This window comes from Camellia sinensis, chromosome 10 (assembly GCF_055761805.1).
Source record: "Camellia sinensis isolate YWXY chromosome 10, ASM5576180v1, whole genome shotgun sequence".
NCBI lineage: Eukaryota > Viridiplantae > Streptophyta > Magnoliopsida > Ericales > Theaceae > Camellia > Camellia sinensis.
The window spans coordinates 50,873,933-50,934,880 of NC_138970.1; the positions used below are offsets into that span (position 1 = coordinate 50,873,933).

Consider the following 60,948-nt stretch of genomic DNA (forward strand, 5'->3'; position numbering starts at 1 on the left):
TCTTTCTCTTTCAGGCACGATATTGTATGTACGGTTCATTTGAAGCTGGTGCAACCAGACGAACCACGCAGGTATTGTATTCTCCGAGTGAGACGTATCGAGAATTGCATAATTCTCTTACATTCTTTCTGCATTATAGTGTAGTTGGATTGTTGAATGCTAGCTTAAAATTGTTGCATGTTATGATTCGTTACAGCTTTATTTGCATGATCATAAGTCATGTTCGGCTTCTTGCATTGTCAGTTACATTTTTTCCCTGCCTTCGGGCGCATATCTTTATTACCTTGCATGCTTTGTCTAAGTCTTCGGCCTTGTCAAAAATGGGTCGTCTCTGGGCTTTGACACTCACTCCCGTCATTCTTATGACTTTCGAGTTCTGTCAAAGAGGGGCAACTGTAGACACCCCATTTTTGACCGTCTTCAAGACTTGGGCGTCACCGTTTGAATACTCGGTGATCATCCTTGTTTGTGTTCGTCTTGAGTTCCCGGAGGTCTCGGCTACGCGCCTTGCCTCAAGACCTCTCGACTTGACTGTTTTGTGTTTGGTTTTGCACCAAACACTTATGTTTTTGCTTTGGAGGGTAGGGAATGGCTTATTGGCCATCCCCACACTCTACCGGCCGTGGCTTGAGGCCACCGGCTGTGTTTTGTTTCTACCGGCCAAATGTTTGGCCGGCCGGCACTATAGATGGTCGACCGGCCATGTATTTTGGCCAAATTGCATTTTTGGCTGGCCGACCACTGTTCATCTGCTTTTGCAGATATTTTCATGCCAACTGTGATAGCTGGCATACACCCTGCTCCCCTCCATACACGTGTATGGAGGGATTTCCCTCTTATCTAGCTTGCTTTGGAAGCTTTATAAGATTAGATTGTCTATAAGAGGGAACCTCTCCTCCCTCCTCTAGGTGACAAAAAATTTCCAGAGAGACCTCTGATATTAGGGTTAGGGTTTGTATCCATTCTATATCTATATCTCTCTCTTTCTTTGCCTTGCATGTGTTTTAGTCTTACTATTGCACACAAACACCTAGTCTTACACCTTTTCTTGGTTGCTGAGGGGCCAGAGGTCTGTTCTTGGTGTTCTTAGGTGGTTTTGAGCTCAAAGAAGCAGCTGGTCCACCATTTGCGAAGAGGGTCTTCAAGGGTAACATTATTGCTTTTTTTTTACCCCATTTTTGCATAGCTTTTTTGACTACCTTGCAACTGTTTTTAGACTCAGTGTATAACATATAAAAGTATTTCTTTTTTCTACTCTAAATATTTGTTTAAGAGTGTTTTGAGCTTTGAGGTTGTTTGCCCCTTTTAAGCCTTGTTAGGCTCCATTTTTGTGCATTTTTGGTGAGCTCCGGGACCATTGTGTTTGGGCCTCCTCACCACTGAAATCTTGAGGGATTTCAGTGGTGAGGATGGTGCCTTGAGGTCCTAAGAAGGAGAGGGCCACCCCCTCTCCTTGTCCTTGAAAAGGGCCATTTTTGCCTCTTGAGGGAGCATCTAGTTTAGGTTCATGTTGATCATGCCTTAACTGATTTTTGTGCTTATATTGCCATGATATAGCATTGTGTTAAGTTGGTTTAGGTACACCATGCTTGTTTAACATACATGCCTTGTAATGCCATGTTTTGGCCTTAACATGCTTTAAGTATTGACCCTTGCTCTAGCATGGTTTTGGCCAAGCTTTGTGAAGCTTTTGTGTATGTTTTAGTGTGCTTTAGCTCTGTTTTCAGTTGCTTTGGTCATGCTTAACATATTTTGTATAGTCTCTTTGCATTCTAGCTTGTAGGCCTTGAATGTGTGATGTCATGAGCATGCTTTGCTTGCTTTAATTGGTTGGTTTGGCACCTCCATTTTATGCAATTTCAGAGTTTGGTATGTTTGACATATGTCCATGATCATCTCTTTTAAGTATGCTTAAAAGTTGCCTTTTGATGCTTAGGAATTGGATCATGTATGCATGCATGCTTGTATGTGCATTTGGCCCCATCTCCATAGTTTATGGCCACTGTTTTAGGCTTGTTTGAGGGCTGCCTAAATTAGTTTTAGTCCATCCTTCATGTGTTATAGCATGCTTGCCTTGTGCATTGTTGCATACTTGGCCTATTACATGTTATTGCTTGCTTGAAATCATGATGCATTTGGCATGCATTTCATTGGTTAAGTTGCTTTGCATTGTTCCTATGCTTAGTCCACCTTACATGTTGTTACATGTTTGCTACTAGCATATTTGTCACATGCCTTGCATGCTCATTTTGCATCTTTAGCCTCCATATTTAGGTTGCATTCCATTTGCATGCATGCTTCACCTCTTGAGTTGAGTGTGATAGAGGTAGAGCCCCTTTGTTTGATTATGTGCATTACATTCTATATCAAAATGCATACTTGGTTTCTTGGGCCATCACGCATTGAAATGCGCGATTGGTGGTCTGAGAATCGAGACCCATCCTCCTTTGAGTCGTGAATATGATAAGGAGTGCGGTTGGTGCATACATCGCTTGAAATGCATTGCCATGCTATGTTTTGCCCTCTGCTGTTGTCAAAAACAGATTCTGCAGGAAGCTTTGGCCGGCCGGCCATCTCCAGTGCCAACCGGCCATCCATCAATAGCCGATAGCTTAATTAATGGCCGGTGACCATTCCCCTTGGCCGGTGGCCATTCCTCTTAGCCGGTAGTGTTCCAAAGCACTCAGAGAAGCAACCTTGGGACTTGTGCCGTCTTCAGAGGAGGATAACAGTCAAAACAGAGGCAACTTGTGCATGGCAGTGACTTTACGAGCGGAGTCGAACACGCATTGCATTGGGCCCTCTTCCCGAGGCTGTTTACTGCTTTCTTAGATTAGTTAATTTGCTTAACTAGTTTAACTAGTTTAATTTATCTGTAATAATTAATTAGCTTGTAGGTTAGTTAATTGTATTATTCTTTTGGTCCCTCCGAGCGAGGGCAAATTTGTAATAAGTGTGGGTGCGTGTGTGCATGTCTTCCAACCCCCACTTCTTTCTCCCTTTTACTTACTTGCTTTGATGGTTAGTATTAGGGCATATTTAATTTAGCATACCTCATGCTATGCATGCGTACATCATTCATCAGTATTGCATGCACCGGGCTCGGCGCATCATGCTAACTGCATAATTATTTCAAATCCAACTTGAATACTTGCTATTTGTGCATTCCACATGCCATCCTAGGATTAGCCGAGCCTATCCTAATTGCATTCTGTGTGCGTCGCATTAGGCACTTAACATGGACTTAGATCATACATTGATTGCTAACGAGTTCTTTGTTTTGGCTTGGAGTACACTGTGAGTGTTTTGTGCTTTAGCATCTCGCATGAGTGTGAATGTTAAACATGACGGCATACTTACCATGAGGCTAGCTGCTTATATGATATAACTGCCTGAGTGCCTGTGGATGGAGGTTGAATTACCTAAATTGGATTAATGCACTAAAACTGTGAGTTTTAAGCCCACTAAATAGTGGTAAGACCATATTTTCTAAGCCCACTCGAGGGTGGAAAAATCCATGTCTTAGCCTACTCACGGGTAGCACTATCAAACCATTCTCCAATAAAAAACCATGAAATGTTTCATTCCAATTTAGGCGATTTGGTCTATACTTGTTTGTTGTGCGCATAACATAGTAATTCTAGGCTAATAACCGGAATAAGAGCATATAATGTTTTCAAAACAAGATATCATGGTTAGTAGAGGCCGATCTTTGATCGGGCGAGCGGGGGTGCTCATAGCTGACCTTCCCCAATCGTACCTATGTTCCCGAGCCGAGGCAACTTTGGTGATGACGGACACGTGGCCTTAGGCAAACGAGTCAGGGTTTCCTAAATTCTCCCAAAATAAAATATTTAGGTGGCGACTCTGTATCTGGCAAAGCAGTCCATGTTTGGCACTTCTTTACAAAACAAATCTGTTTTCTCAAAACGATTTACCAAATTTGGACTCTTTGGTTCAGATTAAGAACCGTGACAATTCGATAGTCCGAACTGTACTGAGTCCAATATAAACAGAACGGGAGTCACCCTCCCGGGGCGTTCGGGGACGTCTACAATCATCATCAAGAGTGGGAACACCAAGAGAAGAGAGAAAGCGAGTGAGAAAACACCCATACGGAAGACCCAAAGACTTGCGACCCTTAAAGACTGCAATCATTTTGGAAACAATCATGGCCGGTAGGTCAATGGGAAGCCCGTGAACGATGCAATACAACACATAACCCTGATCCTAGGTAATGTGAGAGGAGTGTGTGGTCACATGAAGATTAGCACAAACAATAACATTCAGAAGACGAAACCTAGGAAGAAGCTCATTCTATTGAATGAGCGCCCTGGCAATCCAAGTCCGGGAAACACCACAAAGCTCAGACGCAACTCAATCAAAATCGACACCAGTCCGAGTAAGGAGAGGATAATGAAAATTTGGGACTTCGGGAAGATCAAGAAACAACCTAAAAACATCGCCAGTGATGACTAGAGACTTCTTCCTAACCCAAGTGCTAAATGATGCCGGAATTTCTTTACGAATTGAATGCATGTTACAATAGAACTCACGAATAAGACTCAGATTTTGTGGCCCCGAGAAATGCAACACTTGATCACCGCCTAAGGAATCGAACAAGGAACGAATGGTTAGTAACTCAAAGGCACTGGGGAGGACATTTTGCTCGAGATGGACTTTCCGAGTGGCATAAAACTCCCTAAACAGCTTAGACTTTTCTTTGGATTCGAACTTGTCAGTGTTGAAATCTGGACGAGACACAGTGGTTTTACGACGCTTGGAGGACTCAGCCATAACTAAATAAACCACAAAGGCAGGACAATGACAGAGAAAAGCCAGTAACCCAAAACACAAGAGACCCAATGAAAATATTAGAAATCCCCAAATCCAAACCAAAGAGCACAGCAACAACATTAGTAATCCAGCAGTGTGAGAAAAAATAAAACGCATAACCTTAGCAGAATATAAATGACATGAATAAACAGAGCTAGGTTAAGCATAATCAAGCACAGATATAGTAATGAATAAAAGAAATGTACTCTAGAAGCAACAGCCATACAAATCAAATAGACTACATAAATGAACTTATGAAACACAGGACAATATATAAAAACGTAAAGCCCCAATTTAAACCTTAATGGAAAAACCGAGCAACAATGGTCCAATACAATGAAACCAAGATGCAATAGAAAGAAAGAAAACCAGAATGCACAATGAAGAACCCTAGATTAGAAAATAACTAAACCAAATCAACACACAAACCGAAGAAAAATAAAACAAAAAAAACTTACCAGTAATGAAGATGCAGGACGAATGAAGACAAACACCCCCAAAGCGAGGGAAATCCAAGTGATGAAGCAACAATGGGAGTGAAATCGCCTAATGAGAGTGATGGAGGCAACAAACGAAGCTAAAAAGGGCAAAACTTGAAACGAAGAGACACAGTAGCAGTATTAAAAGCACGGTAGGTCGCTCAAGCAAAGATTCTCTCGCTCAAGCGAGAACACTTATGTGCACGGGGTCGCTCGAGCCAAGATCTTATCGCTCGAGCCAAAAAAGCATGTTCTCAAGTCTAAGCCAACAGCAGAAGCACGCTTGAGCAAAGAAAGAAAAAAACAAAACCAAAAAACTTTTTTTTTTTTTTAAAGAAAAAAACATTATACTTAATATCATGAAGTGAAACCTGAAACAAAAGTAGATGGTCAAATTTAGCCAAAATTAATACTAAGATGACATAATCTACAAACCATGAAACCTGCAAACTTGCAATTTTGACAATATGACACTTGAAATCATGAGCAAAGCAGATAAAATATAATCAGTGATCATAAGCTACATAAGAATGTACAACTCAAAATCCAACATGAGAGCTCACAAAATAAAGGTGTGTGTGTGCAGTGTCCTTGAGAGGCCACTGAGCTAGAGTTAATCCTCGTAGTGATCGGATGGCTGGACCTTCGGCAAGAGTAACTAAACATCACAGAGAAAAGTCAAACCACTAGGAATCACGGAGTATTTGTTGAGTAAACGCGGAGGCTCCCTTTCAAATCAATGAGTCCTTTTTTTTTATTATCATCATTTTTTTCAACTTTTCTTTCTTGTGGGCACTCACTGGTGGCATACACGCTCAAGAGTATGGAAACCAAACCAGAGAAGAATGAAATCAAAAAAGGATGGCCTGGTTGGTGCCTCTGAGGTAGCCTTTTCCTAATGCCCGGACTTCAAGGCGCTGAGGGAGAAACCGTGGAAGTGAAAAATGATGGTAGATGGTTAAGAGACTCAACATCACCCATGATTTACTAATATCGGTCAATTCCACTGTAAAAGTACAAGAAACACTGTTAGTGGTCCATAGAGGACTTTGATCACTTGTGCGGAAACCCTGCAACAATTTATCTCAAGAATGTGTACAAAATGAGATCATGAGGTTAATGAGCATGGGCATTCAAAATGAGCTATGAACAAAGAACAATGGGATCTTGTAAGCAACATAAGTAATGTACATATAAATTTGGATGCAAAAAAAGACAGGAATTAATGACAATGAGATTATAGCATCTAAGCACACATACAGCCAAACACTCACACCCACTCAAGGAACAAGTAACACTCTAGTGATCGAGCATGACACCCAAGGTCTTTCTAAGGAACTCAAACCGAAGAAGATCAAGGGGTTTTGTAAAAATATCAGCTTTTTTATGCTCAGTGGGTACATGTTCAAGAACAACAAGGCCCTCTTCCACTAACTCTCGAATAAAATGATAACGAATGTCAATGTGTTTGGTGCGAGGGTGTTGGACAGGATTTTTTGAAATGTTTATGGCACTTGTGTTATCACAGAAAAGTGTGAGTGTGTTCTGTTCTATCCCATAATCATGAAGCATTTGCTTTATCTATAGCATTTGTGCACAACAACTCCTTGCAGCAATGTACTCAGCCTCAGTAGTCGAAAGAGAGATGGCATTTTTCTTTTTACTATGCCAGGAAACTAAATTATTTCCAAGGTAAAAACACCCCTCGGATGTACTCTTCCTATCATCAGCACACCCTGCCCAGTCGGCATTAGAAAAACCAATAATTTCAGCTGTAGTATCAGTAAAAAACCAAACCCCATACCCCAATGTCCCATTAACATATTTGATGATGCGTTTGACCGCAAGAAGATGAGACTCTTTAGGATTGGCTTGGTAACGGGCACAAACACCTACACTGAAGGCAATATGAGGACGACTGGCTTTGAGGTAAAGAAGACTCCCTATCATACTCCTATAAAGGGTAGGACCAACATCAATACCAAAGGAATCTTTGGAAAGGTGAAGGCTGGTGCTCATGAGAGTACGTGCATGTTTGGCAGACTCAAGACCAAACTTTGACACAAGATTTTTGGCATACTTAGTCTGAGAAACAAACATACCAGAAGGAGACTGTTTAATTTGAAGGCCTAAGAAATAAAACAACTCTCCCATCATGCTCATCTCAAACTCGTGTCATACAATTCGAAAAATATTTCACAAGATGATCAGCAGTGGATCTAAACACAATATCATCAACACAGATTTGAGCAACAAGAATATGAGACTTAGTATGCTTCACAAATAAGGTCTTATCCACACTACCCCTTTGAAAGTCATTATCAAGAAGAAAGGTAGTAAGTCTATCATACCAGGCCCGAGGGGCTTGTATCAACCCATACAAGGCCTTGTCTAATTTGTAGACATGGTTTGGACATTTAGGGTCCTCAAACCCTTTTGGTTGCTCCACATAAGCCTCTTCTTTCAAGTGACCATTCAGAAAGGCATTTTTCACATCCATTTGAAACAATTTAAAACCAAGAAAGCATACAACACCATGTAGAATACGAATAGATTTGAGACGTGCAACTGGGGCAAATGTCTCATCATAGTCAACACCCTCAACTTGTGTGTAGCCTTGAGCAACCAACCTGGCTTTATTTCTAACCACAGTACCATTCTCATCAGATTTATTTTTAAAGATCCACTTGGTACCTATCACATTCATGTCTCTAGGTCTGGGAACTAGAGTCCAAACATTGTTACGTTCAAATTGACCTAATTCTTCATGCATAGCATTGACCCAACTATTATCTAGTAAGGCCTCTTTAATATTCTTAGGTTCAATTAATGAAACATAGCACATATGAGATACCTCATCCCGAATCTGTCTTCGGGTTTTCATTCGATCCAATACACTTCCAATCACCTGTTGAGCTGGATGATTCAGTTTCACCCTTGCTGATGGTTTGAACTCAGGACTTGCGGTGACAGAAGCATCAGGAGTGATGTCCCTCTGTACACTCTTAGGACTCTGACTTACCTGTGAGGATGGTGTTGTCTTAACTTCTTGTGCTTGGACCTCACCTTCTCTTTGACCTTGTGGTTCAGTATCCAGGATTGGAGACTCACCATTGTCAGCCTCATTTGTCGCTGGAGTAGGGGAATCTGTGTCATCTATAACCACATTGATTGATTCCATTAAAGAAGAAGTTCGCAAGTTATAGACTCGAAAAGCCCTACTAGTGGTTAAATACCCTAAAAAAATATCTTCATCACTTCGGGAGTCAAATTTGCCCAAAGGCTCTCTATCTTTGAAAATGTAACATTTACTCCCAAAAGTTTGAAGTATTTTACATTAGGTTTCAATCCCTTCCACAATTCATATGGAGTTTGTAAAGTGTCAGGCCTTAAATACACGTGATTTATGACATAAACAATAGTATTTAGGGCTTCAGCCCAAAACTTTGAAGGAAGTTTCTTACTAAGGAGCATAACCCTAGCCATTTCTTGAACAACCGTGTTCTTCCTCTCAACCACTCCATTTTGTTGTGGAGTAATAGGTGCAGATAATCCATGTTTAATTCCATGCATATCACAAAAATCGGAAAACGAACTATTTTCAAACTCACGAACATGATCAGTTAGATTCTTATGATACGCCCAATGGAAACACCCTGTTCATTTTGGATTTTAAGGACTAAGGCCTGGAAAGCATCAAATGTATCAGATTTTTTTCTTAAAAAATTTATGCATGAAAATCGAGTAAAATCATCAACTGTTAAAAAAATGTATCTTTTACCTCCAATGCTTTCAGTGCGAGTAGGTCCCATTAAGTCCATGTGAACCAATTCAAGAGGACGTTTGGTTGTAAAGCTGTTCACCTTTTTATGAGGGACATGGGTTTACTTTCCAAGTTGACATGGTCCACACACATGGTTCAGATTCTTACCTAGTTTGGGTACGCCTCTCACAAGCTCTTTGTTGGCTATCTTAGTTAGGTCTTTGAAATTCATGTGACCTAATCTTTGATGCCACAAATCAATGTTACTTATGATGGCAGAGCGACAAGTGAGATCATTAGTAGTAACAATCCTATAGCAGTTATCAGATGTGCGAACCCCATGCAAGACAGTATTTCCCTTTTTATCCAAGATTTTACATTTATTTTTTGAAAACAATACCTCATGATGGGAATCACACATTTGACTGATGCTCAAAAGATTTTCTTTAAGACCATCAACAAGTAAATCATTATCAAGCTTGGGAGGACCAGCTACACTTATAGAGCCCTTACGAATGACTCTAGAAGTGCCACCATCTCCAAAGGTAATAATTCCTCCTTTATATTTTTCAAGGGAGGTGAAGTAGGATTTGTCACCTGACATGTGACGAGAGCACCCACTATCAAGATACCACATGTGTGAGTCACATGCTTTTAGAGCAGTGTGAACAACTAAACAAGTCAAATCATCTTTTCTTACCCAAATCTTTTTGGTCTTAACAACATCAGGTCTGGTGGTCTTGGTAATTATCTTGACGTTGTGAACACCCTCATGAATCTTGGTATTCCGCCTAGACATGTAAGGTTGTCTCCTAACCCAAAAAGTATTCGAATTTCTACCCTTTTGAGACACCTTACCAAACAATTCAAAGCGATAAGGACGAATGTGGCCATACCTACCACAATGATGACAAATAAAAATAGGTTTTACCTCCCTTTTATTGATCTTACCTCCTTTAGGTAGATGAAGAGAGGGATCACCCTGGTCTACCTTCAACTTTCCCTTTGCTTGAGTCTTCAGGTCATGTGATGTAGAGGCCTGTCCTTTGTGAGCTGTTGCACCATAGCCTAGCCCACTTTTGTCACAACCCATTTGTTGAGCCTCGAGGATGTCTTCTAATGATTTGGAACCTTTGTTCCACATGGCAATTGTGGCTCTAGCAATTCAGAGTTCTTCATCTTTCTGACAAACTATCTCTTCCAATGTAGCTTGTGACATCTCAAGGCTTTCAAGCTTCTCTTCATATGTGGAATACACTTTCAGAAGTTCATTCCTTTCAGTTTCACAGGATAGAAGTTTTCCATATAGGTCTTGCTTGTCGCTTGAGATCTTGATGACATTTTGCTTTGCTGCTACAAGTTCTCCTTTTAGCTTGACATTCTCGCTTTCACATGCTTTGAGCTTGAGAGTGAGTTTGTCATTGATTTTGGACTGATTCAGAGATTCATCGTAAAGCTTTTCATAAGCTTGTTGTAGATCATCACCAGTAATCTCATCATCGTCTTCTGATGTTTCATCATCATCTTTTTGCTCCTCATTCTCCTTGACCTCATCCAGTCGGGCAACTAAAGCAGAAAAGGTGATGGATGGTGGTGAAGAGGACTCTTCTCTTTCGTGAAATTCGCTCAGAATGTCCCATGCATCTTTAGCCTTTGTGTAGTGAGCAACCCGTTATTGTTCTTCATCAGAAACAGCTCCATAAATAGTAGTCAGAACTCTCTGATTGCTTGGATTGTCAACACTTTCAACATCCTCTTCAATGGATTGCCAGCTTTCTGGATCGAAAGCTCTCAGAAACGCCCTCATTCTGATCTTCCAATACAAGTAATTACTCACATCAAAGGTGGGAGCATGATACAGGTTTTGACCATGAGCTAATTCAGCTGGCTTCGGAAGAGGTTGAGTGAAAGTGGACCAAAATGCCATGAAAGCACTATCCCCATCTTCACTAGATTCATTTTCTTGAGGTTCTTGTTCCGACCCGCTCTCATCATCCCAAGTCACTGTGTAGATTTTCTTCCAATTCTTTTTCGAAGGACATTCAAGGGCAATATGTCTAAACCCTTAACATTCATAACACTTGACCTATTGCCCCTTTACAATCTTCTTTTCAGTTTTTTGAGCAAGTTTTGGTGGAAAAGTTTTGGGTTTCTCATTACTCTTGTCTTTTGAAATAGGGTATCTGAAATTAGGCTTCTTTTTCTTTAAATTTTTTTTGAACTGTTTAGTAAACATAGCCGTCATCTCAGACTCTAAATCAAACTCAGTCTCCAGAGTTTTTGCAGTCTCATGAGCACTAGTGAAAGCCACACTATCTTTTTATTTTTTCTTAGAAATCTGGTGGGCTTCATAAGTCTGCAAGTTTCCAACCAACTGATCAAGCTTGAGGGTATCAACATTTTGAGCCTCCTCAATGGCTGTCACTTTTGATTGGAACCTCTCAGGTAAAGATCTTAAAATTTTTCTAACAACTTTAGCTTCAGGGATTTTTTCACCGAGTGTAAAACAGGAACCATGATGTCACTAAGTTTTGCATAGAAATCATCAAACGTCTCATCATCACGCATAAAAAGGGTTTCAAAAGCAGAGGTGAGACGTTAAATTTTTGACCTTTTAACAGAAGTAGTACCTTTGTGCATCGTTTCAAGAATGTCCCAAGCCTCTTTTGCTACCTCACACGTGTAAATACGACGAAATTCTTCAGGTGTAACGGAGCAAAAAAGGGAATTGAGAGCCTTACTGTTCCAACTCGAGTTTTGGTAATCGGTTGTGTCCCATTTATCAAGGGGTTTAGGAATACCAATACCATCAACGGTGACAATAGGTTCACTCCACCCATAGATCACGCAGTGCCAAACATTCTCATCAATTTAAAAACGCTCTCATACGAGCTTTCCAATAAGACTAGTTTGTACCATCAAGTAAAGGAGGTCTATGGGTCGAGTTACCTTCATGAATTGAATCCATATCACTAATCATACAAAATCACACTCCTATAGTTTTGATAAAAATAAAGAGTGACCCGCTCTGATACCAATTGAAAATTCTAAGTGATTCGTGATTAGATCAAGATTTAATTATTCTAATTCCCAATTAGTCAAAACACACAATCTAAATCATCAAGCACTTACGAAAGTGATTTAAATTGTTATTTTCGAAAAACTATAAATCGACACAAACGATTTTTATGTGGAAAAATCACAATTGGAGTGCCTCCAATTGTAATAAAAAAACCACGGGCAAAACGCCACTAATCAATCCACTACTGAAGAAAGAAAGATTACAAAGATAACCAACAAATTACCAAACTCACCAAATTTGTCTTCAAACCTTCTGTAACTCTTTCACCAAGCCTTCATCTCGGAATTGATCAGTATGAACTTCACTTGTCGAATCAATGACTACGTACAGAATCAAACTCCTTTGAAACTCCACGTTTGAATCTCTGGATTCCACCGAAGAAGAACACTCTTAACTATGAAGAAACAAACTCCTTGATGTATGCAACTCAGATCATAGGTTTAAAACCCACTCAAAATTATCAAGGAAAACTAGAAAACTACTCTCAAAGAAAACCTTAAAAAACCTTAAAGTAGATCTCGAAAACCTAATCCTAGTTTAGGATTAAAACAGATACTTATAGAAATCTGGAACAGTGAAGCTCACTTGAGCGAAGCTTCTCTCGCTCGAGCGAGGAACTTATCTCGCGTGATTTCCAAAAGTGGCTTGACTCGAGCCACGCAACCTGCACTCGAGCGCACATTCACCTCTCTCAGGTTTTTGCCAGACCCAGTCTTCGCTCGAGCGAGGACTCTGTCGCTCGAACGAGCAAGACAAAACAGCAAGGAAACATTACAACTCAAAAACTCAAGTTTGTTCGCGGGATTGACAAGACTAAGGGACCTAACAATTTGGTTTTCTAGAACACTGAGACTAATGTTCTATCATTTTGATTATGACCATTAAGTCATATTGAGTAAGTATATCACATGAATTAACTTTATTTAATAAATAATAATGTTTTTGAGAAATTACATATTGTTAGTTTTCTTTTTCGAATTTTGTTGCATATGTATATACATAATTTTTGACTAAACAGGACATGTTTATGGTTTCTGGGTTAATCTTAAATTTTAAATTTTTGATTAAATCGTTCTAGTTGATTTTCTTAGAGTAGAAATTTCATGAGTTCAACATAAATTTTTTTGAATGTGTTGAATCGTTGTACACTTTTCAATATGGGTTTCTTACCCAAATCTGTATTTAAGTCAAATTCTATTTTATGTTATTGTTGGCTACATATTTTGTATAAGTCAATTACAATTCGATGCATGGCAGAATAAGGGTCATACAAGAAGACTATTCAAGTCTTCAATCATGATCGTACACGTGGCAGTTATTATTGGTTATTACGAGATCTGAGTAGCATTGGATCAGCAAAGAGATACAAAGTGATGTGGCTTCAACGGTTACTCACATTTAAATTCAAAATTATGAAGGAAGCCTAACTGCAAATGATGGCATAGTGGAACTAATTATAAGGCAACATGATCAACGATCATGGAGGAGCAGTTCGACGGTTGGAAATGCAGTTCGATGGTCATCCTTGAGAAGTATAAATAGCAGAGAAGGCCCCAGAAAAAAGCCCCAGACTCAGATCCAAAAAACCAGTCTTATTCTACTTTATTTCTTTTCTAGTTTTACATTTCCTGTCCTTTACATTTCTGTACTTTAAAATTCCTGCACTGCACTTCGTTCATAGGAGTAGTTTCAAGTAGATTGTTGCTGTAAACCTCTACGAGGCTGAGTTTGGATCATTGTAAGTTTTTCATTTTAATGAAATACTTCAATTGTTCTTCATTTAATTGTTATTTGCTTAATTCTCTTAAATCAAACCACCAGTAAAAGTCATCTTCATTGAGACTGAAAGAACTAAAACACAATCGTCTGATAATTGGTTGGCAATTAATTTTCTGTAAGGACTGATTGATCCTTGCTGACACGCTCATAATTACAAGAGTAACCTTCGAAAGCCAAAAAAGCCAACAGTTATATTGTTATTGTGGTATTGTGTTTGGTTTTAGTTGTTTGTTCTGGTTTGAATACAATGATATTATTGGATAATTTTTAATACAGATATTTATTTTGTATTTTCTGATTTGGACTTTTCCTAGGTAATTTGTTGTATGTCAAAATTTATTTTAGACATACTCCGTTTTATAGGTTTGTGTATATAGCTTCAGTTTTGATTTTAGACATAATAGTTTCTGTTTGTATACAAATTTGTATTATTTTGTTGCACTCTGTTTGCTTTTGAAATTTTGTAGACAAAATTTGAAATTGTACAGTTGCGAATTTTTTACAGTGTTTTGTATTATATTTTTACAAGGAATAGATTCAGCCCATTTTGATTTATACAAAATTCTAATTTCTATGTCATAATCAATTTTTGATTTAGCCATTTTTTTATTATGATGAAACAATATTAGTATGCAAATTTTCATAAGCACCATATTTTTTAGGTTCCAAATAAATCACTTACTGTTTAAAACTTTCTACAACACTTGTTTTGCGTTTATATATATTCTTACATATGTTAAGTCCCTTACAAAGCCATGACATGTGTCTCTAACTTTGTATGAAGAATGTATAAAGCCACATAAGGGAAATAATGGTGTAACAGTTGGTTTGCCTTTATAAATAGTAGGCAATACTTTATACACATGAAGAAGTGACTTTTTCAGAATTTAAAAAAAAAAAATTTGATTGATTTTATTTTAGTGCTATATCTGGGATTTAAATAAAATTTTGTTCAAAAGTTCATGAAATTTTTTATTAATTTCTGATACCAATGGATCTCTTTTGAAATATTATATGTGTAATTTGATTGTGGTAGTAATATTCTTGTAATATCAAAGCAATCATTAACACTGGAAGATTTGAACATGATCATTTAAATAGTGGTGTCGTTCCATTTAATTGGAAGTAGATTGAGGAATTTTTTGTGTTGATTATTATTTCGTTAATAATCAATTGAAAGTTATTTTAAAGTAACTTTGAGTTTTGTAACATAAATTGTCATCAATCATTATTTTACTTGTGTAGTAGAATTTGTTTAACCATGAACCATATTACTAATGTGAGAGTTTATCTCTTGAATCAGAAGAGATAATTCAATTTACTTTTGTCACACATAGTTTTGTGACAGTGACACTTGTTCGTAAATGAGTCATGTTGTTTGTGCTAATTTATGTATTATCACAAATGTGGGGAAGATAAGTAAAATTGTCTGCTAATCATGATTCATGACAAGTTACCCACAAAAACTAGAACAAAAAATACTCAAAATTAAGAGTTTGAATCTTAATTTGGAGGTACAAGTATTTCTCTTTGTTTGCATTATAAAAATTTATGCAATTAAATGAGGTTTTTGAATTGTTTGGTTCTTAGGCAAAATTTTTATGAAAATATGATTTTATCTAAGAATTAATTCTGACTTATATAGTCATAATTATTCTATTTCATACATTTGATTTAGAAATTTGTTATTCAAGCACACCATAGTCAATAAGTGATAAATGTTATATTCTAATTTATATCCGAATTATGGGGGTGTATTGATATTTTTGTATGGTAATATCTTAATAACAAAATTAATTTTTCTTAGAGTACTTAAAATGTAGGGATGCTTGGAGGATTTTACCAAAGTAATGGTTCTGATAGTAGGTGTACAAAGAATCTCAATTCTTTTTATAGGACAAAGTTGGAGTAGAAGCAAAAATGGTTTCATTAACTCCTAAGGAACACTTCTATGTTTATTATTTGAAAATGGGAAAGACATTAGGGATGGCAATTTGAAACCGACCCGACGGGGACCCGACCCCCCGACCCCGATTCGAACGGGCTGTTCCTGAAAAATACCCCCGACGGGCCGAGGATGGTATTTAAAAATGAATCCCCGATCATTTTTCGGGCTGGGGATGGCCCCATCCCCGTATCTGTTCACCCCGATTTGAAATTACTGTTGTACCCTTCCCTATATATATCCGTTTTCTCTATTTTTGTACTCATTCTAGGGTTTCACATACACACATCATACAGGCACGCGCTCTCTCTTCTCTCTCTGGTTACACAGCTGCCGACGTCGATCCTTCGTCTCTCTGGTTGTTCTTTCGTCATTGCTGACGTCAATCGATCGTTCCTCCGTCACTCCCTCACTGGCTCTCTCTCTCTAGATTTTTCTCTCTCTCTTTCTCTCTCCTCTCCATTACCGCCGATCGCCGTCGTCCATCGTCAGAGTTCTGTCGCCTCATCAACGCTGCCGTAAGATCTTCAGCCATTTGGGTTAGAATTTTTATTGAATGTGTTAGATTTTTATGATCCGTTGAATGTGTTGGATTTTTTATTTTTTATTTTTTACATTTGAGCTCAGATCTGGTCATTTGTTGTTGTTGGTGATGATGATGAACATATATGATTTCGTGATGATGATGTTGTTGTTGGTGAATATATATGCTCAGATCTGTTGTTTTGTTGTTGAATATATATGTTATTGTTTTTGTTTTTTTTTTATATTTTGGCCGGGAAATTTTTGGGGTCGGGGAAACCCGATCCCTGTTAGGAGATGGAGGCGGGGGCGGTGATAGGCTCCCCGTCGGAGATCAGGGTCGGGGATAAGGAAATTTCTACCATTGGGGATTGGGGACGGCGAGTGTGATCCTCAGCCATGCCCCGGCCCATTGCCATCCCTGAGAGACATAGAGTAACAGTAAGTCTTAATGTAATCAAAGACTTAATACCTTAGGACATTTGCTTTCAGTTGTGAATATTGTCTAAAGATAATATAGTGGATCCACGAACTACTCAATGATATATAACTGAGAAAGCCAAACGAACGTATAGCGGCCGCTAAACAAAAGGTTTAACCAGAAAAGAAATGAGAAAAATTTTATCGAGGGAAATGTAATTAAAGCCTATTACATAAGAGTCATCATAATAGTAACCCTACTTAAATGACTAGAGATCCCAAAAACTAAGTTCAAAGGGACACCTAAGTTATGTGTGGCTCATCAGAAATCACTAAGGGAGTCTATCTCCTATCCATTCACATGATGGGAGTGATATCTGCAACATGTGTTGTATGTAGGGGACTTAGGGTAAACTATGCTTTTAAATGATCACTTATATCTTGAAAAACTTAGAGGGGTATCTTTCAAGAGGAGTATTTAATAGACTTGAAATAAGGATCACCTATATAAGTGTGAAGGGGCTGCTTTTATGAGAATTGGCAAGGCTAAATTTTCTAAAGCATTCACAAAATACCAGGACATGCCCAAGGCCAAAATGGGCACAACCATAAGAATTAAGCTATGCCTGAAGATATTTTGTGTGAATTCTATTGTCTTGGCTTACACAAACGCCTGAACAGTTCAAGACATCACGTTCGCTGATTAGCTAATAAGTCCAATAGTCTTTCACTAAGGAAGGCTCAAAGCCAAAAGCTAACTATCTCCATTCAGAATATTTCCAATTGAATTCTCTTTGAGTCTGCATTGTGTCTTGCATACTTTTTCGTCATTTCTTTTATGTGGGGGATTGTTGGAAAAATGATTTGGAAACCATTAATAGTTGAATGAGAAATTGATTCCAAAATACACCATTTGAGAATGGTTTTAAGACAATATTTATTTAATGTAAAATTTGATTTTATTTAAATAAATTCCTTGATTTTTTGGGTCAATTTTGAACATGATTCGATTCAGAATTCGAATTCTTTTGAAAGAACAAGCATGTCTTTTCTGGTTGCACTTTTTCATGGAAAAGAGGTGACTCTTTTGAAAAGTCACCATGACCATTTCAAGAGGCATCAATTCATCTATATAAACAAGCCCCAATTGCATTCATTTTAAAATGGAAATTCATCTTGTGTTTCTTTTCTTCTGCATTCTGTCTTTTCTGTAAGAGAATTCTGCACAGTAAAGTTTGCCAGACTTGTCGTGGTAGAGTGCTGCTTCTGCAAGGTTCAATATCGTTGTATCATAGGAGATGAACGTCCAATAAAAACTCGTGAGCACCGTAGCGAGGGGCGAATTTGTCTTAAGGAAATTGTGTCCAACACAAGTCTCGATCAAATTGTTTTTCGTTTCCAGATTTTTACAATCTGTTTGTAATTTATCTACTTCTCTGTAAGTTTTTTTTGTTCTCGTATATGGTTTGGTTTGGTTTAACCCAAACAAATTAGATTATATTCAACTTATATTTTTTATATAATTTGGTAATATATTTGGTGCAAGTATTGCATGCTACAACTGTATACATAAGATTTATTCTAACAGGTTATACAAGTTTAGACTAAACTGTAATTTCTTTTGGCTTATGAACTCTTTATTAATAGGTCTGATAGAAAACTTTGCGGAACATAAACTAAAAACCATTAAGGATTCAATTCTATACATGAAAACTATATGAATTTCTACTATATAAAATAAGTGTATACATACCTTGATCCATGATAGTATGAAAACCTCTTTTGAGAAAAAGAAACCTTGAATAGAAGACCTTGATCTTCAAGTTCTTTATTTGTCTAAGATCTTCAAATCACTTCTCTCTCTCTGGGCCATGGGAGCCTTCTTGTGGTGACAACTTGAGTTTTTGATGGAGAGTGTGGTTTGGGACCTTATACTATTTATACTGGTATTCTTCCCATCAAAGAATCCATTCATTCAATGAATTTCATTAAATAGATTAATGTATCTTTTACATTCATGACACATAATGCATCTTCTATATTAATTAACTCATTAGATAGATTAATGTATCTTCTACATTCATAATAGATACATAATGCATCTTTAAGATTCATTCATAATGAATCTATCACATTCAATGCATTGACATTATCTCCATTAGTCTTCTATACATTATGTATATATAGGTGCATTCATCAATGATTAGTCACCAACTAATTGATGTACATGTATCTTACTTAATAAGATGAATCTAGTATAATCATGTATAAGCCACATTAACCCATATTTTGGAAAAATTCTTACAATCTCCCACTTGGATTGCATGATTATGTTATGTCACTAGATTATCATAATATGGCCAACGTTCTCCCACTAGAAGATTGCACCATCACCATTAGATTCTGTTCAATGAAATTATTAGTACCAAATCATTGCAGTTAGTGATTTACACATTGATCAAGACTGTACAATGGTTATAGTGTTAATATTTTCCATCAACATGAATAAGTGAATCTTAAATCATAGAGACGACATTAGCAACATAATGGTGATTAATGCTAATTCATCTATAACGGTCCCGTTGTTTACATCTTCTTCTAAATTGTGCACAAGTATGAAGAATGAAAACAACAAACATAATCATTACTAACATAAGATGATTCTAACATACCAATTATCATACACTCATTTCAAGTCTAAGCATGATAAACTTTCTACTAAGCTCATGCGCGCAACATGTTCTTGAAAGAGCTTAGGTGTGAGACCTTTAGTTAAAGGATATGCCAATATGAGTGTAGTGCCAATATGAGAGATGAAAACAGTCTGATTCAGAACCCTTTCTTTAACAACTAGATACTTGCAATCAATATGTTTTGATCCTCCTAAAGCTTTGTTATTATTGGAGAACCGCACAACAGCATCATTATCACAGTAAATCTGTAAGGGCTTCGAAATTGAATCGACAAGTTGTAATCTAGATATGAAATTCTTTAGCCATACTGCATGACATGTGGTTTCATAACATGCTATGAACTCTGCCTCCATAGTAGAAGAGGCTGTCAAAGACTGCTTATGACTCTTATATGAAATGGGTCCATTAACAAGCACAAAAATGTACCCAGAAGTGGACTTTCGAGTGTCTTTACATCCAGCATAATCAACATCTGAATAACCAACTACTTCAAGGCTATCTGTTCTTTGATAAGTGAGCATGTAATCCTTTGTAAATATCGCAATACTTTCTTAACTACTTTCCAATGATCAAGTCCGGGATTGCTTTGGTATCGACCAAGCATACCAACTACAAATGCTATGTCAGGACGTGTACAAACTTGAGCATACATAATGCTCCCAACTACAGAGAAATAAGGAATTTCTTTCATTTGTTCCCTTTCTAAATTATTTTTGGGACACTGAAATTCACTAAATTTATCACCCTTAACTATAGGGGCAACACTACTTGAACAGTTCTGCATGTTGAACCTTTTAAGAACCTTTTCAATATAGGCTCTTTGGGACAGTTGTCACGACCCGAACCTGCCCCTATGGGTTAAGGCCATAATCGGCCAGTAATCACGAGATTACCTACGGCCTCAAACCAAATAAGACAAGACTCATCAGAGTAAAAGGGGCCAAACGGAAGCAAATTTAAAACTTTGCCCATAGAGCCATGCTTATATACACACCATAACATTCCATATGTACATGTGTTAATAACTCACAACAGAAAGTGTAATGACATAAGATTCTATGCAGACAGGATCATCCAAACAAAGTCAACCCATGAAAACTATATACAGACGTATTCAAAACTTCGCCAACCTGACAAAATGTAAATACATAACAAAAGGGCGAAGACGGGTCTCGTGCGTGAGACACAAGGGCTGACCCTCTCAAAACCTTAGTTGTTCCATACAGACTTCACTGAGGCTGGGCCTGGACTTCTCTTGGCTCACCTACAAACACATGAATGAGCGTGAGCGAAAACCCAGTGAATAATATCAAATCAAATACAGAAGTTACATAACAATGTAGAACAACATGTTCCAAACGGCCTTGGGCCCAATTCATATTTTTATTTAACAGATATATAACTATACGAAATTCAAATCAAGTGACTGTATTTCCAAACATTCTGGCCTTTGGCCCATTCAGATTTCCATTCATGTCAAAACGGCCTTCGGCCCATTCATTTATGTCAAAACGGCCCTCGACCCATTTATTTCTGTCAAAATGGCTTTCGGCCCATTCCTTTACGTCAAAATAGCCTTCGGCCCATACATTCATGTCAAAACGGCCTTCGGCCCACTCATTCATGTCAAAACAACCTTAGGTCCATTCATACATGTCCAAATGACCTTCGGTCCACTCATTTCTATCAAAACAGCCTTCGGTCCATTCATTTCTGTCAAAACGACCTTCGGTCCATTCGTTTACGTCAAAACGGCTTTCGGCCCATACATTCGTCTCAAAACGACCTTCGGCCCACTCATTTATGTCAAAACGACCTTAGGTCCATTTATTTCTATCAAAACAACATTCGGTCCATTCGTTTACGTCAAAACAGCCTTCAGCCCATACATTCGTGTCAAAACGGCCTTCGGCCCACTCATTTTTGTTAAAACGACCTTAGGTCCATTTATTTCTATCAAAACGACCTTCGGTCCATTCATTCGTTCATGTCAGACTTTTGTTCACAATCCCAATTAGCAACTCATAAAGCTTATAAGGGAATAAACAGTTGGACATTGCTAAGCTTTCAAATATCGATATTACTCACAGTGATCGGCTTGTGGATTTGCCCTGGAGTTTGACCCTACACATTTCACGAACACAAAAGGGTCACTAACAGTTCAATCCATTCTTTAATTCACATATTCCTCTTTAGGCTTTATTCTTATCTCATTGACTCATTTACAATGTTTAACACATGCCTAAGAGTGATTACAAGTGAAAGAGAACGGAAAACAAAACACAGAATGTATGAACAAAATTTCAGAAAACGGGGTCCCCACTCGAGCGTGGACTTACCCGCTTGAGTGGACCCAAGAGGCCTGCAAAAGTACTGGTTACTTCAAAATTATGTTCGAGCGTGAGTTAGGGCGCTCGAGCGGAAGGCCTGTCTACAAAAGCTCCCTGCTCGAGCGTGAAATATCCCGCTCAAGCGGACATCCAACTCTGCAAAAAGTGCTGGGAGCACGATTTTCTTGCTCGAGCGGCACTTCACCCGCTCGAGCGGACATCAAAAATCTGGGTTTTCCAGATTGAGTTCTTGAGCTCCAATTCGATGTTCAACCAACAAATCATGCATGTTATGGCTCAATTCTCAAATATAAGTATACTAATATGATGTAAATCCCAAATCTCAACCCAATGGAGCTCAATTCACAATTAATTCACATGCATGCCCCAATCTCCCATCAAACTCATTCTAACATAACAAATTCATACACTCAAGCTCATATCTTCATAAATTGTACATGCATGTGATGAATTAGCCACATTCTCAACTCAGACAACACAAATGGTGATCAAAACATGAGTTTCAACCAAAACTCTACTTGAATCATGTATTTCAAGCTTATACATGCTATTTCAACACAATTTCTTACATGCATGCAAATGTCAAGCTTGAATTCAACAAAACCAACCCAATTTCATTACTTTCAAACTAATTCATGCTCTTGACCATCTATTAAACTTGAATTCACAAGATGATGACTATAAATGCATGAATCACTCACCAAGGAGCTTTAATCTTCTCAATTTAGCAATACTTGAGCTTAATCTCCAAAAGGTCCAAGTCTTGAACCACAAATGCACAATTCTCTTCTCCCTCTCTCTAACAGCCGGCTCTCTCTCCCTTTCTCAAGGTTTGATCAGCCAAAATGAGGTCATAGGAGAGAATGGGAAGTGTAGTGCTCAAATACAACAAACCCCACTAGCCACAATTAAAAAATATTAAACAGTTTGAGCACAATGCCATTAAATAAATCAATTTAATCTGACCCGAATCAATTTTCAATTAAATTTCACCATAGGCTCTAAAAATTACGCTAATTACAATGGCATAATCAATTTCGGGTTCTGTGGCCGATAAGGCCTCCAATTTAATTTCCAAAGAAGATTATTCAAACAGATATTCCTACGTTGAACAGATAGAACTTCGAAATCACATATATTCACAAAATGGCACCTAAAATCATATTAAACACATCATCATACTCATATTAAGGACCAATTAGCATACTACAGAATAGGGGTATTACAGTCTTCCCCCCTTTAGGAAGTTTGGTCCCTCAAACTTATCTTGCCTATAGTCGAACACAATTCGGAACACCTTTCATTCAACGGTTCCAATCCTTTTTGATAGCCATTTACTTAGTCTCAAAATCGAGCAACACTCTGTTCTCAATCAGTTAGGGACTAACCTTTTCTTCCATACAAGGCTTGTATGGTGCCATACCGAAACTAGAGTGTGAGCCGTTGTTGTAAGCAAAGTCTACCAATGATGGATAGATTTTTCCAATTCCCCGAAGATCTAAAATACACATTTGGAGCATTTCTCCCAGAGTCTAAATAGCTCTTTCTGATTATACATCGATTTGTGGATGGAAAGTAGCACTGAATCCCAATTTAGTTCTCATCGCCTTTTGAAGGCTTGACAGAATTCAAACACATTTCAGGATTTCTGTCTAAACAATAGATACTGGGACCCCATACAACAAGCAACCTTATTGATGTAAACAGTAGCTAGTCTACAAGCATCATACGAAAATGTCACAGGAAGGAAATGAGCGAATTTAGTAATTCTTCATACAATAACCCAAATGGGACTTACACCTTGAGTACTTAAGGTAGCCCCACAATGAAATTCATAGTCACATATCCCTAATTCCATTCCGAAATAGAGGGAGATCGAAGTAGCCCCGTCTATACCTGATGTTCAACTTTGACTTATAGATACCGAAAATATTTAGACACAATTTCAATAATTGCCCTCTTCAAAGGAAGTCACCAACATATTCATTTCAGATGCCAGCCAACTTTATCATCGAAGTTCGATCCATTCCCTTGTCACAAAAGTTCAATTCATTCTTCAATAATTCCATAATACACAATCTGATTCGGTATTTTCAGTAGCTCATTATAACTATTCAAGGTTAATCAAAAGTTTTCAGGAATTTAAAGTGAATTCAGGCACTGATTCCCGAGTCAACAAAGATAACAACAAAGCGATCAACCACACGACATACGTAACTCATATCCCCATAGTACCAATTGTAAAATACAATAACACTGAGGCAGTCGACTTCTAATATAATACACGTGTTCTTCATTCATTCAACAGTTTACAATTCGGTTCAACATTCAATTCCCTATTCCATCGAGACTTTCCACACTATTTCATAGTTGCCAAAAGCAGAAGGCAATTCATATATTAATCCCTATGATGTTAAAGATAATACCAAAACAGTCAGTCACATGTTAGACCCAATTTACACATCCTCAGAGCCCCAATCACAAAATAGAATGGCACTGAGCAGTTATTCACAAGGCGTACTGGATTCGCACATTTCCGGACAAATCTGGTTTTTTTTTTTTTTAAAAAAAAAAAAAAAACTTTCGGATGTTAATAACATCTACATAATACCAAATGATGACATTCCGGACAAAACAAAGGAATAATCGTCTCGGAATCAAAGCACACCCGTCCACGACCATCGGTGGCCGACTCGAGATCGATTAGACAAACCCACCCGTACAAAACCGTCGATGGGAAAAGAGATTACTCAACAAAGGTGCTACATAGGCTTAACGTCCCCTAGCACAAAAGGACGTCTCAAGAATGTCATCAAAACAAACACAATACCACTTACTATAACCCAATTTCTCGAAATTCGATAGTGCAGAAGCAAACACATGAAACATATTCTGATTAGTCGAGAATAAATATTCAGTACGGTTCACAATCAAATCAATCTGTTGTCATCGGTTTCCATAGTGTCAAACAAGCAAAAATATGACAACACACCAGCATTGTTCCTTAAGACACCCAATCACGGGATTTGAACAATTCTATTCCTTCATAACACTTATGCCCCAATTGTTGAAGGTCGGTTCTCAATGGTGTTCATGGTTAGATCAATCTGTTGATAGCCCACAAAAGGTCTTTCAAACAAGTCAAGCATTCCAAACGAATTCAAGTTTTGGGTCTATCAGTTTTTCTGCCAAGAATAATCTGGCTATTTATTCATGAACAATTCGTGGTCTTCCCTTAACAAAATCAAATCAACCCAAGCAAAGGTCTTATCGGATTAAATCAAACAAAGGTTCCATCAAATTATATCAAATGAGGGTTCTATCAGGTCAAATAAGACAAAGGTTCTATCGGACCGAATCAGATAAAAGTTTTCTCAAATGGGGTACATTCGGTTATGTGAGGCTCACTTCGTTTGTTTAGGCACACGGCTGATAGTTTCACAACTGTCCTAAGTTTATCAGTTCTCAAAATCATATCAGAATTATTCATCACAACTGTTCATTTCAAAGCATTTCAAGTCATATACAATATGGCATTGACTACGTATATTCGGGGGTAGTTGCACAAACATGCAGTTATTCAGATCAGGAAGTATGTACCATAATCAATACAGCAATTTATATACAAGCACATGGTGCATAGTAACACATTAAACAGAGTTCCTCGGTTGTACATAAGATAGGGTCTGTTACACAAAAGTTCCAAATTAGTCACAAAATGTAGGTTTATGAGTCGAGCCCAGTATAGTCACATAATCCAGTCAATTTTCTACCCCATCAAAATGCATGGTCTCACAATTATAGAGTTTATCATTTAGGGTGCTCAACTCTGTCACACAATCACAAAGTTATAATTCTGGTGGTTTAGTCATGGAGGACAGCAGTATAACAAATCGCCCTGAGCATAGGTTTAGATGTACATGAGCATGTGCAGAGTTAATCGATATCCCAATACGTATTTCACAAATTTCTCAAATGAAGTATATACATTTAAGGGATACGGTCTCGATCTTGTGGGTTTAACCAATTTAAATACACATGCAGCAGATACGAAAGAACATGCCAATCTAAATCAATTAGTATCCCAAGCAAAGATGTACACATGCACTAATTCAGAATCAATCAACACATAAGCATTCGTTTATAATAGTACAGATACCTAGGATAACGGTTGCAACATTCTGAGTACTTCCTAGGACGAGTGCAATTACTCTATCTTGATCAGCAATTCCTACCATTGGTACGAATCCAACTGAGGCAGAAGATTTATTCACATTTGTTCAGTTCGGGAACAGTTCCTTACCATACGGTCCATTTTACCATACCTATAACAAACCCCAAAAATCCGATAACAACTCCTCGGTGTTTTTTACACTTTTGGCGGCAAAGGTTCTTGCCGTAGCGACAACTGACATTGTTGTCTCAAGATCTCTGCCATCCCTTGTACTATTCTTTCCGGACTATTAAGTCGGGCTGTGAAAGAGTCTGCCAACTCGTATGCCCTCACTTTATCCACGTTCTACACAAATTCTTATTAAGCCTTGCCAAACACTGGGATACTCAATACAAAATAAACACAGATACACATGCGTACATTCGCACATAGGCACATTGTTATATCCTCATTTTATGTATCGTCAAGACACAATTAACCACATACGTAACAGATGATTGCTTATTTATCAGATATCGCATGCTGACATTTATTAAGTAATTATATATTCAAATCGTGTTCATATTTCACATAAACACCCATTTGCAGAACCGAATGCACATATGCAACTTTTCATGATTCATGTGTTCATGTATGTGCATTATAGCAAAACAAACTTGTGGTACACATTAGCGTAACAGTTCATATTTCATATTCAAATCATGTGTGGTATTTCCTTTAGTGTAACATATCATGTTGGTCAAGCATATCAAGTTCTATGATGGAACCTCTGATACCAGGTAACATATCACATACATAGGCCACGGTATTGTTTCCCTCGAGCGAGGGCCTGTACCACGGTATTATTTCCCCCGGGCTAGGGCCTCATGACCATAAGCCACAGTATTATATCCCCTGGGCGAGGGCCTCTGCTACGGATACCACAATTACGTTCAAAGAAAATTTGGACAATCATCTATTCATACAAAACATAGCATTTCAGGAAACTTGTCATTTCATATCATCAGAAAATAATTAAAGTTAAACATGACTTTACAGAGTTATTACTCACCATCTGATTAAACTTGCATTATACTTTATACAAAAGATTCACAAGTATGCATATACCAGAGAGCATACATATTCAAATGGTAATTCCCAGATTTATAGCACATAGCCGTTCATATCGAAACACTTAAGCATATTCTTGATGCCTTCAAATTCATATTTATCACATGAATACATCCTAGATCTTATCTAGACGCTTATTGCTCTTTTTGGACAAGTGTGTGAGTTATTAACTCGTGCTTTGATACCACTCTGTCACGACCCGAATTCGCCCCTATGGGTTAAGGCCATAACCGGCCAGTAATCACGAGATTACCTACGGCCTCAAACCAAATAAGACAAGACTCATCAGAGTAAAAGGGGCCAAACGGAAGCAAATTTAAAACTTTGTCCATAGAGCCGTGCTTATATGCACACCATAACATTCCATATGTACATATGTTAATAACTCACAACAGAAAGTGTAATGACATAAGATTCTATACAAACAGGATCATCCAAACTAAGTCAACCCATGAAAACTATATACAGACGTATTCAAAACTTCGCCAACCTGACAAAATGTAAATACATAACAAAAGGGCGAAGACGGGTCTCGTGCGTGAGACACAAGGTGACTCTCTCAAAACCTTAGTTGTTCCATACAGACTTCACTGAGGCTAGGTCTGGACTTCTCTTGGCTCACCCACAAACACATGAATGAGCGTGAGCGAAAACCCAGTGAATAATATCAAATCAAAAACAAAAGTTACATAACAATGTAGAACAACATGTTCCAAATGGCCTTGGGCCCAATTCATATTTTTATTTAACAGATATATAACTATACGAAATTCAAATCAAGTGACTGTAGTTCCAAACATTGTGGCCTTTGGCCCATTCAGATTTCCATTCTTGTCAAAACGGCCTTTGGCCCATTCATTTATGTCAAAACGGCCTTCGGCCCATTTATTTCTGTCAAAATGGCCTTCGACCCATACCTTTACGTCAAAACGGCCTTCGGCCCATACATTCGTGTCAAAACGGCCTTCGGCCCACTCATTCATGTCAAAACGACCTTAGGTCCATTCATATATGTCCAAACGACCTTCGGTCCACTCATTTCTATCAAAAGAACCTTCGGTCCATTCATTTCTGTCAAAACGACCTTCGGTCCATTCGTTTACGTCAAAATGGCCTTCGGCCCATACATTCGTGTCAAAACGACCTTCGGCCCACTCATTTATGTCAAAACGACCTTAGGTCCATTTATTTCTATCAAAACGACCTTCGGTCCATTCGTTTACGTCAAAACGGCCTTCGACCCATACATTCGTGTCAAAACAGCCTTCGGCCCACTCATTTATGTCAAAACGACCTTAGGTCCATTTATTTCTATCAAAACGACCTTAGGTCCATTTATTCATATCGAAACGACCTTCGGTCCATTCATTCGTTTATGTCAGACTTTTGTCCACAATCCTAATTAGCAACTCATAAAGCTTATAAGGGAATAAACAGTTGGGCATTGCTAAGCTTTCAAATATCGATATTACTCACAGTGATCGACTTGTGGATTTGCCCTGGAGCTTGACCCTACACATTTCATGAACACAAAAGGGTCACTAACAGTTCAATCCGTTCTTTAATTCAGATATTCCTCTTTAGGCTTTATTCTTATCTCATTGACTCATTTACAATGTTTAACACATGCCTAAGAGTGATCACAAGTGAAAGAGAACGGAAAACGAAACACAAAACGCATGAACAAAATTTCAAAAAACGGGGTCCCCGCTCGAGCGTGGACTTACCCGCTCGAGTGGACCCAAGAGGCATGCAAAAGTACTTCAAAATTACGCTCGAGCGTGAGTTAGGGCGCTCGAGCGGAAGGCCTGTCTACAAAAGCTCCCCGCTCGAGCGTAAAATATCCCACTCGAGCGGACATCCAACTCTGCAAAAAGTGCTAGGAGCACGATTTTCCTGCTCGAGCGGACATCAAAAATCTGGGTTTTTCAGATTGAGTTCTTGAGCTCCAATTCGATGTTCAACCAACAAATCATGCATGTTATGGCTCAATTCTCAAATATAAGTATACTAATATGATGTAAATCCCAAATCTCAACCCAATGGAGCTCAATTCACAATTAATTCACATGCATGCCCCAATCTCCCATCAAACTCATTCTAACATAACAAATTCATACACTCAAGCTCATATCTTCATAAATTGTACATGCATGTGATAAATTAGCCACATTCTCAACTCAGGCAACACAAATGGTGATCAAAACATGAGTTTCAACCAAAACTCTACTTGAATCATGTATTTCAAGCTTATACATGCTATTTCAACACAATTTCTTACATGCATGCATATGTCAAGCTTGAATTCAACAAAACCAACCCAATTTCATTACTTTCAAACTAATTCATGCTCTTGACCATCTATTAAACTTGAATTCACAAGATGATGACTATAAATGCATGAATCACTCACCAAGGAGCTTTAATCTTCCCAATTTAGCAATACTTGAGCTTAATCTCCAAAAGGTCTAAGTCTTGAACCACAAATGCACAATTCTCTTCTCCCTCTCTCTAACAGCTGGCTCTCTCTCCCTTTCTCAAGGTTTGATCAGCCAAAATGAGGTCATAGGAGAGAATGGGAAGTGTAGTGCTCAAATACAACAAACCCCACTAGCCACAATTAAAAAATATTAAAAAGTTTGAGCACAATGCCATTAAATAAATCAATTTAATCTGACCCGAATCAATTTTCAATTAAATTTCACCGTAGGCTCTAAAAATTACGCTAATTACAATGGCGTAATCAATTTCGGGTCCTGTGGCCGATAAGGCCTCCAATTTAATTTCCAAAGCAGATTATTCAAACAGATATTCTTACGTTGAACAGATAGAACTTCGAAATCACATATATTCACAAAATGGCACATAAAATCGTATTAAACACATCATCATACTCATATTAAGGACCAATTAGCATACTACAGAATAGGGGTATTACAACAATCCTAAAATACCATGAGACCTATCTCGATGAATTTCTATCACAATGACAAAAGAGGCTTTTCCAAGATCTTTCATTTCAAAATTTCTCATAAAGAATTTTTTTGTCTCATGTATCATTCCCAAATTATTGCTAGCAAGCAATATATCATCAACATACAAAACTATAATGCAGATATTTCTCCCACTGATTTTAAGGTAGACACATTGATCAACCACGTTATCCTTAAAATCAAATTTGGTGAGAACTTCATGAAATTTAAGATATCATTGTTGAGATGCCTGTTTTAGACCATATATGGACTTCTTAAGCCTACAAACCATATTTTCCTTACTTTCATCTTGAAAACCTTCAGGTTGGTACATATAGACCACTTCATGCAAGTCACCATTTAAAAAGGTTGTTTTAACGTTCATTTGATATAACTCTAAATCATAATGAGCTACTAAAGCTATAACTATTCTTAAGGAATCCTTATTAGAAACAGGAGAATAAGTTTCCTTATAGTCCATCCCTTCTCTTTGAGTGTATCCTTTAGTAACTAATCTGGCCTTGTATCTTTCGATATTGCCTTTAGGATCACACTTGGTTTTAAAAGCCCATTTGCATCCAACAGTTTTGGCTCCTTTAGGCAATTCTACAATATCCCAGACATTGTTGTCTTTCATGGATTTTAATTCATCTTTCATGGCATTTAACCATTGCATTGAATTTCCATTATTCATGGCTTGGGCATAAGAAACAGGATCGTTCTCCAAGCCTATATCACACTCATTTAGGTAAACCTCATAGTCATCTGATTTGGCTGGTTTCTTTTCTCTTTGTGATCTACGTAAAGGTTGTTCTACAACTGGGACAACTTTTTTTTCCATATGAGAAATCTCTTGAGTACCACCATTATCCATAATAGGTTCAGCCACTTCATTTTCTTGGATAATCGTGGAAGGCGTAAAAGCACGATTTTCCTCCAAAGAAACATTTTTTAGATTCATACTCCCACTAATGTTTTCATCCTCTTAAGAACACAACATTTCTAGTTTCAACAATTCTTGTGCTATGAGTGGGACAATAGAATCTAAAACCCTTTGATCTCTCAAGATATCCAATGAAATAACAACTTATAGTTCTAGGGTCTAATTTCTTTATTTGTGAGTTGAAAATTTTGCTTCAGCAGGACAACCCCATACATGTAAATAATTCAAATTAGGTTTCCTACCAACCCACATCTCATAAGGAGTTTCAGGCACAACCTTACTAGGAAGCTTATTAAGAACATGTACAACAGTCTTTAAAGCTTCACCCCACAAGTAATCAGGGAAAGAAGAATTACTCATCATGTCTAACAGAGTACGGTTTCGTCGCTCAGCTACACCATTTGCTCAGGTGTATCGGGCATTGTGTAGTTAGCAATAATACTGTTCTTAGCTAAAAATAAAGCAAAAGCACTTGGATTTTGACCCAACTCAATGAATCTACCATAATATTCACCACCTCTATCAGATCTTACACTTTTAATCCGTTTGCCAAGTTGATTTTCAACTTCAACTTTATAGAGTTTGAACATATCCAGTGCTTCTGATTTTTCACGAATAAGATACACATAAGTATACCTAGAAAAGTCATCAATAAAAGTAATAAAATATTTATGTCCAGAAATAGTTGGAACAGTAAATGGACTACATATATCAGTATGAATTGTGTCTAATAATTCAGTAGTCCTAGTAGCATCCATTTTCTTTGTCTTTGTGTATTTTCCTTTAATGCAATTCACACAAGTACTAAAATCAAAAAAATCAAGTGAACTTAAAATTCCATCTTTAATAAGACGTTCCATCCTTTCTCTTGATATATGGCCCAAGTACTTATGCCATAACATGGACGAATTTTCATTCACTCGTTTTCTCTTTTTATTTACCAAGTCATTTACATTAAAGGATAAAAGAGATTGCGCATAAGTGGAATCTAAATTCAATGAATAAAAATTACCATATAAAGTACCAGAACCAATCATATGAGAATTGTGAAATAAAGAGACTCTATTATTTCCAAACTTAAATTCATACCCACAAGAATCAAGTTGTGAAACAAAAATTAGGTTTCTAATAAAAACAGGAACATAAACTGTGTTTACTAAATCTAAAATGAAACAAGAGTCTAAAATTAGACGGAGGGTGCCAATAGCCTCAGCGTCCACTTCTATTCCATTCCCAACCGTAATGGTTCGTTCTCCTTTATTTAGTTTCCCACTTGTAAGGTATCCATGCATGGAGTTTGTTATGTGAATACTTGTAGTGTCAATCCACCAAGAATTTGGTGGAACATCTACCAAAAAGGATTCATAAGACACAAAGCATTGAGTATTACCTTTCTTGTCCAACCAACTTTTAAAACCTGGATAGTCTTTTCTTATGTGACCTTTCTTTCGACAGAAATGGCATCGAATCTTATTTTCTTCATTAGCCTTTTGAGTTTCATCATTTGCATTCTTCTTCTTCTTACTTTTTTCTTTTTTGAAAATCTTTTTGGTTGGACGCAAGGTGGTAAGATGAGCCATATCAGGCTTTTCAACTTTAAGCCTCTCTTTTTCTTGAACACACATGGCAATTAACTCGCTCATCTTCCACTTATCTTTCTGCGTATTATAATTGATCTTGAAAGGACCAAATTGCACAGGAAGAGTAGTCATAATGAAATGAACAAGAAAACCTTCAGAAATTTCCATGTCCATTCCCTTTAATTGAGAGGCCATGTCATTCATCTTTAAGATATGTTCACGAACACCACTCAAACCATCATATTTCATTGTCATCATTTTAATCATAAGAGTACTAGCAAGGGATTTGAAAGTTCCAATGAATTGTTCTTCAATAGATTTCATATAGCTCACTGCACTTTCAGAAACAGGGATTTGCTCCTTGAATTGTAGGCGCAATTGAACCTTTAATAATTATTAGACTTAAGCGATTAGAGCGTTCTCATTTTTCATATAAAGCCATGTGTTCCTTAGAACTTGTATCATTAGGCGTTGTAGGAGTTGGCTCTCTTAATGCATAGTCTAAATCCATAATTCCCAAAACAATTCCAATTTGTTCCTTCTATTTCTTAAAATTAGTTCCACTCAAAGCTTCAATACCACACAAGTAACTATTGATTGCAGTAGGATTCAATGTTGCAAACACATAATATCCATTACATAATATAATCAAGAAAACTACTTTTCACATGTCATAAAAATAACACCACAAGTTAAATATATCTAACTAGAAAACATAATTAGTTAGATACCAAATCAAGTTATCCTTCCGTTGGGCCGAATAACAATGTATTTTAACAATTCATAATAGTAAATGAGATGACTAATAAAAATAAACAACATGAAATAAAATAAAATAATCACTAAGACCGTAATGAGTTTATCACCGTTGGGCAGAAAAACTCAATGTCTCTTATTTTATTTTATTAACTAAAGCACGTGAGAAGTTTATCACCGTTGGGCAGAAAAACTTATTGTTATATTTATTATACTAATCATCTCGGTTGTTCAAACATACATAGTGTTGAACCTCCGTTGGGCTGATCAACAATGTTTTAACTCATAAGGTGTGTAACAAAACATGATAAGTGCATAAGATATTATCTTAATTATCACTTGTTCAATAATTTTCAATTTTTATTTTAATATCAATAGAATAAAAGATTGGCCAAAAATAAAAATAAAATTGGACAAGTATAAATCAAGGTTATGCACTTGTTACACAAAACATCATCATAAAATGAACTTCATACTTATACGTTTCATGCATCTGAATTGAGAACTAGGCTCTGATACCAATTGATAGAAAACTTTGCGGAACATAAACTAAAAACCATTAAGGATTCAATTCTATAAATGAAAACTATATGAATTTCTACTATATAAAATTAGTGTATACATACCTTGATCCATGATAGTATGAAAACCTCTTTTGAGAAAAAGAAACCTTGAATAGAAGACCTTGATCTTCAAGTTCTTTATTTGTCTAAGATCTTCAAATCACTTCTCTCTCTCTAGACGATGGGAGCCTTCTTGTGGTGACAACTTGAGTTTTTGATGGAGAGTGTGGTTTGGGACCTTACACTATTTATACTAGTATTCTTCCCATCAAAGAATCCATTCATTCAATAAACTTCATTAAATAGATTAATGTATCTTTTACATTCGTAATACATAATGCATCTTCTATATTAATGAACTCATTAGATAGATTAATGTATCTTCTACATTCATAATAGATACATAATGAATCTATCACATTCAATGCATTGACATTATCTCCATTAGTCTTCTATACATTATGTATGTATAGGTACATTCATCAATGATTAGTCACCATCTAATTGATGTACATATATCTTAATGAGATAAATCTAGTATAATCATGTATAAGTCACATTAAGTCATATTTAGAAAAAAATTCTTGCAATATCTTCTTATGAATCATTCTATAGTACTATAATATAAATTCCCCAATCAAATTGTGCTTCTTAAAATTCAAAAGTCAATTTTTCGTGTTAACTCAAAAAATAAAATTCAAAAAAATTAGCAATTTATTGCACACCGTGAGTATTATGGCATATCCATGTAAATCAAATCGGTCACTATAACTTTACTAGAAATGTCTCATTGTAACATTTAGTAACTCACGTGGTTGAGAGTAATGCATACATGTTGCATCATTTCGAATCTTCTATGATGAACTATAACAAACTTCACAAGATTTAACGAACAATAATAATATTAAACTCCAACTTCATACAAAAGTAATTGTATACTTTGAAAGGTTAAAAAATTATCAAAGTTTTAAATTTATAACGTCAATTGATAATCAATTGTTAAAGAATTTGATTAAATTGAAATATATAGTTTTTGTTTGTAAAAAATTGTGCTACAAATACAATCTCAAAGATATGGAGACAATAATAATAGAAGAGTTGATATAAATGATGAAAATACAAACTTTTGGGAGTAGAAAGTAATAATAATAAAATATATATAAAAAAAAAAAAAGAAGAAACGATTGAGTAACCTAATAGATTTTCTTTTTATGGGCAAAAATAAATTGTAATATTTTTTTAACAAAAATATCACAAAGAGATGCTATAAAAAACTAAAAAGACATAAAAAGTTTGTCATTCAGAGTAAAATTTGGAGGGACTTGTGGTGATTTTTTAAGGAAACATGAAAAGACTTGAGAGAAAAAAAAAAAAAAGAAATGTCTTAAAGACGTAAAACTCTCTCAATTAATGACACTTGTTAACCATTTAGATTGACACGTGGAGGCATTTAGAGCATTTTAATGTAAAAATCTACTTTATTTATATTAAAACTAGCATATTACTCGTACTATGCACGGATGGTGTTTATAATTATTTATATATGTGAATTGTGATTTTTAATTTTTTTTTTAAATGTCTTCTTTTTTTTCCTTTTTTATATTATATTAAAATTTAATATTTTGATAATAATCATATGTGTTGGACTTTTCAAGAAAAAATTTTTTATGCTTGTTCTTAATGCGTTAAAGTGTTATTATCTTTTCAAGGAATTAAATGTCTTTATTTTTTATTATATTATATTAAAGTTTAATATTTTGATAGTAATCATATGTGTTGGACTTTTCCAAAAAAAAAAAAATTCTGCTTGTTCTTAATGCATTAAAGTGTTATTATCTTTTCAATGAATTAAATATCTTTTTTTTAATTATATTATATTAAAGTTTAATATTTTGATAGTAATCATATGTGTTTGACTTTTCAAGAAATTTTTTTTTATGCTTGTTCTTAATGCATTAAAGTGATATTATGAGGGATAATAATCATATGTGTTGAGACTTTTCAAAGATTTTTTTTTTAAATCAAAAAATCAGAAAATTTAGATTGGGAGATTGGAGCTCTCACAAGACTTGGGATTAAAAACCTTCTTTTGTTTAATATATAGTATAAATTAATAGTTAACTGGTGTAATGCACGGGCTAAACATATTTGTGTTAAAATATTTTTTTATATAAATTTTGGTTAAATTATTTATATTTTATAAAATAAACCAAATCAAATTAAATCAAAGCTTAAATTCCATCAAATGAGATCGGTTATATGAATTTTTCTTCTCCATTCAACTCTATTAAAAGTTATTTGGTTAGTTTTGAATACATAAAATATTTAAAATAAACTTTAAATTAGAGAAAGAAAAAAGCAATAATTTTAAATTTAAATAATGATTCTAGTTATTTATTTTAATAATTTTAGTTGTATTGTTTCATAAAAGTGTTACTTAAATCAACACATATACTAATTTTAAATTAATTATTTATGTGTATTTTAATAATTATAACTCTATCATGTTATAAAAATGTAACTTACATAAATATATATAATAAATCTCATAAAAGTAAATATTTTTAATATTTAATTTTTTTTTTAAAAAAGTGAAAAAAGTAGAATAAAATTAATTCGTAAAATATTTTTAGTATATAGAATTCTATTAAGTTTTGTTTATGGGTAATTTAGATTAAGTAGAAGTACTTTAAATATTGCATTTTAGAAAGAATTTTGGTAAAAGTATATTGATCTAGAATTTTAATTATAAAAAAAAGAAAAAACAAAAAAAGGGAGATGTGCCACGTTAGGAGAGAGAAAATAGTTAAAAGTAAACATTATTTTTTTATTATTTACTTAGATAATATTAGATCTATCGTTTCATAAAATTCTTATTTAAATTAGCACATATAATAATTTTAAATAAATTATTTGTGTATATTATAATAATTTTAGCTCTATCATATTATAAAAATATAAATTAAATAAATGTATATAATAATTTTAAATTATATTAAATTATAACACAAAAAAAGAAACATTCATTTGATAATTTTAACCTTTCGTGCTCTAAAAATGTAACTTAAATAAATATATATATATATATATATATAATAAATTTATATGATATTAAATTATAACTTGATATTAGAAATAATTGTTATAAAATTAAAAGTATTCTAATTATTTAATAAAATCAATATAATTAATATTATAAATAAGATAGACATAAAAATAAGAAATAATTTTAATATTTTATTTAAAAAAGTGAAAAAAGTATAATAAAATTAATTGGTAAAGCACTTTTAGTATGTATAACTCTATTAGATTTTGTTTATAGGTAATTTAAATTAAGTAGAAGTCTTTTTAATATTAAATTTTAGAAAGAATTTTGGTAAAAAGATATATTGATGTGGCATTTTAATATAAAAAGAAAAAAAGAAAAAAAGAGAGACGTTCCACGTACGTAGGAGAGAGAAAAATTGAAAGTAAACACTACTTTTAATATATATATATATATATATATGATTAGTATCACTTGAAACCATTATTTTATTTTTCAAAAGAGAAAAAAAAAATTTGTGATGCTATACTTACCATTTTTTATAGGGTCGGGCTTTCGTCAAATCCGCCATTGGGGCGGATTGGACAGTGCTATTGGGTCTGTGGGGGATTATTACGGGTCCCGTTTTGAAAATCTGAACCGTTCAATATGAAGAACTCGTCAAGTACTATATGTTTATGAAAAATTACGTTGATCGGATATCGATAGCTATGTGATCAAATCAGTTTTGTATAAAAAAATAGAAGGTGAATAAATTAACGATTGATAAAAAACTGTTTTGATCACATAGCTATCGATATCCGATCAACGTGATTTTTCACGGACATATAGTACTCGATGAGTTCTACACATTCAACGGTTCAGATTTTCCAAACGAGACCCGTGGTAGACCCCCACAGATCCAACAGCACGATCCAGTCCGATGATAGACTGGGCCAAAGCCAGACCCTTTTTACATCATTTTTAGTGTATCAACTCATGTGTTAGCACATAATTAATATAATGGATCTTAGCATTCATGTCTACCTTCAATGTAGATGCTGACACATAAGGTCATATCATAAGTGTTGCATTACTCAAACTATGAAATCAATTTATCCAATTTTTTTCATGTTCCATTTTTTTTTTTATATATCTATCTATACTATATATTAAGTAAAAATGGAGTTTTTAATCACAAACTTCGTGGGAGCTCCAATCTCTCAATCTAAATTTCTTGATTTTTTGATTTTAAAAAAAAAATCTTAGCATTTATTAACTTCTCCTAACTCCCAAATCTTACCCTCATAATAACACTTTAATGCATTAAGAACAAGCATAAATGCAACACATGAATTCCTTGAAAAGTCCCAACACATATAGTTATTATCTCTCATAATAATACTTTAATGCATTAAGAACAAGAATAAACAAAATTTCTTAAAAAGTCCAACACATATGATTATTATCAAAATATTAAACTTTAATATAATATAATAATAATAAAAAAAGATATTTAATTCCTTGAAAAGTCCAACACATATGATTATTATCAAAATATTAAACTTTAATATAATATAAAAAAGAAAAAAAAGAAGACATTTAAAAAAAATATTTAAAAATCACAATTCACATATATAGATAACTAGCTTATCACCCGTACTATGCACGGGATAATTATAGATATTTATATTTGTTTTAGATTTTTTTTAATATATAAATTATGTTTTTTAAGATTTTTTATAAAAATAATTTAACAATCTTATCACTAACCATAGTATATGAAAAAAGTTGAAAACGGTACTGCAGTAACTATACACAGATTGTATCTATAATTATTTGTATGAGGGGATTTTAAATGTTGATCAGGAGATTTTGATCAAATCAATAAATGCAGGCATGTGGATTGAAAAATTTAATAAATGCTGATCAGGAGATTTTGACCAAATCAATAAATGCTGAGTTTTTTTTTTTAATAAAAAATTTAGAAAATTCAGATTTGGATATTGAAACTCCCACAGGCCTTGGGGTTAAAAACTCCATTTTCCTTAAAAACCCCCTTGAGTGTTTCTGTTTATCTAATTTCAATCATATTAAAAAATTAAATTATAAACAAAAAGAGATAACTTCAATCATACAAATCACATTTTTTTTAATACTATCTAACTACAATCACATTTTTTTCATAATAAAAAATAATAATTCAAAAAAAGGACCATTAAAATAGTAAATAAAAATATTATTTAGTAGCATTGAACAAACGACAATCACATTTTTCTTTTTGTGAGTATTTATGTTTATCTAACTTCAATCATATTAAAAAAATCAAATTATAAACAAAATGAGATAATTTCAATCATACAAATCACAATTTTTTTAATGCTATCTAATTATAATCATATTTTTCTCATAATAAAAAAAATAATTAAAAAAAAGAACCATTAAAACAGTAAATAAAAATATTATTTATAGCCATTGAACAAACTACAATCACATTTTTCTTTTTGTGAGTTAACTTCAATCAGATTAAAAAATAAAATTATAAACAAAATGAGATAACTTCAATCATACAAATCACAATTTTTTTAATGCTATCTAATCATCATCAATAATTAAAAAAATCAAACACAAATTAAGTCAATTGATAATTAAAAAACACAATAATTTATTTTCCAAAAAATATAGTGAGTTAAAAAGATCAATTACAATTTTTTTTTTGGGTCAAAACACAATCTAATCATCATCAATAATGAGTATATTATGTGACCCTAATGAGTACAATCCATTTTGTTTTTCAAAAAACACAGTGAGTTAAAAATCAAATCACAAATTAAGTGAATTGATAGTTAAAAAAACACAATAATTTTTTTTCAAAAAACACAGTGAGTTAAAAAAATCAATTACAATGTTTTTTTTCAAAATACAATCTAATCATTATCAATAATTGGTACTTTAAAAATCAAATTAGAAAAAAATCAAATCAAATCACAAATATTTTTTTCATAAATAATTGTAAAGAAAAACCATTAAAGCAGTAAATAAAAGATTAAATCATATTAAAAAAAAAAGAACCATTGAACAAACTACAATCACATCACATTTTTCCCATAATAAAAAAATAAATAAATGAAAAAAAGAACCATTGACTAACTACAATCACATTAAAAAAAATAGAACCATTGAACTAACTACAATCACTTTTTTTTCTTCGTGAGTGTTTATGTTTATCTAATTTCAATCATATTAAAAATAAAATTAAAATAGTAAATAAAAAGATTAAATAACATTAAAAAAAAACCATTGAACTAACTACAACAATCATATTAAAAAAAAGAGCCATTGAACAAACTACAATCACATCACATTACAATCACATTTTTTTTTATGTGAGTGTTTATGTTTATTTAACTTCAATCATATTAAAAATAAAATTAAAATAGTAAATAAAAAGATTAAATAACATTAAAAAAAAAACCATTGAACTCACTACAACAATCATTTTAAAAAAAAGAGCCATTAAACAAACTACAATCACATCACATTTTTCTCATAATAAAATAAATAAATGAAAAAAAAGAACTATTAAACTAACAACAATCACATTTAAAAAAAAAAGAATCTTTCAGCTAATTATAATCACATTTTTCTCTTTGTGAATGTTTATATTTATCTAACTTCAATCATATTAAAAAATCAAATTATAATTTTTTATTCGCTAGAAAAATCGCAAATATTTTTATGCGCTATCTAACTATAATATTAAAAGAGTAAAACAAAAGGAAAAGTTAATAAGGAGAAAACAAAAAGAAGACTTACTGTTTGCATACGTGGTCACTGAAGTTGAAAGTGAGAAAATAAAAAGGAGACTCACTGTTTGCAATAAGTATGTAAAAAGTTAAAAAGAGTGTGTGTGTTGGAGAAGTTAAAAAGATTTGGAAGAATTTAATAATTGCTAAGTTTTTTTTTCAAAAAAAAATCAAAAAAATTAAGAAATTAAGGTTCAAATATTGGAACTCCCACAAAATTTGTAGGTTAGAGATAGATATATATAAATAGATAGATATATATATAGATATTTATATTTGTTTTAAATTGTTTTTAATATACAAATTATTTGTTTTGAAAAAGGTACTGCAGCAATTATGAGAGAAGACAAAAAGTCTTGTGGGTTGAGAGAAGTTAATAAATGCTGAGGTTAATTTTTTTTTTAAAAAAAAACAAAAAATTAGAAAATTAGGATTAGCATATTGGAGCACCTACAAGCCTTGGGGGTTAAAAACTCCATTTTGCTTAATATATAGTATAGATATAGATTGTAAACACAATAAAATATAAGGGCATTCATGTCTACACATTTTTTTTTATAAGATCTCCTCCATTATAATAAGATATCACTTTATTTCTCTCATCTTATAATCTCTCTCTCTCTCTCTCTCTCTCTATATATATATATATATATCTATACTATATATTAAGCGGAAGGGGGTTTTTAACCCTAAGGCCTGTGGGAATTTTAATATTCCAATCTGAATTTTCTGAATTTTTTATTAAAAAAAAACTCAACATTTATTAACTTTTTTCAATCTACATATCTTTTCACATGCCTGCATTTATTGATTTGGTCAAAATCCCCTGATCAGCATTTAAAATCTCCTCATACAAATAATTATAGATACAATCTTTGTATAGTTACTGCAGTATGCACTATGGTTAGTGATAAGATTGTTAGATTATTTTTATAAAAAAATCTTAAAAAACATAATTTATATATTAAAAAAAATCTAAAACAAATACAAAAATCTATGATTATCTCGTGCATAGCACGGGGGATAGGCTAGTACTATATATTAAGCAAAAGGGGTTTTTGAACCCCAAGTCTTGTGAGAGCTCCAATCTCTCATTCTAAATTTCCTGATTTTTTGATTAAAAAAAAAAACCTTAGCATTTATTAACTTCTCCTAACCCCCAAGTCTTACATTCATAATAATACTTTAATGTATTAAGAACAAGTATAAAAAAATTCTTTGAAATCCAATACATATGAATTCCTTGAAAAGTCCCAGCACATATGATTATTATCCCTTATAATAACACTTTAATGCATTAAGAATAAGTATAAAAAATAAAATTTGAAAAATCCAACACATATGATTATTATCAAAATATTAAACTTTAATATAATATAATAAAAAAAGAAGACATTTAATTCCTTGAAAAATCCAACACATATGATTATTATCAAAATATTAAACTTTAATATAATATAAAAAAGAAAAAAAAAATACATTTAAAAAACATATATAGATAATTGTAAATATATTAAGGAAAATGGGGTTTCTAAACCCCAAGCCTTATGAGAGCTCCAATCTCTCAATCTTAATTTTCTAAATTTTTTATTAAAAAAAAAAAACTCAGCATTTATTGATTTGGTCAAAATCTCCTGATCAGCATTTATTAACTTTTTCCAATCTACATGCCTGCATTTATTGATTTGGTTAAAATCTCTCATTAGCATTTAAAATTCTCTCATACAAATAATTATAGGTACAGCTTGTGCATAGTTACTGCAGTAGCCTTTTTAATTTTTTCTGTACACTATAGTTAGTGATAAGATTATTAAATTATTTTTATAAAAAAAATCTTAAAAAATATAATTTATACATTAAAAAAATTAAAATGAATATAAATATCTATAATTATCCTGTGCATAGCACGGGTAATAGGCTAGTATATATATATATATAGTAAAGGGATGTTTTGACTTTCATTTTTTTATTATTAGCTCCCAACTTACAAAAATTTGTACCCCTCAAGTTGTTGATTTTGTAATAGATTAAAAGTTGACGCATAATCTATCGTATCATTGTAATGCTATACAAAACTATTTTTTTACAATACTAATATTACAAATTAATTTTTTTTATCTAGAATTATCAATATGTGGCTCAAATTCATCTGGTACATGAATCCCACAATATATTAATTAAATCGCAACAATTCATCTCTTGTTATGATAATTTTGTTGACACATTTTCATGATTTGGAGACCTCTTTTTAACAAATTGTAATTAGAAACTGAGTTAGCATATAATAATAAAATTTAAAAAAGTAAAATGAAACCCAACAAACAAAGTGCCGCATAAATTTGGAAGAAAATTTTATAAATTATATTTGTTTGTATAATACTAGTCAATTAAGAGATGATGTTTAGGGATTTTAAGCACTTCTGTTTTTCTTTTCTTTTCTTTTCTTTTCTTTTCTTTTTTTTTTTTTGTGAAACTAAAATTTTCTATTCAAAATGGTGATATAGGCAAACATTTATTCTGTTTACGCAAAAATCAGTATATTTCATGAGTATATAGTTCTTTGATCTATTTATGTGCCTTTTTTTACAATATAATGGGGGTGTTTGTTTGGATTTTTTTGAGGTAACATATAACTTCTAACTTTCGAAAAGTTATTTTGGACTGTTTAATTAAACTTATTTTAAACAGCTTCTGATTATAACAATTTATTTAAACTCAAAAAGGCTGATTCTGAGAAGCTATTCACTCATTTCTTCTGATTATCAGCTTCTACTGTGGACATGTTAATTTACAGTTATACTTTTAGATTTTTTTATTTTTTATTTTTTGTAAATAGAAAAAGACCCAAATGGGTTATAGATTATTATTTTTTTTTAAGAGAAATGTAAATAAGTAGTTAATAACAAAAAATAAAAATTAATTAAAAAAGCTACTTCACAGCTTATTGAGTAAACACTACTCAACAACTTAAATATATAATCCAACAGTTACACCAAACAGATTAACATCTTTTGATTAAGTGCTCGTTTGACAATGACTTTTTTAGTTGATTTTTTGATTTTTTTGACTTTTTTAGTCTGGAACTTTTTAGTTATTTGATATTCTTGTTTAGCATTTTTAGCTTTTTAGCTTTGTTTTGGCAATTTTTTTTTTTTGTCCTTTTGTGATTTTTGACTTTTTAACTTTTTTGAATTTTTTTGTCATTTTATGATTTTTTTAGCCCAACTCAAAAACTAAATGACTCCTAAAATCAGAATTTATAATATGCCAATTTATAATTTATAATTTATTTTAACAACTATACCAAACGAGGGTGATTATTCAGTACTCCCGGAGTATGGACACGTGGTGCTCCATAATGTTTTGATTGGTGGAGAGACACAAGGGCCCACGATTTATGTTGGAGATGGGGGGACAACATGGGGCTAACTAATTGGTGATTGGTTTGGAGGATGGACACGTGATGCTCCGGGAGTATTGAATAAAACGTTGGGAAGGTGGGTTGGAGGCTTTTTTGGCTATTTTAGCCACAAAAAACAAAATAGGCTATTTTAGCCATAACAAACAAAACATCACATCCAACCCATAATCATTACATTCTTCTCTCACAAAAAAACTCAAAAAAGTCAAAAAGCCAAAAAGCCCTTCCCAAACCAAGCTTTTAAGCCCAAGCTAAAATAGCCAAAAAAGCCAAAAAGCCAAAAAGCCAACCCACTTCCCAAACGGAGGCTAAGTGGGAAAGAGATGATACGTTGGCAAGTTTCAACTAAGTGGGAAAGAAGTTATGTACCATTTTTCACAACATAAAAAGATAAGGTTGGCAAGTTTCAAGTAAGTGGGAAAGAAGTTTACTGGACAGGTTGAGAGTTTAGTTTGGGAAGTGATTTTTTAAATAATTTTTAGTTTTTTTTTTTTTTTGGCGTTAAAATATGAAATAAAAAATAGGGAGTTTTTTTCATAATTCCATTTTTAATTTCTTATGTTCCATCCAATTCATATTTTTTTGACTATTCCATTAGGTCCTATTTGAGATAAGAAAACCAAAATACCCTTTTCATTTACTTATGATCTATTTAGTTCATATTATTTTCTTATGTTTCAATAAGTCCTATGGTTGACATAATTACCAAAATACCCCTAATGTGAATGCTCACACTGTCAATGTGAGTGTTTATATCGTCGATGTGTAAGGGCCCGGCCCATGTACAATGTGAATATTCACATTGACATATTAACATTTACATTGATAGGACTGTAAAATTGGCCCGCGGCCTGTGGGCGGCTCGAAACCCGCCCGTTGCCGGGGCGGGCCCGGCCCGTTAATAATGTGAATATTCACATTGACATGTTAACATTCACATTGATAAGAGTGTAAAATTGACTCGCATCCCATGGGCGGCCCGGGGCGAGCCCAGCCCGTGACAATGTGAATATTCACATTGACATATTAATATTCACATTGATAGGAGTATAAAATTGGCCCGCGGCCCGTGGGCGGCCCGAAGCCCGCTCGCTGCCCGGGCCGGGCCCGGGCCGGCCCGTGACAATGTGAATATTCACATTGACATATTGACATTCACATTGATAGGAGTGTAAAATTGGCCCACGCCCCGAAGACGACAGCCTCGGGCCGGGCCGGTGGGCCTAGGCCTAGGCTCGAGCTTAGGCCGGGCTTGGGCGGGCATGGCCATTTTATTTTAATTTTTTTTAATTTTTTCTACTAAAATTTTATTATTTTCCACAAAAAAAGACATTGTGCCTCAGGCGAGCTAGGCCTCGGACCGAGCCTTGAATGGGCCTTAAGCGGGTCGATGGGCCGGGCCGAGCCGGGCTTCAAAGTGATGGCCTAGGCCCTAGCCTAGGGTCTCGGACATGCTCGGGCCCGGACCCAAATGAGCCTGTCCCGAGCCGTGGGCGGGCTTAGAGCAGCCCACGGGCGGCGGGCCAATTCTACATTCCTATCAATGTGCATTTTAAGATGTCAATGTGAATATTCACATTGTTAACGGGCCCGGCCGGGCCTACCCAGGGCCGTGGGCGAGCTTCGGGCAGCGGGCAAATTTTACACTTCTATCAATGTTAATATTAACATGTCAATGTGAATATTCACATTGTCACAGGTTGGGCCAAGTCGTTCTCGGGCTGCGGTCGGGCTTCGGGCCACCCACGGGTTACAGGCCAATTTTACACTCTTATCAATATGAATGTTAACATGTCAATGTGAATATTCACATTATCAATAGGCTGGGCCGGGCCCGCCCCGGGCTATGAGCGGGCTTTTGGCCGCCCATGAGCCGCGGGCCAATTTTATACTATTATCAATGTGAATGTTAACATGTCAATGTGAATATTCACATTGTCAACAGGCCGGGCCGGGCTCGCCCCAAGCAGCGCCACGGGCTGTGGGCAGGTTTCAGGCAACCACGGGGCACGAGCCAATTTTATACTCTTATCAATATGAATGTTAACATGTCAATGTGAATATTTACATTGTCAACAGGGCGGGCCGGGTCCATCCCGGGCTGCCTAAGGGCCGTGGGCGGGTTTTGGACAACCACGGGGCGTGGGCCAATTTTATATTCTTATCAATGTGAATATTAACATGTCAATGTGAATATTCACAGTGTCAATGGGCCGGGCCCGCCCCGGGCCGCCCACGGGCCGTGGCGCGGGTTTCGGGCAGCCACGGAGCGCGGACTAATTTTACACTCCTATCAATGTGAATGTTAACATGTCAATGTGAATATTCACATTGTTAACGGGCCGGGCCGGGCCCGCCCCGGGCCGCAAGCGAGCTTTTGGCCACTCACGGGACGCTGGCCAATTTTATACTCTTATCAATGTGAATATTAACATGTCAATGTGAATATTCACATTGTCAACGGCCCGGGCCAGGCTTGCCCCGGGCCCCGGGCAGGCTTTTGGCCGCCCATGGGCCGCAGACCAATTTTATACTCTTATCAATGTGAATGTTAACATGTCAACGTAAATATTCACATTGTCAACGGCCCGGACCGGGCCCGCCGCGGGCGGGTTTCGCGCCGCCACGGGACGTGGACCAATTTTACACTCCTATTAATGTGAATGTTAACATGTCAATGTGAATATTTACATTGTCAACGGGCCGGGCCCGCTCCGGCTCGCAGACGGGTTTCAGGTCGCCCACGGGCCAATTTTACATTCCTACCAATGTGAATTTTAAAATATGAATGTTCAAATCATAAAATTGCTAACCGTTCAAATCATAAAATTGCTAACCGTTCAAAAAATATTTATACGGGTATCAAAATTAAATATAAGGGCATAAGTGTTCAAGAAAATAGTGTAAATCAAGAAAAAGAACTTTATGGAATAAAACTATACATATATGGGACTAAATGGGTTAAAAAAATTTCTTCATGGACTTCTTGTGTTAAAACACTTCTAAATGGGATTTATCAATAATTTTCCCTAAAAAAAATTGAACTGATTAGAATTATTTTTTAAAATTTAAAAAAAAAAACTACAAAAATAGTTTAGTTTTTTTTTTATATAATTTTAGATTTTTTTAATTTCTTAAAAGTTAAAGTTATTTTACGACTGAATTGGTTAAAATCCACAAAAGACAAAATTAGCTAAAATAGTCAATAAAATAAAATGTCATATTGAATTCATAATCATTTCACTTTTTTTCTCACAAATATCACATCCAATTACAAAAAAATCTAATCTTCTTTCCAAATACAAATTTTTTAGCGTATTAAAATAGTCAAAAATTAAAATAACCTACTAAAATAACCAACTTTCAAAACGAGGCCATAGTCTAAATGGGAAACACTATGGTACAAACCTTTTTGAGAAGTGTGTATCATATGCACTATATAATTAAAATAGAAATTTGCATAATTTTATATTTTTTGAATCATAACTATAAGTACATATGATATATCTTTGAGTAATGCTAGAGACCCCAAATATTCTACCAAAAGTTTTACCAAATGTCTCACATGGGCGTGGGACCCACACAATGTGGGTCCCATGTGGATCCCACACCTATGTAAAACATTTGATAAAACTTTTAGTAGAATTTTTAAGCCCTCTAAGTATTTTTGTATATCTTTTATTCAAAAGTGTATATATTAGAACAAAAATATTAAAAACGTCAAAATTCTTTTAAAATTTCTATTAAATCTCTCTCACATGCGCGACCTACTCCATTACTCATATTAGAATTTCCTAGCCGTCCTATAAATGTGCCTGTTGATATTTCACGAATACCGAATTAACCTTAAATGCAGTCTTTTGACCCTTCGGTTTTCATCTTCAAAGGCATCACAGCTTCGACCCTTTATAGCTTCTTCTCTCTTCTGTTTACTGGGTATGTATATTAGTAGAGAAGACGCACCTGGTTCTAGCATAGAAGACCCAAATTCAAATTTACAAAAACAAAAAATTGTGAAATTGTTTTTATCGGCATGGCTGCCAAACAAGGTGCAACAGTTTCTGTGAGAATTCTGGTAGATGAAGAGAAGAAGAGGGTGGTTTGTGCTGAAACTGGTAATGACTTCGTCGACATTCTCTTCGGTTTCTTGACATTACCAATGGGCACCATTGTCCGACTCATCCGCAAGAATCGATCAGAGCTTGGATCCATGTCCAACTTGTACCGAAGCGTAGAAGCAAATTTCAGCCTAGACAATTTCTGGACTAATGCTTGCATGGATATGCTGCTCCATCCCAGAACTCCATTAGAAACCATTTGCAGGCAAATTATACTAATCTCTCTCTGATACTTGTAAATGTTTTACTATTGGGAAGGTTGAGAAAGAAACCAAAAAATCACAAATTAGTCCCATCGAGACTAAACCACATAGTTTGATTTAATTTTCTCAATACACAGTTAATTTTCAAAATTTTCATGATTTAGTTTGATTTCAAATTTCATGGAACTATAAATAATAATTTGATTTATTCTTAAACTGAATCAATCTGAACCATCGTACCCCTAATATTGAGTTTGAATTCTTAGTGTAATTTACCCTTCTGAAAGTATATAATTTTGGATGTTTGCATTTTCATGTTGGAAATCTCATTACGAAGCGGTACACTGAACATGGGTAATTTGGGGATAGAAAATATGGAGTGCTTTGGGATGATTGCTAAAAATTAATTTTTTAATTTTTTATTATTTTTTTATTATTTTATGTAAGAGATGAAAGAACTTTTAATTTTTAACCAAGTTGTCAAATGACCCCACATGTGATACTTCTCATTAATAGAGAGTTGTGTTTTCTATTTATATTTTAAATTTTAGTTTGATACTATTTTTGCTATTATTGTGTCATTTTTTTTTTTGTTTCTGCTGAAAGGAATATTTTGACATAATAATTTTTGAAACAAGTTCATCAAAGATATTATTAATTAAAATAAATAATTTTCTTATTATAGATTAATTAAGGCTCTGTTTGTTTTATCGTTACCTATTTTCTGTTGTTTGATTACATAATAAATCGCAGTTGATACTACTCAAATTACATATCATGTTTCACTTTTTTTTATACACATTGCACGTTTTTATTATCTCTTTGTCCATTTATATATTTATGCACATATATATATATATATATATATATATATTATGGTTATCAATTGATTGGAATTAGATTTTGAAATTGTTATTTTTTATACTTTCAATTAGTATCTTATTTTATTCTTTAATAATAATATACAAAAGGAATTTATTTAAAAAAATTAATATAATGATTTATCACATTTACTTATTGAAAATTAAAATTCTGATTATTATAGCTCATAATTGTAAGAATGATATTGAATTATTGTTTTAGTTTAATTCTACATGAAAATTATGTATGAATATCATATTTTTATATTCTTTTTCATTTTAAAATTTTTTCTATAGACTCTTTATTTTTATTTTTTTATTGTAAAAAATATTTTAAGTGCTAACCAAGCACCGCAAAACAAAATAAAAATTTTCTTTTAAACAAAATCATTTTGCATGAAATATTTTACGCCGAAACAAACAAGTCTAAATTTTATTCTAATTTTTCATGTTTTAACAACACATTAAAATGATCCAACGGTGCTATCTTGTTTGACCAAAACTTTTATACTTTATTACTTGGAAGTCACTGGTTTGAATCTTCCCACCTTCATGTGTCTTATTTTCATTATATTATCTAACATTTATTATTATTAAAAATTAACATTGTTTTCTTTATTTTTTTTTTAAATATTCTATTTATTTTTTCGTTATCAATGTTAAAGTTCTAGTTCTGACTATTGCAGGGGTTTGAAAATAAATGTAAATGATTCAGAGCCCACAAGGTACTTCATATGTTCTGATTTAGAGTGCAGTTGGAAACAGAATGTTGGATTGTTTAGTAATTACGCGAACTCTATATGTAAATGTGGGAAGTTGATGAACAAAGAGATATTTGCTTTGACTTCGGCCTCCAATACCAGTGAGACAGATGGCGTGTTTGTCACCCGATCGACAGCTTATATTGTCAGTGACAGTTTCAAAATAACTGCCAGCACACCAGGAGTTCTAGTTGAATTGCTTCGCAATACTGGTGTCAAAGATTTGAGTTGTCTCGAGGAAAGAGTTGTCAAGGTTGGCTCTGAGGAGGTAATCACATTCTTATTTGTAACTAGAAGAAAATGTTGGATTTATTTTCTAGTGTGGCCCAATAGTTTACATATTTTTACATGTTTTGTTTTATTTGGACTCCACAATTAGATAAAGCTAATAATAATAATATATATATATATATAAAGTTCAGTAATTAGAATTTTAATATAATCACTCTTCTAAGATAAGAAGGAAGCTTTGATGGATTAGGAATTCTTCTTATAGAGTTTATTTGGCCATCTTCTCTCCTCTATATAAGGATGGGTGACTCCCCTTTCATATCATAAGTATTTTCCATCACTCTAAGTTTTATAGTCATCCTAATTAAGAGAGACAGAGAGAAGAAGGTGAGCAAAGAATTCAAGGTTCAACTATTAGGAGTATTTTTCTCAACTTCTCTAATTCAATGGCTGACAAAAGTATGTTTGTTTTATTCTTAAGTTGTATCGAATTCAAAATCCTGTGAAGTTTAATTTCGTATTATTATTATGATTACATGTATTATTAAATCTTATATGTGGTATCAGAGCTTTAGTTTGTGAATCAATACACCTTGGAATAATAATATATTTATGAATATTGTTATTATATTATAATTATAATTATTCACAAAAAACATACTTTTGTTTATAAGGTTTGAACTCTGTCGGCATGTGATGTGCACTCCACTAAGCGTGCACATCATAGACTCCCTCACTCACAAGAAAACATGATCTGTTAGGTCTTAACCTAAATAAGAGCACAACCCACTCACCTTGTTTTGTGATATGTTAGGTGCAGGCTTTTGTATAATTCCATATGCTGTTCATATGCATGTTTTGATTTATTATCAATTTTAGTGATAATAATTTTTATAATCATCATAATATGATATTAAATTGCCTATATTGCTTGCCGTTATGATAAAGCGCATAGATTAAAAGCAATTTTATAATTTGTTGAATCATTCGGTCTATTAAAGAATTATGATTTTACCTCATCTGATTATATACACTTATTGTCTATTATTGTTTGATATTTATATATTTTCATGATTTAAAATTGGTATCATGATATAATTTTATGACATTAAATATTAAATATTGAAGTGGTTAATTCATATTAGGTGTAATTCTTATTAACCATTATATGAGATATTCATGATTGTCATATTGCATATTTTGATATATACATATATATATATATTCATGTTTATCTAGAGTTATGATTATTATCATATTGGTAATTGCAATCACATAAAAGAAATTCTAGAAATCATAATAGTGATTGAATTAATGATAATTAAATAACTCAAATTAATGAATAGAGAATATTGTTGGTTAGTTCCGTACTCATAGGGTTTACTAATTTAGTAGCTACCAAAGTGGCCTAGATTTGTAAGACTTATGAATATAGCACTATATAAAAGAATTGTTAAAAGGGTAACATTAAGGTCGATAATATTCTCAATTGCAGTTATAATTAGGAGATTGAGACTAGCCCAAAGGAGAGTCACTTTCAAATAATTATGAACTGGGTGGGATAATGTAACTTATGTAATTTGACAGATTAGAATTGAATACCCAAAGGTAACATGACTAGCTGAAAAATTGCATAAATTATTTTAGACATACATAAGTGATTCTTGACGAGTGGACAATAGATATACTTAAGTTTTACCCAAAGGAAAGACTTATGTGATATCAATAGTTTATCATAATTCTCAAAGCTTTAATACGTATATTGTTTATGACTTTTTCCGTGTTACTTATAAGATCTAGTCTTAATATCTCTTAAGATTTGTCAAAAAGATAGCTTGCTATCTAAGATGGTTGGACTTAGAAGAGAGGCTGTATTGACTCCTCCGACCTTCCTGGGATCTTACATGGTTATTGACTAAAGGACTCTTTAGTGACGTTACCTTAACGCTTAAAGTAAAATTTGGTTAAAGGCTGTTGAAGATCGACAAGCCACTTGCTGGCACTATTATGGCTAAATTGACAACAATGAAATATAATGGCCACCGAGGAGTTTAGGATCATATCCTCAATATGGCGACAAAGCTGCAAAACTTAAAACTTTAGGGATGCAAGTTGATGAAACTATGCAAGTTGATGAAACTTTCCTTGTGCAGTTTATTCTCAACTAACTTCCATCACAGTTCGGTGTGTTCAAAATCCACTATAACACCAATAAAGATATGGAGTTTGAATGAGCTAACTAATATGTGTGTTCAGGAGGAAGTGAGGTTGAGGGAGGAAGGACGTCAAACTGCATTGGCTGTAACTCATGGAGCTATAAAGAAAAAGAAGGGTAAGTTTGTAAAATCAAAGAAAAATCCACCAAAGAAAAAGAATGAACCTGGGGAAAAAAATCAGGCTCAGAATGGTTTTAATGTCAAGTGCTACTTTTGTGGCAAGAAGGAACATGTGAAGAAAGACTGCAACAAGAGAAAGGCTTGGTTTGAAAAGAAATGTAAGAAATTTTCTTTTGTTTGTTATGAATCAAATCTTGCTGAAGTACCTTCTAATACGTGGTGGATTGACTCTAAGGCCACGACCCACATTACAAATGACATGCATGGATACCTCTCAACCAGGAAACCGAAGGAAAGTGAAAGATTTGTCTATATAGGGAACCGTTTCAAAGTTGACGTCGTAACTGTAGGAACCTACCGACTAATCTTAGAGACGGGTCATCAGATGGATCTAGAAGACACTTTTCTAGGAATTTAGTTTCGTTATCCAAATTAGATCGTGTTGGATATTCAGTTTTATTTAATTGTAGAAAACTCAATTTAATGTTTAATTCAATAGTGATTGGTTCTGGTAATTTATGTGATGGTTTATATAAAATTACCTTAAATCATGAGTTTACACAATCATTAGTAACTCTGCATTCAAATATTGGTTTAAAGTGTGGTCTAATTAATGAAAAATACTCAATCTAGTGGCATAGACGGTTGGGGCATATCTCTAGAAATAAAATTGAAAAATTGGTGAAGAATAGGATTTTGGAAAACCTAGACTTCACTGATTTTGAGATATATGTGAATTGCATTAAAGGAAAGCAAACCAAACACACCAAGAAAGGTGCTACAAGAAGTAATGAGTTTCTTGAGATAATTCATACAGATATTTGCGGGCCACTCAACATCCCACGTCTTAGTGGTGAAAAATATTCTATCACATTTATAGATGACTTCTCACGCTATGGATATGTGTATCTAATTCATAAAAAGTCTCAGGCTGTTGACATCCTTGAGGTGTACATAACTGAAGTCGAGAGACAATTAGATAGAAAGGTTAAAATAGTGAGATCAGACAAGGGTGGTAAGTATTATGGTAAATATGATGAGTCAAGCCAAAATCCTGGTCCATTTGCCAAATTCTTAGAAAAGAATGGCATTTGTGCTCAATATACAATGCCTGGTACGCCAGAACAAAATGGAGTTGCTGAAAGGCGTAATCGTACACTTAAAGATATGGTTAGGAGTATGTTTAGTTACTCAATTGTACCTATTTCAATGTAGGGTGAAGCTTTAAAGACTGCAATGTATATCTTAAATAGGGTTCCTAGTAAGGCGGTCCCAACAACTCCTTTTGAGTTGTGGACTGGTAGGAAACCTAGTTTGAGACACTTACATATTTGGGGTTGTCCAGCAGAGGCAAGAATCTTCAACTCACAAGAGAAAAAGTTGGACTCAAGAACAATATCTTGATATTTCATTGGTTATTCAGACAAGTCTAAAGGGTACAAATTCTATTGTCCTAATCACAGTACGAGGATAGTGGAGACTGGTAATGCTAGATTCTTAGATAATGGTGAAATTAGTGGGAGTGAGAAAACACGAGTGGTGAATTTCGAGGAAATTAGGGTAGATGTCTCAACATTTGACCCTTATTGAAAAAATTGTTGTACCTCTGACTATTCCACAGGCTGAGGGAAATGAACAACATAATGAAAAACCTTTCACCACCTCATGTTTCACCACTTCATGAAGATACCACCATTGAAAATATTGTAGAACCACCACAACTGGCAGTTATGATAAGATCTCAGAGGGAAAGAAAGCCTGTCATTCCAGATGATTACATTGTATATCTACAGGAATCTGATTTTGATATTGGGATTAACAAAGATCCAATCTCATTTTCACAAGCCATGAATAGTGATGATTCTTCTAAATGGGTCAATGCTATAAATGAAGAGTTAAAATCTATGGAACAGAATAGTGTTTGGGATCTCGTTGAATTGTCTAATAACTGTAAAAAGGTCGGGTGTAAATGGGTCTTCAAGACCAAGCACGACACAAAAGGCAATATCGAACAATTTAAAGCCAGACTTGTTGCCAAGGGTTTTACTCAAAAAGAAGGCATAGACTATACAGAGACCTTCTCTCCAGTATCTAAGAAGGACTCACTTAGAATCATTCTAGCATTGGTAGCTCATTATGACTTAGAGTTGCATCAAATGGATGTAAAAATTATTTTTTTAAATGAGAATTTGGATGAAGAAATTTATATGGAGCAGCCAGAAGGATTTGCAAAGAAAGGTAAAGAACATTTAGCTTGCAAATTAAGGAAATCCATATATGGCTTTAAACAAGCTTCCAAGCAATGGTAATTAAGGTTTAATGATACCATTATCTTTTTCGGATTTAAGGAAAATGCAGTTGATCAGTGCATATATCTAAAGGTTAGTGGGAACAAGTACATTATTTTGGTGCTATATGTGGATGACATTTTGTTAGCTAGTAATGACCTTGGCTTATTGCATGAAACCAAGGAATATCTCTCCAAGAACTTTAAAATGGTCGATATGGGTGAGGCAAACTATGTTATTGGCATAGAGATCTTTAGGGATCGATCTCGAGGATTGCTAGGACTATCTCAGAAAGGATATATTGATCATGTTTTGGAGAGATTCAATATGCAGTTTTGTTCAGCCGGTGATGCACCCATCATGAAGAGTGATAAATTAAGTGAAAAACAGTGTCCAAAGAATGACTTGGAAAGAAAACAAATGAAGGGCATTCCATATGCTTTGAGGCTACAAATCATGCTTTATGGTTGCGAAATTTCATCTCACAACTTGGTGTTGTTGACTCAATTGCCAAGCCGCTGAAGATATATTGTGACAATACCACAACAGTTTTCTTCTCTAAGAACGGAAAGTACTCCAGTGGTTCCAAACACATGGAAGTAAAGTACTTAGTCGTTAGAGAAAGAGTCCAGAAACAACATGTGTTAATTGAAAACTTAAGCACCTCTCTTATGATTGTTGATCCATTCACAAAGGGATTGTCACCAAAGACATACAAAGAGCATGTTATCAGGATAGGTCTTTTAAGCAACCCTCGATGTGTATGGTTAATTGTGAGTGCTTATTTTTATTTGACACTATTTGCGCAATAATAATTTTGTTTCTGTTTTTTCTGTTTCTAAAAGTGTGTACACATTAATTTGAATATTGATAAACAGGAAATGTCTTAACAAGACAAATTATAGGGGGCCTTTCAGGCAAATAATTATATATCCCGATAATGGACTGGGTTGGTGAAGGTTATCGATGGTGTAGTGCATAGAAGGAAATATGACAAATGTTATATAACCGCTATGACTCACATTGGTGATCTGAAGTAATCACAGTATTATAGTTTTTAATATATCTGAACTTATTGGCTATTTTTTAAAAATTCGTGATCACATGTCAAAGTTTTTAGTGTAGAATCCAATGAGCCAAATTTTTTTATAAGTTGCATATTTTTGGAAAAACTCATAATTGCATCATAATCGGCTTAATGAGCCAAGTGGGAGAATGTTGGATTTATTTTCTACTATGGCCCAATAACCTACATATTTGTGTTTTATTTTATTTGGACTCCACAATTAGATAAAGCCAATATTATATATAAAGTTCAGTAATTAGAATTTTAATATAATCACTCTTCTAAGATAAGAAGGAAAGCTTGATGGATTAGGAATTCTTCTGATAGAGTTTATTTGGCCCTCTTCTCTCCTCTATATAAGGATGGGTGACTCCCCTTTCATATCATAAGTAATTTCCATCACTCTAAGTTTTATCGTGATCCTAATTAAGAGAGACAGAGAGAAGAAGGTGAGCCAAGAATTCAAGGTTCAACTATTAGGGGTATTTTTCTCAACTTCTCTAATTCAATGGCTGACAACTATGAAGCACGGACACGTCCCTGAGGCTTGCGTATTAGTGTCGGACACGTGTCGGACACGGACACGCGTACGACACGCTGTTGACACGTGTCCGACACTCTCCCCTGTGTGTCCCCCTTTTTTCAGAATTTTTCAGAGTCGGACACGAGGTTGGACACGCGAGGACACGATTCAGACACGCAGGTGGGTGGATCGAAGAAGCCCTAGAACAGTTGGAGAGGAGAAAGAGAGAGAGACAGAGACAGATCGAGGGAAGAGAGAGAGAGGGAGATAGGTCGAGGGAAGAGAGAGACAGATTGAGGACAGAGAGAAGAAACCTAACCTGTTCGTCTTCCTCGTCTCCCTCTCTGCGCCTCGATCGACCATCGATCGCCCTCGTTTGACCCTCGTTTGACCATCAATCGACCATTGACCTCGTCTCCCTCTCTGCGCATCGTTTGACCCTCTCTGCTCTCTCTCTCTCTCTCGCTAAAATTTTCGACGCAACAGTTATATACGTTATATACTAACAATATATATATATACATATATATATATATATATATATTTATATACTAATAATAAATTATATACTAATAATAAATAATATAAATAAATAAATAATATAACCCCTAACCTTTCTTTTGGTCTTAAATAATATAAATAAATACAAATAATATATTTATTTTTTAATTTTACATATAATAAATAAAATTAGTATATATTTTTTAATTTTGCATATAATAAATAAAATAAATAAATAAAAATAAATACAAATAGTATATATTTTTTAATTTTACATATAATATATAAATAAAATTATATATATTAAACGTGTCCCCAACGTGTCGTGTCCCCCATTTTTTGAAAAATTGTGTGTCCACGTGTCCGTGTCGTGTCCCGTGTCCGTGTCCGTGCTACTTAGGCTGACAAAGGTATGTTTGTTTTATTCTTGAGGTGTATTGAATTTAAGATCCTGTGAAGTTTAATTCCGCATTATTATTATGGTTACATGTATTATTAAATCTTACAGAAAAATCACAATCATTTTATTTTTCTTTTCTTTTTTAATTTTTGTAATCATTTTTTTTCTCTTCTCTTAATTATGTTCTATTGATAAAAATACTAGAGAAAATAAAATTTAATTGAAAAAAGAAAGAGAAAATGAGATGCAATCAAATTAAATTGAGACGCAACTATCTCATTTTCTTTAAAGAGATCAAACTCACTGCGGTGAGAAGAATTCTAATACTGGTGCAATAGTCACCAAACTTTGGTGATGAAGCCGAAGCTCCACCATTCTCAAACCTCCTCCACTTGTTCCTTCTTTGCACCTGTCTTCATCTACTCTCCTAGTTAATGTGAAATTCTCTATAATTCCAAGTACTTGATACTTACCAATGACCATAATCTCCCAATAACTTCTCATTCATGGATCATGTGAAATGTCTCAAATTAAATAATTTATTAATTAATAATATTACAATGGTCGAACATGTTCCCTAACATATTGTAAGTTTGATAAATTATTTATGATTTTCAAAATTGAATTAAATAACTTTGTGATGACTATTTGAAATAATTATATATGTAGCTTCTTGAAATTATTTTAAGATTTTTTTTTTCTATTTGCAAGAATCCTATTAAAATACATCCATTCTATAATTTTTTTTTCCACCTGTACTAAATAACTTCCTAATATTTTTTTATCTCAAATTTTTTGATTTGTAATTTACATCCAACCAAATTGAACTTTAATTTTTTTGGTTTTCTTTGTTCAAAATTATTGCCCTCTCACCAACTGTTATATTTTTGATCTCATCCAACTTGCCAAGTACCCTCTGTCCTTAGATTTTTTGTTTCTACGTTTGGGAACAGGCTAATTTAGTAACTTTTTGGCTATTTGGCTAAAAAGGTAGGTAAAAAAAACTTGTATGTTTGGGATGACTTTTTGGCTAATTACGAAAAGATGTGCAAAAAGTAGAGAGAAAAGAGAATCTTTGACTTTTTGGTATGGGTTGTTGGCTTTTTGGCTAATTTAATAACTTTTTGACTAATTGGCTAAAATAGCCTCTTGCCAAACGAGGCCAAGTCTGATGCATTTTCAGCCATTACAAGTAAATCTCAGTCCATAATTAAATAGAATTTAAGTAGCAGAACAAAGGGTTTTGTGGACATGTTGACCCCCATGTCCACCATAAAGAAAAATCAGAAATTATTATATATATAAAAAAAAATGCATTACAATTTTTATTTTTATTTTTATATAGAGAATGACATGTAACTTACTCATCTGGAAACAAATCATTGTAGTCCATATTGTTTTGCAAAAATTTTACAAGCATGTGCACTATTTAGAAATTATTGTAGTCCTATAGTTGCATATTTTTTTTCATATAGACATGACATCTACCATACTATGGCTCTAATTGCTATCTACTCGCTTCTAGATTTTGAATCTGCTCGAGCGCTCTTTGGTTTCCAAGTCCCCTTTGACAGATGTATTTTTGTCAAATCAAAGTTACCCATCCGAGTTAAGCCTTCATAATTTCCTACCTCAAAACATAGTAGAAAAAGCAACTAGTGGAAGTATGGTAGTGAAGATGGCTACAAAAAACAAGCCAACAGAGGTTGCTGGCAAGAGTGGGGAGCCTGAGGCTCTGTCAGGAGGGACTGCTGTTGAAAAGGCTGCTGAGGTCCCCAAGGAATCGGCTCCTAAAGTAGCTGTTCCCACAGCGACTGTGGACAAGGCTGACCAAAGGGGCCCAAAACGACCTGCCGAGTCCAGGGAACCAGTACAAAAGAGGGCGCGCACGTCTACTGCTTTGGATATAGCGGCACCCTTTGTTATTCAGTCGAAGGTTAAGGATGCCCATGTACCATTGGGTGCCTCGGCTCTTAAGGAGCCTGGCGTCACCTTGAGCCTGGCTGAGGCCATCATCCTTCCAGCAGACAGGGACATACGACGCGCCGAAGATGATGCTTTGGCCATAGCCCGTGTAGTTCAGACGGCAATTAAAGTAAGTATTATGCCGAATTACAACAATCAAAGTTTCAATAAACTTGAGTTCTAACGCAATTTTTTGCAGTCTGCTAAGAGAATGGCCGATATTGGACGTCATCTTCGTAATGTTGACAGCAGCCGCTGACCATGCGATTGCAACTGGAAAGCCAGCCGCCGAACATGCAAAAGCCAAGGAAGCTGACCTGTTTCGTCAAGTTGCTGAGAAAAGAGCAAATACCTTTGAGACGGCTTACAAGGCAGCAGAGGAGGAGCTGAAAAGAGTCAAGGCTAAACTAGTGCATGCGTGGCAATCAACATTGGAGGCGTTCAAAGAAGGGGAAGAGTCGGCCACAAATACTTATGCTGATGAAGCGCTGAAATTCGAAAATAGGGGATTCAAGCACGCGTGGACTAAGGCCCTTGCAGCAGTCAAGGTCAGCTTGGATGTGCCAATCCCCTTTGAGAACGAAGAAGTTGAAGCGCTAGACTCTGACCCTGAATAGACTTGACTCTGATTAGCTTTGTCTTTTGCTTTAAGATTCTGTTGTTTGTTTGTTGTTTTCTTTTTGTTTGTATTTTTTATATGTTTTGACTAGCTAGGGCCATTTTCATGTATAAAATGACTTGCAACTCAATTCAGTTTATTAAAGAAAGTTCTGAAACTTTTGTGAAGAGACCGGCAGTTTTCCTAGTATCTGATGGTTTGGTAGTGCACCGATTGGTTGGTACTACTTCAAGTATCTCTTATCTCAAGGAGTTAAATGTTCCTATTGATGATATTGAGGAACATGTGATTAGAATCAGAAAGCATGAGGCAAGATGTTATTTTTGCTAAGAAATATGAGCACAGTTGGTTTTAATTTTTCTTTTTTTTTTTCTTCTCATGTAGGCATTGAACTTAAAGAAGGCATCTTTGATCACTACATCAGCTTTAACTAGTGTCCTCAACCTCCATTTGAAGAAACCTAAGCAAGAATCGTGACATTTACATGGCACAAAACACACAACACGAAGGCTATGTTTGGATCAAAGAATCATGGCATTTTGATCACAATGTGGTTTGATTTTTGGTATTGAAGTTGACTTGTAACTTCGAATCAGTTCTTATGATGTTATATTACATAACACAAATCATTCTCATTCCGAATTCTGATATCAAAACTTTTATATGTGGTTTATTGGTTGTTGAAGTGTCCTTAATTTGGTTTCCACGTGTAAGAGGAATTGCACATACTTGACAAAATATGTAGGGGGAGCCAAGCAATTTTATCCTTGATTTGGTTTGCAATTTGGAGGAATTGGCACATTGCAACATGGATTCCAACCAACCTTCTGGTTTTTTTTTTTTTTTTTTTGGTCGTC

At 34.5% G+C, this 60,948-nt stretch overlaps 2 protein-coding genes across 2 annotated transcripts; both read left to right on the forward strand.

Moving 5' to 3' along the window:
* Window positions 1–48,253: 48,253 nt before the first annotated feature.
* LOC145800378 (uncharacterized) lies at window positions 48,254–54,319 on the forward strand. The gene is made up of 4 exons (XM_082890041.1): window positions 48,254–48,543; window positions 50,088–50,430; window positions 52,650–52,725; window positions 54,153–54,319. Exons 1-4 carry the CDS (start codon window positions 48,254–48,256, stop codon window positions 54,317–54,319), a joined length of 876 nt encoding a protein of 291 aa, XP_082746167.1.
* Window positions 54,320–59,069: 4,750 nt separating this feature from the next.
* On the forward strand, window positions 59,070–60,211 carry LOC114303545 (uncharacterized). Its single transcript, XM_028248679.2, has 2 exons — window positions 59,070–59,602; window positions 59,672–60,211. The coding sequence occupies exons 1-2, from the start codon at window positions 59,174–59,176 to the stop codon at window positions 59,729–59,731; spliced, it is 489 nt and encodes a 162-aa protein (XP_028104480.2). The 5' UTR covers window positions 59,070–59,173; the 3' UTR covers window positions 59,732–60,211.
* Window positions 60,212–60,948: the final 737 nt, after the last annotated feature.

Bases quoted from the DNA above. Each gene is read 5' to 3' on its own strand.
- LOC145800378 (XM_082890041.1), top strand. From the start codon at position 48,254: ATGGCTGCCAAACAAGGTGCAACAGTTTCTGTGAGAATTCTGGTAGAT. The intron at 48,544-50,087 runs GCAAATTATACT...TGACTATTGCAG, and splicing joins CCATTAGAAACCATTTGCAG to GGGTTTGAAAATAAATGTAA. The intron at 52,726-54,152 runs GTAAGTTTGTAA...TTGGTTATTCAG, and splicing joins AGCTATAAAGAAAAAGAAGG to ACAAGTCTAAAGGGTACAAA.
- LOC114303545 (XM_028248679.2), top strand. From the start codon at position 59,174: ATGGTAGTGAAGATGGCTACAAAAAACAAGCCAACAGAGGTTGCTGGC. The intron at 59,603-59,671 runs GTAAGTATTATG...AATTTTTTGCAG, and splicing joins TAGTTCAGACGGCAATTAAA to TCTGCTAAGAGAATGGCCGA.